The 54,009-nt window shown below is 34.0% G+C and overlaps 3 protein-coding genes and 1 long non-coding RNA gene across 4 annotated transcripts; 3 read left to right on the plus strand and 1 right to left on the minus strand.

The window, feature by feature from the left end:
* Positions 1-3,749: 3,749 nt before the first annotated feature.
* LOC148605596 (uncharacterized) lies at positions 3,750-15,824 on the plus strand. The gene is made up of 3 exons (XM_088548750.1): positions 3,750-3,897; positions 8,983-9,780; positions 12,314-15,824. Exons 2-3 carry the CDS (start codon positions 8,996-8,998, stop codon positions 13,377-13,379), a joined length of 1,851 nt encoding a protein of 616 aa, XP_088404876.1. The 5' UTR covers positions 3,750-3,897; positions 8,983-8,995; the 3' UTR covers positions 13,380-15,824.
* A 6,483-nt stretch (positions 15,825-22,307) lies between these two features.
* LOC148605597 (neuromedin-U receptor 2-like) lies at positions 22,308-29,771 on the plus strand. The gene is made up of 2 exons (XM_088548271.1): positions 22,308-23,481; positions 29,547-29,771. The coding sequence occupies exons 1-2, from the start codon at positions 22,451-22,453 to the stop codon at positions 29,752-29,754; spliced, it is 1,239 nt and encodes a 412-aa protein (XP_088404397.1). The 5' UTR covers positions 22,308-22,450; the 3' UTR covers positions 29,755-29,771.
* An 855-nt stretch (positions 29,772-30,626) lies between these two features.
* On the plus strand, positions 30,627-46,493 carry LOC148605598 (plasminogen-like). Its single transcript, XM_088547602.1, has 4 exons — positions 30,627-31,363; positions 31,804-32,063; positions 42,059-42,407; positions 43,396-46,493. Exons 1-4 carry the CDS (start codon positions 31,009-31,011, stop codon positions 43,641-43,643), a joined length of 1,212 nt encoding a protein of 403 aa, XP_088403728.1. The 5' UTR covers positions 30,627-31,008; the 3' UTR covers positions 43,644-46,493.
* On the minus strand, positions 32,133-34,591 carry LOC148605599 (uncharacterized). Its single transcript, XR_015915836.1, has 2 exons — positions 34,347-34,591; positions 32,133-32,969 (listed from the first exon to the last, which is right to left on the minus strand). It is a non-coding gene; the product is annotated as an uncharacterized LOC148605599 (long non-coding RNA).
* Positions 46,494-54,009: the final 7,516 nt, after the last annotated feature.

Below are 54,009 nucleotides of genomic sequence, written 5' to 3' on the forward strand. Positions count from 1 at the left end.
ACTATCTCATCCCAGATTTTAAATCTTTCATCTTACATCTTCCCGTTCGTTATAACCAAACTTCTGTATTTACTGGATTATCCGGATACATGTATTCATTCTACATATAGCTCTTAAAATGCCTGTCTCGCTTTAATCACTGCCTTTTTGGTATGACCATGTCACCTATGATTGTACCAAACTAATTTGACAATCATGTTGCCGCTCAAAATAGAATGTCAGCTACTTTGCAACCTGTAACTAAATAATTCTACTTCAAACTCAGCCATGCCATGGCATTGTTCAGTTGATTGTTAATGTATTATTTAATTAATTATTTGAATCCTCCAGCATGGTAAATGGTAAATTATCTGGCACTATTTCTACCAGCTGATGTTAATCTGTTCCATGTGCATTTGTTAAGTCTAATCAGCTGACTGCCAGTTCTCCTGTGGAATCTCTAGTTTCTCGGATTATCTGACAAACCACATGTACATACTGCATGTTCTATACACCCCTGTTCACCTGGTACAGATTCTGCTAATATAGTTGTTGTCCTTATCAGAAAAGAGAAAAGCGCGGCATTGTTTCCTTACATTTGACAGGGCAAATTGCTCTTAGTATCGGCAAAATAATACCGAAGCGTCAGCAGTGGGAGATTCAAATACGTCAAAATCGAAAAGCATGGTCTAAACATAAACACATAAAGCAAAGACGACATACATACACAATGTAGCGAACCAAATAAAATAGATCACACATAAAAACTGAAGATAAGGTAAACAAGACATCACACAAAAACTGAAGATAAGGTAAACAAGCCGCCAAAAAACTAAAGCACTAACAATATGAACCCCCACAAAAAAACGGTAGTGAAATCAAGTGTTCCGGGTAACTGCTCTGGCAGGGGCATTCGTCATATTACAAGTGAGTATAATCCGGTAATAATCTAGCAACAGTAATGCAGCTCCGTATTACACTATTCACACTAGGGTGAATCCATTCCATTCAACTAAGTATCGTGATGAAAACGTAGTAAGTAACTTGGAAACTGTAGAAAAATATCCGACATTGACAAAATTAAATTAAATTAAATTAAGGTGATTAAAAAATCACCGAAACATACACCATTATCATTTTTTCCAAACCCACCGGAATTTGATCTTGAACTTGATATCACAAAGCAATAAATCATGCGATAATAATTATCATCGTGCGAAAAACTTGAATAACAATTGCAGAAGAAATCTTTCTCTCATCGCTATATACGAAAGCTCGACGTTACCAAATAATAGATAAAAAATAACAATAAGAAAAAAATCAATATTTATTCTAGCCGAGGACATAGCATACTTCAGAACATTTTAATTATGTTAAAACTATAACTCAAGGTAAAATAACTGTTTTATAGTCACTAAATTCTCACCTTTTGATACATGTCCATATTATACAATACATGTATATTGGCGGAAAGAAATAAATTTATTTGACGAGCTTTAGGAACAGTCAGATCGCGAGGGTTCTTAAGCTAATCTGACTGTTTCAGTACGAGTACGGGTTCAATATACATTGTATTGACAATTTCAGCTATGGTCATGTATTTTTTTATCCTACAACTACATTTTCTAAATAAACATGCGAAATTTGCACGGAAAAGGGATTTATTGTAGAGACAAATATAATATAATCCGTTCGACCTAGTCATGCGCAGGGCCACCAAGCTAATCTGCCAACTTTTGAACCAGCATTTAAAAACTGAAAGCCTAGGGAGGGTATCGAACCCTTGTTCGCACGACTGGATCGGTGATCCGAAAAAAAAGTTTACACGTACTGCCCGTTTAAGAAAAAACCTCATTGTCTTGAAAGTCATAATATTAGAAGAAGTATCAAGTTTATGTGGAAGTACTACCGATTGTACCTAGACATACATGGGGGAAATGTCGACATTTTCAACTAAATTATTTTCAGTTATCTCAAATAAAAAAACCTATATTCATTGATTTGAAATAAAATCTATACCGGGTCTTTCTTTTATAAGAATCGGGTCTCCCTTTGTATCTAAACCGAGAACTTTTCCAATGAAAAGTGCTCAAGGTCACTGAAAGATTGATTAATCTAAATCAGGTCCTTGGCTGTTTTGTAAACACCATAAATATGCAGTTATAGTTAATTAACTATTATTTTTTTAAAATGGGAATGACTTTTGCCTAAATAAAATTATTAAAGACAACGGTTTTATTCAAAAATATGGGTGCTTGTAAGATGAAATGATGGAAAGAATGCTCGGCCCTCTGCTTGATTTCGTTTTTTTTTTTTTTTTTTTTTTTTCACGATAAACAAGATTTCAATCGATGTACGTTCTGTTGAGATAAAAGGCATTTTCGTTCATATACAAGTATTGTTAATAAATACAATATCGTTGCTTGTTTGTGCGTTTTAAGCAGTTACAAGTATGCAAAAGGCCGTACCAGAAAAAATATAAGACATCTACCTTTCGTCAATGCGCCCTTCCGCCATCTTGCATACTGTGAAAGTACTTTAATTCGTAGATACCAATTTTCGTGGATTAGGGAAGAAACACAAGTTCGTGGGTTCTTTAATTCGTGGTTTTGTGGTTTTCAGTACACACTTCAACGGAAATCTTCTTTTCGTTGGGAACCAAATTTCGTGGTTTGGCTTACCCACGAAAACCACGAAAGTTGGTACCCCACGAACAATTAGTGTTTTCACAGTAATCGAAACCAGGTCCGAAAATTTCTAAACCGGGTTCGTTCAGGACAGTGTCCCTATAAATGAGTTTTCAGTATAATACAGTAATAATGATATAATTATTTTCATTTTAAGCATACCAAACATGAAAACATACCCAATGACAAAAATATTTATTGCTCTGTTTTGATGTCGCAATAATGATAAAATAGTTAACAGGTTTTTTTTTTTTTTAAATTTTAAACCTTCGTCTCTTGTACTCGCAAATTGCGTTCAAAAAAAAAGCTTTTAGCGTGTTTTGACTGATCTGATTTATGTATAGAAGAGTAATCAAGGGAACCAAGGTTATAGCGGTAATCAAAAGAACGTAATCCAGGGAAAAAGACCAGACATGGAAAACAGACACACACAACAAAGAACATAAAGTAACTAATATCATACATACAAAGTAACAAAAGTAAATGAGCAACTCGGACTCCACTAAAATTGGGAGCATGGACCAGGTGCACCGGTAGGGTAAGCGTCCTCTGCTTTTCTAGAAACACCCGCCGAGTTGCTCATAAATAGTCAAGTCCGGGGTAGACAAACGAGGAAAGGCAAACTATGACCCGTTGAATGAACCAGTTTTCATGGTGCTGATGGATGCACCATAGCGATCCAGACAGTCATCTTAGCACATCAGGTGTCTCACAAGGAGCAGGAGCTATTCACCTTATCGGAACAGCTGGCATCTATCCGTTGACCGTCGATGTTCGTCATAATTGTTTTTAAAAGTTTAATCGGAAATTAATCTTTACATATTTTGGGTTTTCCTTTGTGCTTTAATTTGGGGTACAGCCTAACTGACTTCTAATAAAGTGTAAAGACGAAAATTTGTTTTACTAATGATGTAAAGAACAATTATTAACAGGGGAGTAGCTAGACCTGTTTTAGTTGTACGCAAAATTACGGCGAGGGGTCTTTGGGGGGGGGGTCGCTCAAGGCCCCCAGTGAGTCCGGCAAGGCAAAACCCTGAGGGAAAATCCTGAATTTTAACGATTTTGGAGCCAGTTTTTTCAGAGCCTATACTACGTTCATGGTATGCATATGTGATAATTTTAAAGTGAGCAAACTAATTTAGAATCAAAACAAATGCTAAAAATAGATCGTAGAGGTTGAACTATACAGGAAGTAAATTAACACGTCAGAACGAACTTGCAGCTTTAACAGGTTGGTAAACTGTTTTTTCATGAACGATATTAATATCATGTACCATATCAATCATTGTTATCCTATCAGAACGTTATGTACATTCATATCCTTACGGAGGTTGCAATCATACAATGTATTAAGCTATCATCATAATAGTTCAAAGATAATCTACATATAGGGCTGTGTGCGTTGTTGTTTTGAGGGGCGGTACGGTAGGAAAGGCAGTGGCCATACAAATATTCATCATGGCTAAAGTTCCATGGGATAGCATTCGTTGTTTCAGGTCAACTTTTAGAAAGCCTCTGATTTGCCGATACCAAAAGAATTTCATCTTTCATAGATGCATTATGACTCCATTCCGAACTTTTCAACATAAATCATATAATATAAAACGTTTTTGACTCTGTATAGGCATTTCTAGGTAAAAAGTTGTGTGTATGTTAGCTTAAAGCAAAACCTCCCGCCGCTTCCTTAGTGGTCATAGCCGTCCAGAAGTTACTGCTCCCCTGAAATAAATGAAGGCATGTGACAAAAATGTATTATATGCACAACCAAAATTAGTACATGTAAACTTGTAGTAGTACCTATACAAGTGAAGAAAATATTTTCATGAAACCACATTATCGCTTAGCTCAAACGTTGTTAGATTACCTCTCTTTCCGAGTTGTTTGGTGGGTGTGTTATCATGCATAATTTCCAACTTTTACAAAATTTATATCTTGAATTCAGTTACTGATTATTATTTACATTTAAATAGTACTTTATGAGAAAAACTTTTCGCTTTTAAAATCAACATGTATTCCATTCAAATAATATCAGATAAATTGCAAATTTCAGAAGGCTGTACATGTTTTTCAGAGAATAACGCCTCTTTTGTAGCATTGGAATTAAATACGTAGAAAGTTTAAGATTCTTATGTAAATTGTACATGTACAAAAATAGTTAAAACAAAAGTGTCGAATCCAGCACCGATGAATTACAATTATTAAGAATTATGTATTTACAAGAAATGACACTTCATGAAATGCGGTAACTGTAATTCTCCGGAAGTGTTTACGTACACTTGTAAATGTAACGAGATTGAGTACTTCCGTTCATGTCCAAATTGATGTAGTTAATACTGTAGGCCACACTTAAAAACATTTCAGTCTGTACATACCAGACCCTCATTTTCATGAATGGGTAACCGTAGATAGGCTTTTTTTTGGCAAAAAAAGTACGTCATATATGTGTAACAACTATCCGAATTCCATTACTGTCTCATACATTGTATTTCTTCCTATATGAGAGCTTTATATAGTATAGCATTGAGATGAGTCTTATAAGATGATTCTATGTTTTGACTGCTTGGGGAATACTTTGAAGATGTTCTTTAGATAAAACTCACTAAAAGATGGAAGAGGATTAAATAGTATTGTGGAATATGCCTTATGTTATTGAAGAACAGAAAAATTAAATATTCTGATCTGACAGCATCTATTGATTTAATTTACTAGGCATTGTATTTAAAAAAAACAACATAAACTCTGAACTGTTTAATTTAATTAGATGAAATGAAATGACTAGACATAAAGAGAATGTTTAGAAGACAATTATATTTTTTGACTTCAATTTTCATATGTTTTTAGATATCTTTTTTTTTAATTAGTTTTATTTCTTTTCACTTTTAATTTTCATTGATAATTTTACATAGAAATCGAATTGTAACCTTGATCTAGTTACGATAAGATAGTCGTTGTTTGTCTGGTCATCCAGTACATGGAACTAATTAATTATGTTGATAGCGGTCAGCTGTTTAACATATTTATTGATCTGTATCTGACAGACAATGAGAAAGTAAAAGTTCAAATTGGTAATTTGGGGAGTTTTCCGTTACATTTAGGTTAATTGGGTTTACTAGTTCAGATTCGGCACATAATTATGGTCAGTTAGAAATCAGAGTTCGATCGGTAAACATTGTATTCAAATATGTGAATGTATATATTGTGTAAATAAACATAGGATTAGAAAGATCGTTTTTAATCGAAATCATGGTCGTAAAAAAAAGTTCGTCGTCTAGCTTCCCAATTACATAATTGAACAAACAATCGTAAAATCGCTTCCACTGCGCAACCACTCTGCTCCAGAGAACAATCTTGAAAACTAAATTAACTATCCAGTTCCATATTTCAAAAAAAACATCACAGGAGTTTCTCAGTTTCCCTTATCATCTCTAACACAAAGGAAAGTCATTTTTTTATTAGCATCCTTTTTGGTATTGTCTGCTTTTCAACAGTTACACAGTTATTGCAGACTGAAAGTACAACCGTAAACTTCTTCAGTTCCTTGTCAGGTTGTACATCTGGCCTACAACAAAAACAGCAGATGTCCAGTCTTTCAACACCAGATGAGTAGTAAGGAAATTCAATATATGAGTTCGACAAACAATTTGAGGCCTTGTAAATATCTTTCCATGTAACAGTCTCCTGAAATAAAAAAAAATATAAAATTCATATCGAAATGAGAAAAAAAATTCAAAAGTGTATAGAAAAAGATGTCGAAGAAGCAATAATTCAACCTGAATAAAAAAATCAGCCCAAGGCAACAAGGCAACCCAATGGGTCTTCAATGAATGTAAGGACACAGATTGAGAACATTTCAGCGTCAAAGCAACAAAACAAAAAATATATTCTAATCAATGGGTTTACCTACCAGGAATAGTTCTTCGTGGTTTCAAAATTGCACTATTGCAGTATTTGACACGGTGGCAAGAACACTTTCTGTCTTCCTAAGGCCGATCTCGCCCGGCTCCGATATCTCATCAAATACATCATGCCATGTTGAAGAAGTTGGAAAACTGTATAGTCTGTTTTTAATCATATGTTTTATCTTGTTGTTTTCAGACGACGACAGTGAAAATCTGTCCATCTTTATACTCGGAATATTACTTTAATCGTATGTTACCCCGGCGGCTTGGGTAAGCTCCGAGAGTTTCGGAAATACTGAAAAGAAACAAGCGGAACAATGTCAGTAAAATAAAAACAAATCCGGAAAAAAACTTTTTTTCGGGTCGGTTGATAAATGGACTCGTGTAGTACAGAAATGAATCCTTAGGAAAAATGGAAACTGTTTATATAATTTAGCCCTACACCATTCCCTTCTTTAAAGGTTTTCTTATTAGCAAATAATTCGAATATTGAAATAATTCTTGTAAATTGAGAGAATTTCTAGTTCAAAGAAGCAAATTTCCTTTTTTTTTCATCTGAACTTTTCACAAATATTGTTTATTTTTTATTGTAAATGGGCATGTCTAAACACAAAAATTACCTTCAATTGTATCTTCTTTGTAAAAACAACTCATAGAAACATTTTCAATTCCAAGTTTGAAGTCATTTACAGATTGTAAACAACAAATTTACCAAAACACCTAAGCCGAAAATTTGTATTCTTTAATACGGTTGATGTGATGGTCTGAAGCGGTTGAAAGCATAAAAATATTGTCGAAAATGCGATTAATATTTATATTTTTACGACATGAATAGCAATGCAAAAGTTATGGTTTTGCTTAAAAACTAGCAAAGAATGCGGCGGGGTAAAGTACTTCGGCGTGATCACAACCCTACCCTTTTAAAATCAGGCCACTGTGGAAAAAATATTACACAATTAAGCGCATCTAAAAACCATATATAATTCAAGTCTATCCTGCATAACAATGCATGGACATATGTTCAGTACCATAACGACTTGGAAAAATAATAATATACACCTATAATTCATTCGAAACTATGCATTTTTTTGCCGCTGCCCCAAGTCAGGAATTTCTGGTCTCTGAGGGTCTTGTTTCGTTTTCACCTTTAGTGTATTTTTATGTTACCTGAGTATTTAGGGGCAACACTTTCGCTGTACTTGTGTATAATGGTGTTTTGGGGCTAGCTGCAGCATGTCCTGGGTTGTGAGGGTTTCCTTGTCGTTCATTGAAGACCATTGGGTGGCCTTAGGCTGACATTTTGATACAGGTGGGCCAGGGTTGTCTGTTTGACATATTTACCATACTTATTCTCGTTATATTCGTTAAATGATATGGACTAAAATACGTTTCCTCGGCTTTAGAATTTTCCAATATGTTTATCATCGAACAAATTTACGATAACATCAACCGCTTTATACGAGCACACACTTGTAATAAATTCAGCCGCTGTAAAATCAACACCACTTCATTGAAAATAGCCTAATCTCCTCTTAAAAAACAGTTATTATTTATAAATAGCTGATATACATGTATCAACTATCATACTAGGAACATCGACTCTATGAAATGATTGCCCTAGAATACGTTTATCTCGAATTATATTAAAAAAATATCTACGATGACCAAGATTAGTCTAATGTCCGGACAAAAATGAATTACACACGCATCTTCTGTTGAACGTGTCATAGTTTTCCTTTCCTCTTTCGACTACCTCGGACTTGTCTAGGCGGGTGTTTCTAAAAAGCAGAGGACGATTGGTCCATGCTCCCAGTTTTTGTGGAGTTTGAGTTGCTCATTTGGTTTTGTTGCTTTGTGTATATTATTTTAGTTACTTTGTGTTCTTTGTTGTGTGTGTCTGTTTTCCGTGTCTGGTCTTTGTCCCTGGATTACATTCTTTTGATTACCGCTAGAACCTTGGTTCCCTTGATTACTCTTATCAACTTTTTCAAACTATTGGAAGTTGAACATATGCCTTTTAACTGAGAGATAATACAGCCTAATAAGTCATACTTATCATGTTTAATCTTATATAACAATATTACTAACTTACCTCAGTTCTACTTTAAATTTGTTTATCAACCGTGTTTACTATAATCACCGCTTTGGATTAAGGAACGGGTTTAACGGGATGTAAAATGTATATAAGAAAAAATAACAATTTAGTATGATCTGGCGACTTTTATTTATAAGTATTGCCATCTTTTCCCTAACATTAAGCATTAACGACGGAAATCCCTTTATTTGCGCAGTCTTGGCTTATTTTATTTTTTTTAAATTGAGAACTTTGTTTTTATTTATAACGGCATCAAATGCTTGTAACAGATTGCTATGTAAGTTCTGTAGAAACGTATTCTTAAAACATTTATTTTTTTCAGCTGCTGGTATAAAATGGCTCAAATACCTACTCAAAATCACTGTGAGATGTGCATGAATGCATGTGGAAACGATTACTGTCTGGACTGTAACCAGTATTTTTGTCACAACTGCAAAACAAGTCACCTTAGAATTGCTGTGTGCAAGAACCACCGATTTAAGTCATCTGGTCTCGCCACTTCCGATCCCAATGTGTTCTGCCAAGACCACAACGACTCATTTGTCTTTATATGTGATGAATGTCAACTTCCGGTTTGCAGACAATGTACAGTGAAAACACACAGAGGACACTTGATGGCAGATATAGCAGAAACTGTAGCGAGCCGAAAGTCAGATTTTCTGTCGTCGATAAGATCAACTCTTGAAGGGGATGATGCAAAACATTTAGATGATGTCGCCCGACATATAGATGATCGTATATCGAAACTAGATGTCCATGAGGCTGAAACCGTTCGTGATATTCGGGAAGATGGAGAAGCAATTAAAAGCACTATAGACAATATTGTTAAGGAGTTAGAAAAAGATCTGATTAATCAAACGACTGAACGAAAGAAAGAGCTTAAAAAATCTCTCCAGGAAACACAGAAAACAAAAGATTTAATGACAAATATGCGTTCTAAAGAACAAGAAATAAGAACTAGTCGAGAAACTATAGCATTACTTGGCGAAATGAAGCAGCTAGAAGGAACCTTCAGCAAACTGAAAATTCCCGACGTACAGGAGCCGTCGGTCGTCTTTTACCGTGCTGCTCAGAGAAGCAGTGATGCCGTCAGAGATCTAATGGGAAGACTTGTCATCAGGTAGGTATTAAAAACTTGTACAAGTACATGTACCATCCAATAAGAGTGAGTTGGAATTATAGGATAATATGGATTAATTGCATGCATATTTTCGAATATCGTTATAAATAATTCAATTTGTCACGTTTTAGGTACATGTAGTTGATTATACATTTTGAAGTACAAATGTGTGCCTACAATACTCATAACAGTTCAATTCAATAACAAGTTTTTGGAAAAGTTATTTTTCTTGATATCACTAATGAAAAGATAAGTTTAACTTGCTTTGTTGCACAAATGTTATGGTAGTAACCGAATATCTGACATCGTGCAGTAGAAAATAACCTTAACTTCCAACATATACATGTAAACACGTTTCGTCATTTTTAATAGTCCACCTGGTCACTCAGTTTTGCTCACCTGGTCGAAGGTCATGTGAGCTATTGCCATCACTTGACGTCCGTCGTCGTTAACAATTATACAAAACTCTTCTCCTCTGACACTACTTGACCAATTAAAACCAAACTTGGAATGAATGTTCTTGGGGTATCCTGCATAGAACTGGTATAGATATTTTAGATCCGTCAAAAACATGGCCGTTGTTACTAAAAATAGAACATAGGGTCAGACAGAAGTTTTTCGCATATATCTACAAAACCGTTATGTTTACCTAAATCCTGACTGCGCAAGAGTTCAGTATGATGAAATCTATCTGGGGTCAAACTTTTGTTGTAATCCGTTAAGCCATGTTGGAGTTATTGCCCTTTTTCGACGTTTTTTTGCTATTGTTGATGTTCATTCTTTAAAAATCTTCTCCTCTGACACTACTCGACCAACTGGAACCAAACTTGGTATGAATGTTCTTTCGGGTATCCTGCATAGAACTAATTTGGGGATTTATGATCGATTGAAAAACATGACCGCTGTTACTAAAAATAGAACATAGGAGTTAGACAGTAGTTTTTGGCATATATCTCCAAAACCGTTAGGTTTAGCCACATTCTGACATGAATAAAAGGGTTCTGCATAATGAGATATATCTGTGGTCAAATGTTCATTTTAACCTGGTAAGCCATGTTGGAGTTATTGCCCTTTTTCGACTTTTTGTTTTTGGCTATTTTTAATGTTGTTTCTTTCAAATATCTTCTCCTCTGACCCTACTCCATCAATTGGAACCAAACGTGGTATAAATGTTCCTTGGGGCATCATGCATAGAACTGACAGTAGTTTTTCGCTTATTATATCTCCAAAACCTTTAGGTTGAGCCAAATTCTTTATTATTATTAGGCCTACAAAAGTCACAAAGGTATCGGAAGTTGTCAGACAACTGCACTTGAAAGATGGAAAATGAAAATTATATGGTTTTTGTTTATTTTTACAGCTTTCAGCCAATATCTTGAAAACTATAAAAGATATAAAAAAAACCTTTCAATTGCTGAAATGATCCTCATGATAAGTCCTACCAAAGTCTTCCTTGAGTCAAAATTGTTGGACAACTCCTTGTTACATTTATTGCCCTTGAAAGACAAAATTTAACCAGGTATGCGATTCAGGCTCCTGGGAGCCTCTTGTTATTTAATCAAATTGTTGACTGTTATGCATTTCTATTTCAAATCCTTAATAGGTGATACAAAATATAAATATGTTATTACATGGCATTTCCCATATCGCCTCGATCCTGATCAGTTCTCGACTACGGCGCGGGCTTGAGATGGTAGTCATGGGCTGATACCATGGGCGAAATGGAAAATGCTATGCACACCCAACCTTTAAAATTATAACCTCAAGTTGCCCCATTGACTGCTGTAAAGGCTTTCTTCCATAACTCGTTCTATCTTTGAGACAAAAAAAAATCCTACCTGATTAATCTAACCGATTCTTTTCGTTATACTTAAAGATGTAGATGTAGTTTGTGACAGTCCGGAACATAGAAGTATAACGTAGAAGAAAGTTTTTCTTACGCGTTTAAATTTACAGTTTATAAAATATGATAAAACGTGGGAATGACATAGTAGAACGAAGTTATTAATGAAGGCATAAATATACTTAGTGAAAAAAAAACGGGCAAGTCTATTTATACTAAGGATACATGTAATCAGGAGATATCTCTATTGCATTTGAAGATTTGTAGATGCCTTCCATTGGGATGGGTTTGACGGTCGCTGATTAAGTTTACTGGCGACTGTTATATCTAGAAAAAAAGTTATTTGCCTATCCGTTCATCCTGGAAACTGTATTTTTAAACATTTCAAAATAACGCCTGTAGCATTTAGGAACGGAGAATCAGTTTAATCCACAATAGTGATTAATGACGATGTGGTGGTTCTGGTTTCAACAAATAGTTTGTTGTTTCCTTTTTAGTTTTCTTGGTTTCGTATCCCTTGGCATTTTAGTTTATGATACAAATATCACTATATTTAAAGTAGATTTCGCTTCCATTTACAAATACTATTGTTTAATTTTATGAAACAAAATGTGAATTCAGTTCTGAAAAAAATCAGTCAATAATTTCTTATAATTCTATGATATCTATACTGTGTTGTTTTTTTTTCAGTGTTGTGAAGCCGATTATAGTTCAGAAAGAAAAGGTCTTAAGCGGCCAAGTATTTGACAGGATGCTAAGCCATGGTACGCAATTCCGAAACGGGTTTCAACAACTGACCAATCAACTAAAAATCAAGAAAGTACAAGATGACAACCAAGCACTTATTGCATTCTACAGGATACAAACGGTGAATAAATTCAATACAAACTGTCCAAAGAAGGTTAACATTTTATTAGAATTCGACGAAGATAGTCCATGGCAGCGTCTAGTAACAGACACCACTGCAGTTTTGGGTCAGGCTGCGCCCGGTTTAGAATTTTATTTCGTCCGCGAACAAAGCGAAGCAGATATACTTGTTCGCGAAAATACTGCTGCACGAGAAAATACAAGAATTTATTGGGAACAATCCGGCGAAACTTATAAAGCTATTATCTCCCTTTGTGCCCGGAACTCCGTTAGAACATCTATGCTTTCCACAATCTGTATGCTTGAACTTTTGTATGCGCTTGGTTTCCACTACAAAATGATGCAGTTGTTCTGCACTCTTGCATCTTTATCTGATGGCAGTGCAGATCACCAGACTATCCAGAGATTTGATCCATATAGCTTATTACTTTTTGGAAGTAATGTACTTATTGATGACTCCACATGGGAGCTACACATTAGGGATGTCAAAAGTATTAATCTTAGTGAAATGGACAAAGTAATGCTCAACTTACTTTTCCCGCCATGCTTGACCAAATCATATAATCCGCAGCTAAGCGACGTGACGTCAATGTTGTACTGTGGACGTAGGGTCATGGAGGATCACAATAGACCGGAACGATCGCACACCGACGGGAGATGTGGCCCAACCAATGGGGCAAACTGCCCGGCATGCCGTACGCTTATTGAACCAAAAAAGAATAAAATAGCTTCTATTCTAGCTGGGGGTAGATTTCAGGGTTGGAGTGGCGATGTTTACTGCTACAAACAAAATAATATTGGTCCCTTTCGTAGCGCTAAAACACGAATGCGTGTATGTGGCCCAAATTTTGGTGAACCTTGTTCATCTTGCTATGGTTTGATTTTGTAATTCACATTTAGAAAAAAAGATATTGTATTGTGTATTTTAATACGAAGTTATTCAATAATCATGGGTGGGTGCTGTTTAATTGTTGATACGGGGCACCGAATGGGGCTAGATCTTTTTGTGATCAAAATTAATTTTGTGAGACAAAAGTCTATTTTGTGTCACAAAATTCAATTTTGTGGAACAAAATTCACTTTTGTGAGACAGATAAGATTCAATTTTGTGTCGCAAAATTCAATTCTGTGTCACAAAAGTCAATTCTGTGCCACAAAATTCAATTATGTGAGACAAAATTCAATTTCGTCGTAAAAGTCAATTTTGTATGCAAATTAGTTTACAGAATCCTTTGGATATGCAAATTAATTCAAAATGTGCAGCATCATGTACACGTGTATTACAAACTTAAAGCAGTGGATATGGTTCGAATGTGTACGGTTATAATAAAGCTCATAAGCGAAAGAAATGTCAGATATCGTAATCGTATTACCGACTGTGTCACTTAATCTTGAATCTGAAGATAGATTGTTTGAGCGTTAATCAAAAGGGAAACGTAAGTTAGACACGTACAATGTACTATATTGGATTTTAATCTCGCCCGACCTGTTCCACTCAACCGAATTTCTTGTGTCATACATCAATAAAATCGGAATGAAATAAGGAATCTATCTATATCTGGCAAAAATTTGGTTGCGATTAACAGGTCGGGCAAAGCATTCTATAGTTGAATTGAAAGATGTCAGGTAATGATCATGTGATTCACCAGGAGAAATCCCAATAAATCGAGAGTAGAAAAATCGCGTGTTTTAAAACCTCTTTTATCGAACAAATTTCATAGAAAACGTATAATAGCAATTTTAGTCATTTCAAAACAGTTTTACTGTAGAAACAACTTGAAAGATATTTTTTGCAATTTCACCTAAAACGGCCTTATTAACCGTCCTGCGTTGCTCGAAGTAATCGGAAACCTGCGGTTACTATATCCAATGAGAATCTTTACAAAATCGTGATGAGAGAATTCATTTGCATATTCAAAGATTCTGTAAACAAATTTGCGTACAAAATTGACTTTTTCGACAAAATTCAATTTTGTCTCACAAATTTTAATTTTGTGACACAAAGTTGAATTTTGTCTCACAAAATTGACTTTTGAGACACAAAACAGTCTCACAAATTTGATTTTTGTGACACCGAATTGAATTTTGTGTCACAGAATTGACTTTTGTGACACAAAATTGAAAATCTGTAGTATTTTATAAATTTTGTTAATCTGAATTCACTTTTGTCTGTGCAAATTTTAATTTTGAGTACAAAACCGGAGGAGCCCCATTCGGCGTCCCGTAGTTGAAGGGTTCTTGTCTATAAATTGAACTAAATGTCATACCAGATATAGTCCAAATCCATCCACTGTGACATTTATAATAACTTACTGGAAGAAGGAAGGGTTTTGAAGTATTGTGAGTGTATATCATTATTTATGCTTTCTTGTTCGCCTTACAATGTTTATGTTTTAAATGGCCTTTGTATACTAAATTTTAAATTTAAATCCCCTAATTATTGTTTCTCGGTATCTATTTTTCACTTCAGTCTTGGTCTCTTTAGATTGAATCATTGCACCAAAAATGGAAATAGTAATTATATCAGCCATATCTTACACTTTCAAAGATTACTAGTATTACTTCATAATGGGAATTTTCTATGCAAAGTAATAATTGACTTTTTCTTTTTGAAAAAATGGAAAATTGAATTTAAAGCAAAATTAAGAAAATATTAAACAAAACAAAAAAACGAAAATCAACAAGCAACTCGTAGCGACAAAAAATGAAGTGGAAATGTCTCATAACTCTGTCATAGAATATTTAGGGTCAAAATATTAAGCAAATTATTTTTATTAATTTTTTTCTAATTTCAAGAAAAGTTAAACAATTTTATTAACTGTGAAAAATTCTATACTTGATTTTAGTGACTAGATATTTTCTAATATGACTTGGTAATTGCTACAGTACATAAAGACACATATTAATTTATCACTTATCCTTGAATATTGTACTTTTGGCTACACAATTTGTAAACAGGGATGGATTAATTGCAGGTGTTCAACAAAGACTCAGTTTACCCCAGTACTTATTGGGAAATGTCAATTATACACTTTTATCACATTTGTTTGTTTACGAAAAAAATTAATCCCCTATCTAATGTGTGAACCCCTAAGAAGTGTGATTTAGCTATTTTCGGCTTAACATTAATTGCCCCTAGCAAATGAAAGGTTAAGGTAACGGATGTATTTTGTTATTTTCTTTGTCTCAATTTTGAGAAAATTTAAGGGTGACCACTGATTGGTCAAACCTGTAAAATAGTGCAAATCTGTGAATGCCTGTTTGGCGTGGTTAGCGTCCATTCCTGATTTGGACGTCTAAACAACCAGTCATAATAAAGTATCTCATTCACAGACCTTTGCATATTTTCAGTCTGCCAAAGACCAGGTATCAGAAGCTTAGCTTCCTGCAGACCACGAAAACTGGTCACCTACACACAAGGCTAGCTCTGTAAATTCTACCATTGTGAGCTACCACCCATCAAAATACAAAAAGTACCCACACAGCAAAAATCCAGTTGGGACAACTCATGTAAAATTAGTCGAATCAAAATGGCGTTGCAATTTAAATCAACAGCATATGGTGACTAAAAATTCGATTGGTATCCGAAGAGTTGCGTCACCAAAGTCATCTTGTAGACTAAGTGTAGCATGTACAAATTCAACAAAGTCCCATAACTCCTGTAAAATTTGTCAGATCGAAATGATGGGACAATATGATTAATTACATATGGTGTCGCAATATGATCATTGACTAGTAGAAATGGTGACTGAGAATTCTACACAATTTGGACAAAATCCATCAAGCGGTTTCCGAGTAGGTGCGTCCACAAGTGTGACCGGATGAACGGACACCGGTATTTCTATGTTTATGGCTGGCAATAAGCAACACTGTTACAAAAACAAAACACAGAGAAATAATTGAAAAGGAGTAGGATATATTTTGTCAAGACAGTCTTAATTCTTAATCCAGAGATCAGTGGATGTTGTCATCATATGACAACCGAGAGAGAACACATATCAAACAACACCGAAAAATCAAAATGCAGTAATAAAACATTGGTCACGAATCATCATTCTTCTTTGACTCAGTGGTACGGTATTTTGATTATGTGTTCTCATTTCCTCTAAAACAATTACAAAAAAATTGTTAAACGCATTATTTCACATTGTTCTTGTATCAAAATTGTCTGTATAATATATAGAATACAAGATGTTTGTATCACTATAGGTGCACTTACAAGTTTTACATGTATGTACTTATAAACATTTAATACACATAACATTCCTAAACTATACGAAAGTAATTATTTTATTGATTGTGTTCTCTAATTGCCAATACCGATACCACACTGACGTATTCAGAACCATTTCTTGATCAGTTATGAATATTAAAATAATAACTGCATTATTTTCAAGTTGTGTGTTTCTAGAAAAGGTGCAGAGGCTTCCTCTACCGGTGCCCCTGGTCTATGTTGTCCGGGTTGCTCATTTGCTCTTGTTCATTTGTACATGTTAGTTTGCTTATTTCGTGATCTTTGTTGTGTGTCTGTCTACCCCGGACTTGCTTTTTATGAGTAACTCGGCGGGTGTTTCTTGAAAGAAGAGGACGCTTACCCTACTGGTGCACCTGGTGCATGCTCCCAGTTTTTAGTGGAATCCGAGTTGCTCATTTGCTTTTGTTACTTTATATGTATGATTTTAGTTACTTTATGTGATTTGTTGTGTATGTCTGTTTTCCATGTCTGGTCTTTGTCCCTGAATTATATTCTTTTGATTACCGCTAAAACTTTGGTTCCCTTAATTATTCTTTCCAAGTCTTGTCGCTATCCTTTGGTATATATATATCTTTTAATTACTGTTCGAATCCTTCATGATTCCCTTGATTTCCCCTTCAACAATATCATAACTAACATCAAAACAATCTGCAAATGTACATTATGTACATGTACAGGAATTACATTTCACTCAGTGCAAGATCTAACTTCCATTCGTACATATAGGCACAAACTAACTTCAAAAAGAATTACAATATAGGAACAAATCGAGTCTCAATGTCACAACAGTTCCTTTTTAAACACATAAAGGCAGCATAGATTTGGAAGGGAAAACGAAAATGATCTATCGATAAACTTGTCTGAACCGAACTACATTCAGACTAAAGAATTTGTTCCGTTTAGAAAGGTGTTTGGTTTGTACAGGTTTAAAATGTATTGAAGTTGATATGAAAGAACTTCACATGGAATCTGGTTTGAGTAGGTTTTCGGTTTAGATAGGTTTCACTGTTTTATTGGTGTGAGTAAAGTACAGTGCAACATGTCTTAACCAAACACCTTTTTAAATGGTTTGGTTAAGACAGGTTAATCCAGTTTGAACACGTTTTTGGATTATTTAGGGTTCGGTTTAGACAGGTTCACTGTATGAACAATGATTTTAAACAGATATTGACTGTCTTACCATATCTTGCAATGATCTTACTTTTAAGATTAAAACTCAGATGATCATAACTTACCGCCTTCAAAATATGTATCTTTAAGAGACGAAGTGCAGTAATAAGATTTGCTAATGTCAATTAGACAAAGAAACAGATAATCAATGTTACAACTCTCTTTGTTAGACTTGATTATTACTAACGATATTCATAGTCTAGTCTACTCCGGAGTTGGCCCACCGCTTATGGCTGAAAACCACTAATTCCACTTCCCATAGGCTTCTATGCTAATTTCACAATATTCAATGGCTTCTCTGGACTTTACCTTAACTTTAACCTGCAGAGGACTATATATCAGCATGATTCTACATATGTCAGCTCACAATCCTCAGAATGGCATGTGGGGTTAGCAGACTTCCAGTGCAGTACTGGTCACCGGAAGTGAAGGGTCTATAAATAGCATGGGAAATCTCAGTGTTTTCACAAGATAGGGGTATATTTAAAAATCATTATGGAGATTAGGCTTCACATCACAAGAAGCAAAATGCACCTATAAAATGTACAGAAATGTTTTTCCTTTCAGAAACTGTTTAAATTTTTTAAATAAGATGAGAACTTTTTTCACAGCACTATGACGAACAGGGGTAATTTCTGCGTAGGACTATTTTTGCGTACGTTCCAAATGCTCATTGGTTGAATTGGTGGTCTGTAACTTATTGACCAAATTCGATACCATTGTTCTGTAATTGGATTTATAAATTGCCCCAAAATACACTCGAAGTCATTTAAGCGCAAGGTCTGGATGTATGACCAAGGAAATTATGAAGATTTCAATAATATTCTACGTCGAGTAGACTGGGACACTTTTTTGAGACGGAAGATATTGATTTTATAACCAATAAAATTACAAAGAGTATTATAGAAGCAGCCGACGCTGCCATTCCTAACAGAATTATCACGGTTCGCAAGAGTAGTCCGCGTTGGCTTACTAGCGATATACGGAAAAACATTCGTAAAAAAAAAACAGAATTCATAGAAAGGCGAAAAAATTTAATCGCGACTCTGTTTGGGCAAAATTTCGAAGGATTCGTAATATTGTGAATAGTATGGCGCGATCAACAAAAGACAGCCATAATAATGAATTGATTAGTAAACTTGTTAATGAAAACCCGTCTAATACCAATTGGTGGCATACTGTTAACCAAATATCTGAGATTAAAGGGGTTGAATCTAGTTTTCCACCGCTGATAAAGGGGGTAATGCTATATTTGACGATCTCGACACGGCAAATGAGTTTAATAATTATTTTGCATCTCAAGTCAGGGTCGATGACTCCAATAAGAATCTTCCAGATTTTCCGGGGAACGCCGGGAGTATGTTTGATAGCATTATACTCAATGAAAATGAAATTGAGGATGTGGTGTCAGTTTTAAACTCGTCGAAGGCTTCAGGTCCAGACCTTATCAGTCCAAGATTACTGAAAAAGGGTGCCACTGTTTTAAAGTATCCATTATGCAAACTTTTTAATCCATCCCTTCGTATTGGCAACTATCCTTCTAGTTGGAAAAGAGCGAATGTTACTCCCGTCTACAAAAGTAAGGCTCCAAACGAGGTAGAAAACTATCGCCCTACATCCCTGCTTAGTGCTGTCTCTAAGTGCATGGAGCGATGTGTACATAAACATGTCCATAATTATTTACTTAGTAATAGTTTATTGACAAAACATCAGTCTGGATTTTCTAAGGGGGACTCGGCAATTAATCAACTTATAGATGTATCAAATAACTTTGGGAAAGCTTTGGATAGTGGAAAAGAAATTAGGGTAGTATTCTGTGATATCAGTAAGGCATTCGATAGAGTTTGGCACAAGGGTCTTCTCTTTAAACTTATGCATCTGGGAATTTCGGGTAAACTACTGGATTGGTTCAAAAAGCTATCTTTCAGGGAGAATCCAAAGGGTTGTTTTAAACGGTTCACACTCAGAGTGGCAACCAGTAAAAGCTGGGGTTCCTCAGGAATCAATACTTGGACCCTTGTTATTTCTTATTTTCATTAATGACATTATTACTGAAATTAATTCTGTCATTAAGCTTTTTGCGGATGATACTACCTTATATATGGTGGTTGACAACCCAAATGAATCTGCTACTGTTCTGAACGGGGATATTGAGAAAATAAACAAATGGGCATCTACATGGTTGGTTACATTTAACCCACATAAAACAGAATCACTTGTTGTATCTAGAAAACTGAATAAACCTGATCATCCTCCACTCGTTATGGCTAATCAACAAATAAAAAATGTTTCTAGTCACAAACACCTCGGTGTCATTTTCTCCAGTGATGGTCTATGGCACAGTCATATAGATTATGTCTTTGCTAAAGCCTATAAGAGATTGAATATTTTGAAAAAATTAAAGTTTTTGCTTAATCAGTTTACACTAGAAAAAATTTATATCTCTTTTATACGCCCCATCCTAGAGTATGCGGATGTAATTTGGGATACAAAAAATTTAGGTCAGATGGATAAAGTTGAAAATATACAACTTGAAGCAGCCAGGATAGTTACAGGTGGGACCAAATTGACCTCACACCAAAATCTGTACACCGAAACTCACTGGGAAAAACTGACGGACAGACGGAAAAACCACAGACTGTTGTTATTCCATAAGATATTAAATGGGAAAACACCGCAATATCTGACAGATCTAATACCAGATACTGTTGGAGTTCTACACAACCACAACACGCGTCAGACAAACAATATTCAGGAAGTGAGAACAAGAACAAATTTTATTCAGATTATTTTCTTCCGTCTACAAAAAAAGACTGGAATACTTTGCCTTCCGAGTTACGAAATACTGAATCTGTTGCCTCCTTTAAACGTCAGTTGTCAAATCAAAATAGAAAGACCCCATCTTACTATTACTCTGGTTGTAGACTTGGTCAGATCCTACACGTCTCAGAATGCATTGCAGTTCCCTAAATGAGCATCTCTTCCTAAAACATTTATCTGATTCACCAAGATGTATTTGTGGGCACATAGAAACAGTTGAACATTTCACCTTACACTGTCGAAGATATGCTACTATAAGACAAGATATGTTTAATGCTATGACAGATTGTAATATCAATGTTAGGATTGATACGAGCTTATTTATCTATGGATCTATGCAGCTATCAGATGAACAAAACTCTATGGTTTTTAAGCTTTTCAAGAAATTCATTCTGGAAAGTAAAAGGTTTAAAACATAACTTAATTGTTATTGATACTCATACATTCGTACATTTATTTACTTATTTGAAAAAATTATAATATTTTTTTTCTCTCTTCTCTTGGAAATTTACTGATTATTCCAATATATACATTTCTTTTTGTAATTGTTTTCCTTCACTTTATTTTTTCAACTGAATTCTTTACAAGTTCTTGAACTGTGCTATATTTTATTCAATGTATTTGTCATTGAGCATGCAAAAAATGTCAATCATATCATGCTGGTTCTTATGGAGACAGATTTATAAAAGCATAACTATGCTTGTTTCTGGATCCTATATCTATTATATTTGTATGTATGTTATCACCTTTACGACTATATGAAATAAAATATGTTTAAACTAATGTTACAACTAACCACAAACATCTTTATTTAAATAGTGATACTCCTTCAACTAAAGTTGAGTCTTTCAGTGTGGTTATATCAAAGAAAAAACGAAGACAATTCTGATTATCACGCCTTAATTTTAAATACAACGTTTATATTTTTAGAGAACAATTTGATCTTTAAAATTTGCAACATGTTACATTAAAACTGAATTACGCAATTTGTCGATTGAATGTGTTTCTAAAAGGGGGGTATAATATCATCTAAAGATTACATTGATTGAGACTTGGATCATCACCCGGAACCAGTCAATACTGACTGTCTGGTTTATTAAGAATACAGTAAAAAGGTTTGAAATGCTAAAAGTCAATATACAGGTACAGTATATAATCGTCATTTAAAATGTTGAAATTTACCAAAACATATATGATTTTATAAGTCATATTTACAGAATAAAGTAAATAGATATAATAAGCCTATCAATTCTGAATTAGTACACCATTTCTTCCTACCAGTTGGCGTTCTTCGTATCCATGGAACTTAACAATTGAAATATTACTTGTATGCAAACCAAGTTCTTTTAATCACTATGCATGGCTTAAGCTCGTAGGTGTGAATGAATAAAGCTAACATTCCCCATAAATAACTAAAGAAATGGCTGAATTCTCGTACTGCAAGTTAACCCTGATGTTATTCTGTAACACTTCCGAAATATTCTAACAGATACAATAATTTAAATTTTTAATATTTTAATGGGATCGATTTCGTAATGAGGAAGTAACTCGTACTGGTAAGTTAACATTGTTAAATACACTACGTTTGTGACGTATTTAACCAAATCATTCATACGAGTATTTAGCTAAACAATACGTATAAAGAGCTATCTGGGTTCCCATTGTACGCTGTGCAAATATTATGTGTTTGATGTGTAAGTTTTGAACAGTATGTTATGGTGCAGGAGTTTACAACCGAAGTGTCAGCGTTTTACACAAGGAACGTTACATGTAGTAACAGTATTAACTTGACAAGTACTAATTCGTCAGGAATCACGGATTATGAATCATTAAAGACAGCGACAAAATGGATATGGATTGTAATTTCTCCCATTATTTTCGTCTTTGGTATCGTTGGAAATTTTGGAATATTTATAGTCCTTTTTCGGATGGAAAAGTTAAAGCGAATCACTTACAAACTACTGCTAGTTCTAGCATTTTCTGACTCTGTCGTGCTTGTGACTGGACTGAGTCGAGGATGGATTCAGAATACATTTGATATCGACGTCCGTAAACTTTCCGACGTCGGGTGTAGAATTAATGTGTTCATAACATATTTTTCTATGCATTTTTCGTCCTGGACTTTAGTGTGTATTTGTTTAGAAAGATTCGTAAAAACAAAATTTCCTTTCCAATACAACAGAACAAAATTTTCATTGATTCTCAATACCGTGTATGGTGTTTTCATTTTTCTAAGTTTAGGTATTGACTTACCATTGATTCCAATCAATGGTTTGGTGATTGAAGGGAACGAGACAATCTGTACTAACACTAAACCAGAATTCTATAGGTACGAAGAAAAAATATTTGTTTTTATTGACTTAGTTTGGCTTTCACTGTTACCCTTCTGTCTAATGCTTATAATGAACATCTTTATTGGAGGTGTTCTTCGTAACTCAAGCCTGTTGCGAGAATCATTTATTCATAATGGGGGCAAAGGCAAGTGCTTGAGAAAAAGCAAAAGTTTAACACGAATGTTCTATGTAACCAGTTTCTACTTTTTAATAACGACGCTTCCGATACAAATACACTTCACCGTCGATTCTTTCATACATAAGGATGACTTTACTGTTAGCCTTCTTAAATTGCTGAGAGCCGTGTTATATTTGTTCCAGTTCACAAACTATGCTGCAAATTTCTATATCTATGCCAAAGTAAATAAGAAATTTCGAAGAACATTAATTGCGATGTTTAAAAAGCAACGATCGTAAGTAGTTATATCTTTACTCAGTAGCGGATCCAGGGGAAGTATTGGCAAATTGATAGCCGGGAACTCCCCTGGAATCCTGTTCATATAATCCGGTTCCGCCACTGTTACTTATAATGTGCTTGGTGACGCAATCTTACATCAAAATATCTTATAAATGTGAAAAAAACAACAACAACAAAAGAAACCGATAGATCAAAGTCAGGCACTCGCATAAAATGTAAATTACATCTATTGATATGGCATTCTGTAAACTTTAAGGACTATTACAACGAATAATTTAAGACGGAAAATGAGTAAACTGACTTACTGGATGAAAGTTTGAAGAAAAGATTTATATTGCCCTTTTCTTTGCAATGTGTAACAAAGATTTACTTTAGGAATTGGTAAGATACATGTGTAAATTAACAGTATTTATTTATTTATTTATTTATGTATTTAAAAATTATTTATACATATAAGGAGAATAGATATGGCGAATATTTAAGACTACGACTATTTTTATTGGATAATCAATAATGTCAAAGAGACAACAATCAAGCCGGGATGAAAAATGTCAGCTCAAGGCCAACCATTATTATGTATTTAAACCTTGAAACTTGATCTCCATGTTTTGTTTTATTATGGCTAAACTATCTTACAGCTCCAGATTATGTCAAGTGTCCTATTTTACTACTTATTGTCAAACCAACTTAAATGTATGCATAAAATCTAGTGTCTTAGATAATATCTACTGAGTAGATTGTGTAAAGTGTCCGAACTGGTCGATCTGAACAGAGCCGTTAATTAGATGTATCAAGTAGTCTGTGTTAAGTGCTCAGCCTCTTCGGTCTGAAAAAAAAGACCTGTTAAGAAGATTGCATCATGTGTCCAAACTTTCTGGCCTTAACAAAGTCCAAAATGACATACTATTATGAAGATTGTGGTAAGTGTCCCAACCTTTTGGTCTAAATAGAGTCCTCAACAACAAGTTACACTGACCGATGTCTACATGAACATACAGATAATTTTGTCAAATGTCCTAACTTTTTTGACCACAACATTAGTCTAATACTATATGTCCAGACTAACTATTGTAGGTCAATGGTGTCAGGTGTCGTAATGCTACATGTTTGATCTGATGTGGGTCCAAACTAACTATTGTAGGTATATTGCGTCAGGTGTCGTAATGCTACATGTATGGTCTGATTTGGGTCCAAACTAACCAGGTCCTACAATGTATCGCTTTAATCTGTTCAAGATCCGAACTAAAATTACTTGTCAAGGTCGAGTGTACTGGTCATTTGGCATATGCAGTTAAAATGTTTTAGACCAATTTATTATGTTTAGTGTTCAATAACTTTTGGTTTTCAGACGCATTAATTACAAAGCACAGATTGGTTGTTTTCAGGTCTGTTTAAATTTTTAGTTTTACTTATATAATAATTTCCAAAAAGAAAAAGAAAATCAAAAGCTATTTTTTTTAGAAAGAAAATGATCGTAATAACCCTTAAAAATATAAACTTAGTCTGTGAAACTGCAAAATAAGTACATAGTTATTCCGTTTCTATGGAGATCGATGTCATTTTTGTGGTTTTATTTTGTTTGTTTAATATTTTGTTTATATATTCTTTAATTTGTTCGTTTTGTTTGTTTTTGTATTTATTTTCTTTCAAATTCACGGAATTTGACAAAATGGTTTATTTCATATGTCAGCTTAAAAAAATTAAAGTTAATTCAAAATTTACTGAGACAGGACCTAGCACAGACTTATTTATGACCAGTGGAATAGTTTCACAGAAAAACAAGACAGTAATTCGATTGTTCTCTAAGATTTATGGGACACCGTTTCCTGTAAACAAGACCTTCTATTTACATCTTATGCAAGTGTTTCGGGTTCGTCTTACATTTATGGACTGTTTAAACCTTTAAAGCATCTCAAATTCGTTATTAGTCATTAATTACACGTGCGAGGCACTGACGCAATCTGATATAGGATCACATTTCATTATTTGAAATGATTTACATCTGTCATTTTAATATGTATTTCAGGTATCAAACTATAAACTTTATGTAAATTTTCATGGTAATAAGTACATGTAAGAAAATATTTGAGAAGTTGGTTCTTCATTTTATTGTAGTTTTCTATATCAGAGATAACCCTGTATCAGAATTTATCTTTGTCCGTATAATTAGAACTCTTACTAGACTTCCTCGTCTACTAACTCTAAATAAACCCCACATTACAAATTAATCATTCATATATCACATAAATTGTGCATTTTATTGAAACCATAAAAGCATACAATTGTAAGAATCTGGCATATGAAGAAAAAGGCGGGAATTCAAGGCAAAAATAATCTCACTACAAAGTGAATAAAAGAGTTGCGAAAGTGATTGAATTAATTATAAATTTACAGTTTACTTGAATGGCTAAAGACTATGGAAATTTTTTTACGCTAATTATTTCACCATAGATTCCTCTATACCTGTGCGGTTCCATAGATTTTGAAAAGGGAGGTTTCTAGAGGATTTTAGGTAAATGGGTGTCCAGGCTATCTTTCGCTCAATTTTGCTTAATTTTGCACGACATTATCAAACTTTTCAAACAAAACCGAAGAGTGTTCCAACCCCCGGACCCCTCCCAAACCGTGATTCACTTATAAAACTAGTCAATTACATCTTTTCCCCAACCTTCCTACCCCTCCACCACCAGGGGCGGATTCAGAATTTCAGATTGGGGGGGGCGGGGCGCACAGTAAAAATTTCCCGGAGTGGAGCGAGGCGAAAAAATTTTTGAGGTTAAATTTTTGAAATATTCTTCTAAAGTGGGTGCAATGCAGATATCTTTTCGGCAATGTAGATATCTTTTGTGGTAAAATTAGCAAGAAATTAAAGTTTCAACCTAAAACCGCCTAAATCTACCCCTGACAACCAATGCTATGCAAATTTTAGGGGGGCTTACACCCGCCACGCCCCCGCCTGAATCCGCCCCTGACCACTGATGTACATCAATAATGAGACATACTAAATACATTTAAAACGGTTGGCCAAAAAGAGACCAAAAACCCCCTGCATGATTGTTAGGTAACCTGCCTTTAAATAAGGAGAGAAGTATAATCTTTTCAACACTAAATATTTAAAAGCCTTAATTTAAACTTATCAAAGCGACGCTTGTAAAGCTGTTATCACTGATGCGTTTTATTTATTGATATTCAAGGCAATAAAATATACTGCGTAATGAATAATTAGATAAATGCAGATATTGTCGAGTAGATCAAATAGTTCTCGTCACTGCTCGGATTATAGTCAGTAGGCTCTCGACTACCCATCAATACTCAGAATTATATATATTTATTACATGCAGAAATTTCATTTCCTTTTTGATGTATAAAATCTACCTGGTATATCAATTAATCTGTAACTAAATCTTATGTTAAAAAAGGGATTCAGAAAATATGTTACATAGTAAATATGAAACTTAAAAAAAACATAATACAAAAAAGATTAAATTTCAACCTGATGATGATTAACAATGATGATGTTTGACCTATATAATCCATACTTACGTTGAACAGAATTGATTAGATATTATTTAGTTAAATTTGATTAAAAAAGCAAGTCTCACTTGGCTAATGCAATTTCCAATCGAGACTCGGTCACACTTCCTCCTTCAACGTTCAACGAAAGATGTTAGAATCCGTTTCTATACTCTTCAATTGGGACTAGGTCAAAAAAATGCTTGCAAGACACACTCTAGCTGGAGTAAGTCATATGCAACAGTAGTGGAGGGCATATGGGGTTCGAGGGGTCCACTTTGTTTGGAAAATTTTCCAAACTTCGTTCAATGTTTTGACAAAAAAGAGCAAATAATAACATGGATCCCTCTTTACTGGAACTATCCTATTACCCCCTGTTTAATATCTCTGGATACGATACTTTACTGCAACTACTAGTGATCTTATTAATACTGGATTACATTCTTTTGATTACCGCTAGAACCTTGGTTCCCTTGATTACTCTTTCAAACTACTTGCGGGTTGACCGTCATTGTGTTAAGCTGAAATCTTACATTGAACTAATTAATAGATGTGTATCGAGGCACCAATGTAGGTGTGAACCGTTTCTCAGGACGGGACTTGGATTTTAATGTGGTCCAGAAAATCATTTTTCGCTGACTTTATTAGCCAGATTGGTTGATTGGTAACTTTTCCCAAGGCCAAAATGCAGTCCTCTTTATCTTTAGTCAGATGCTGGCCAGATATTTTTTGGACAAAAAGTGGGCCCAGAATGAACTTCATTTAAAAAGAGTTCAGCAAGAAAAATCAAATGCATGCTATATGAGAGTTTTAGACCACCTAAAGGATAATTAAATACATAGATAACAATATTATACTCTAAAACAAACAAACGAAGAATAAAATAAACAATAATTCGTAATTTATTGACACATCTATCTGTAGTTTTAGTTGTATTGTATATTACATCCCTTGTCGCAAAGAAAAAAATAGGTTAGGAATAAGTTCCTTACAAACGAACTTTTCAATATGCATAACGTTTTTTTTTATCGGCTTACATTTGAAAAGTTAGCCGACAGAAACATCCCTGACACAGTCTAAATGCAACCATTAAGGCCAAGTGTGCATAATTAAAAAAACAATACTCAGATTCCAAAAGACATAGAGAAAAATACCTAAATGTAAGATTAAAATTAACAATATTTATCCTTTGTTTCGATAGATTAATAGGAAGTAGTAAGAAAATATCGCAAAAAAATTAGGTCTTGGACCAAATCTTTATTACAGAAGTTTTGACAAAGTCTATAAACCGGAACAAAATGTCGGCATGAAGAAGAATAATGCTTTTGACAAACAATCGTCATTAGGGAAAGACTAACGTTTGAAGAGGAAACACATGTATACTAAATAAACACATTTTAAATAAATTTAGTAGATATTAAATGTATAAATATTGCATAAACTGCAACCCACATTTCTGCACTTGTCTTGTTTTGTCTTGGAAAGTTGTGCAATTGTACATTAAAGATTATTTATTTTTCCATAGAACTTTAAGTGAGGTACTATACTTTGTGACGGAATCACATAGACGTACATGTAGTCTGTATTCTCCTAATTGTAATGTACATGGATGGAAGTTCTTTGATATTCATCATCACCCCATCTTATACTGTCAAGCGAGAAAAATAATATCCCATGAACAGTCCGATAACGGATGTCTAATATTGCAACTTGATCGTATATAAGGATGATAAGGATCGCGAACAACAATCGAATTTTGTTACTTCTTTAACAATTTCAGCAAAACTATAACTTATACAGATAAATCAAGGATCTCTTTCAAAATGATTATTGTTTAGGAAAGGAAATGAAGTATTATATTATTGATTTATATAAACAATTTCTCAGACAAATCATAAGAGAACAGTTCACCCTATATGTATGTATCTGTTTAAGTTGTTTAAAAACACATTATTACAATAATAATACAACAAATTGAATACTACAAAATGCAGTAGTCGGCAAAAAAATAGACTTTGATACTTTTAATGACAATTTTTTTAACAGAAAATTGAAGTTGTTATAATGTGTGTCTACTAACGTTAAAATAAATAGCTTTTACAATTTTTTTATACTCTATGTACTCTGCAAATGGTGATCATTTAAACCGACATCATTGATTGCAGTTTTGCTAAATTTGTAGAAAAGGAAACGAAATTGTTACTCAGGATTCTTAACGGCAAAGCTGCAATAATTGACGTCGGTTATCGGTCTGTGACGGGGCATTTCTCTTGCTTGACACTTATACGGGGTTAGACAGTTCACTGTGCCTAAAAGGTGATGAAACTTTTAAAAAATATCTAGAAACTAAATTAAAACGACTTAATATAAAATTGATATATGGGATTTAAGATGGACCGTTTACATGCTGATATTAACAAACAAACAAACAAACAAAGCAAAAGTGAGCACACATCGTGTTTTGTACTTTTTATATACTGTTTTGCTCGTAGCTTATATTTAGTATGTTTTAGGGGCTTGATTTTCTTTTCAATTTTGCCATTCCAGATATGAACAACAAAGTTCTACATCACTGAGAACAACACGGACAAGCCTAAATGAGAATTCAAATGGTTATGGAACTTCTATTCGGAACGGATTAAGTAACTTCAACCACGCCATAGGGATTCAAAGTAGTAACGATACAATATACAGTATAGGCGGAGATGCTAACACAGAAGCAGTTAACAAGTTTAGCGCTGTTACGCATTTTTAGTTAAATTTGAAGTTCTACTATTTGTTATCTTATTTATGATTTCAGACTTGTATGAAATTTACCATAGGATCCTGTAATAAACTTAAAAGTTTAAGAAGTTGAAGAGAAAATTTAGACGAGATGTTTCAATTTAACTTTCCCCTATATGTTTCTAGCGTGACGCATGTATTAAGAATGCTAGAGAATATAACGACGAATGTACCGCCTTGGTAGCTTTGTTTTAGCGTGCTTGCCTCGACTATGAAAGGTCATGGGTTCGACTCCTTGCAAAATCATGCCAAAACCTTTTTGAAAATGCCCTCTGTCCAGCAAATAACATTTGTTTGGCTGATCAGAAAAATGTTTCCGTGTTGGTCGACACGCCATCGTGCGGGACGTTGCTTCTGCATCCCAAACTGTAGCACATTAAACACCAGAATCGGTGTTACGGATGAGTAGTAAGCAGTGTTTGATCAACCGTGTTCTTTTCATGAAATGCACGAACTATCTGCTAAAGGACACAACTGTAATCAATCAATCATTCAATCAATGAATCGGCAATATAGCGTAACAATACCTTTCTTACAAGTAAAAGTTGGTTTGTGTGTGAATAAAAATGACTTGCATAAATACGCATTGACATAATCCCCACATGCATTCTCGTTATAGTTATTTATAAAATTAATTTAACTTGTTATCAGTTTTTTATGAAATTGAACCATTATGAAATAAAAAAAAATTAATGCTTTTTTTTTCACTTTTATCGGTACTTCAGATGCCCCATAAAATGATACGCAGGCCCTATTTTTAGTCTTTGAAAAATTTGGTCATTAAAAACAGGATTTTTCCATATATTGTCTAATTAATTGCGAAATTGACAGGTAATCAAAGCGAATCCACTAAAAATAATCATTAATGGCAAAAAAGTTTAAAGTTTTGTCAATGAAAACGCATCGTGTGTGATCTGCAAACATAACCGGAATAATTGGTCCACATATATTGAAACATGTCTTTTGAGAAGCACAAAGCCTTGCACAGTTAGATAAAATCATAATTATAATGGTTTTGTGTTGTAGATTTGATATTTATAATGTTTTTTCCTGAAAAATAAATCATTTCATCGTCATAACATTATTGAATTCCCTGCATTCAAGATCGTGGTTAATAAATATTTTTTTTAAATTGATTTTGCATGATTTCAATTAGTTGCACCGAGAAAACGTTTGGAAGAGATGAAGTAATTTTTATCACGTAAGTTGTGTTATCAAAGTGAAAATGTTCTCACTGCAATGCAGAATGGTTGAGTGTTTGAAACGTAAATATATTTTCTCTCTTGTGCTTATTTTGCATATGAATTTTTCAAATCCGAACGAGTTAATACGATCAACGGTGGCTGGTCGAAATCCTGATATGAACAACATTTACATAGAAAATGAAGAAATAATTCTCTTGTCAGTCAAAAGTGGAAGTGCTATATCGTGCATTGTATCTTGTATAAGGTATTGCTCATGTGGCAGTGTTGCATTTAATGAACAAGACGGCAGGTGTTTCGGTTACTATAAAAACTCAGTTAATACTTCCGCCGAGAATGTGACGGATGCTGATTGGAAGTACTTTGATTTGCTGTTTGGTAAGTCGGAAAATTTAACAATAATATTTCTAGATCACGGTTAAAACTCAATAAACTTATCAACACGATAGTGGGCTACAAGTATTACAAACATCATGATTATAACACAGAAAAAAACAACAGACACCATTTTAGAACAAAAATAGTCAGTCATTGTCATTGTCACTGTAGATATGCACTCCAATACTGTAATAGTATCATCAGTAATTAAAGAGCATTTATCTTTAATTAAATAATCATAAGCAATTCTGCTTGGCTTTAGTTTTGAAAAGTAACCACAATGTTCAACTTTTTTCGTCTCTTCGTGTTTCAGTTGTTTATTTGTCGCTATTAGAATAACAGAGTGTTGTTTCTTATGACAGAACTTTGTCCTCTTATAATAAACAAACCAATTAAAGTTGATCTTCCTACTTACGTTGTCATGGCAATATCTATTTCAGAAATGGAATGCAAGACAACATCAACAGGTACTGAATACAAAGGATCTTTGAATGTTACTATAACAGGAAGGACTTGTCAGAGATGGAATACTAATACGCCCCACTACATTTTTGAAGCTAACAGAATGACTGAAGATGACAAAAACTATTGTCGAAATCCTGATAACGAGAACGGTGGACCCTGGTGTCATACTACAGATCCGGGTATGAGATGGGAATATTGCAATGTTGCAATGTGTACATGTGTACACTCGAATAAATAAATATTATAATTCATGCATATAATCAAGAACGTGCATGGAATGCAGATGTATAGAAAACACTATGCATACTGTATTGCTTTATTATCCTGCAATGTAACAATGTGAATGAAATCTTACCAATCATTTGCCACACAGTTAAACATTACATGTAGAATCATTGATGTGAAACATTTTATAGATGTATACAAAAGTTTGATAATGACACGGCTTTATCAACGATGACATTCGAAGTAAAAATAACCATTGCTTACAATTTCTATCGTGGATAACGATAGTAAAACATTTTCCATGATAAACCCGCATCTCTGGACTCGGGGCACACCATTGTCTGCTTACCTAATACGTTATTGTGAATGATCATTCAAAATGTACGCCAATAATGTGTATATTCAATTTTATATCATTAGAAGTATTCGTTATATTATACATTAATGCCTTCACAAAAAGAAACGTTTGTTGAGACAAAGACCCACAAATGTTTCAACCTGTATTCTCCATTTGCTGATTTCGATACAAATACTAGTATGCCATCGTTTTTACTAAACAAACTCTTATTGGATACAAGTGTTTGAAGCCAGATCACCTCAATGTACCTAGAAGCCTCTACTGCATGATTTTCACAAATACGCTGGAATATGCTACATGTATATGTTGTTTGTGTTTTTAAGTAACTAGTATATCTATATTACATTCTTGCTAAAGATGACAGAATGGCCTGTTACCGCAGCGATAAGGTCAATTTTTAATCGTATGTCAAATACTAGGTAAATCTCACAAATTAGTAAACATCGGTCAAATCAGCGGAGTCTTGCGAATACAAATCCTAGTTCTTACTGAAACTGCATAAACAAGTGTAAAATAATCTTCTATGGCCTTAAAATGTCGATTTTTCATCTGCAGGTTCTGTAAGACATAATAAATTTACATACATAGTGAGGCAGATTTCAAATTCAAATTGAAGGAGATTTTATATATGAAAGATTTAATTTACTAGACCCATTTTATTTATTAGAAAAAGAAATGAAGGCGGCTTTTATATTGTACATGATGGTGTTGTCAGGCTATAATACGGAAAACCTGACCGCAAACCATAGTGGTGCACCGTGTTGGGAAAGATGCCACGTTCCTCGCACGTTAAAGAACCCTGCTGTGGTATTCGATAGGAGTAGGAACCTTTCCGCTCCGCCACAGGAGGCTAAATTGCCCGACCTTACCCATCCCTCCCCTTTTTCTAGTGGCAATCAAAATTTGTCGACCCTATTATCCTTGTGTCCCATCTCATTTTTCATTTCATCATCATTTCATGTTCATTTTATCGTCCATTTCATGTTCATCGTCTGAATATAGCTGAAATATTGCTGCTCGGGCGTTAAACCCCAACAATCAGTCAATCAATCATTATATTGTACGTGGTTTAAGTGTTGCAAAAAGCATAAACTGATCACCCTTTCGGAGCACCTGAGTTCAACCCTGTATTTTTGGAGTACGTACTGTTTGTTCTTTTGTGTTTAAAGATTTGCTCTTCGTCTATTGTTTTTTTCTTCATTTTTGGAGCACCCGGCATTGTTTTGTGAACGGATTTACCTTCTTTCGTACCGTATTGCGTCTTAATTTTTCAGTTGATTATATACAAAGAACTTTAAAGCTGCATTAGCTGTCAATTTTGTAAATTTTCGTTTCTTTTAAATTTACCTTAACTTTGAATTATTTCTACTAAATTGTATTTTTCTTGTACAATTTCATTTGATACCCACAAATAAAATGCATTAAATACATGAAATAGGTGGCTATATATTTATTGTCTTGCAAGACAAAAAAATCGACCTAGATAAGTTCGTATGCACGTGACTTCTGGTGACCTTAATTCGCGCATGTGCTGTAAGGGTCGCTTCTTTGATAACAAATCTTATTGCAAAGTGAAAGTGGTCATTCAACGGCAAGGAAGACCGACGGGCTTAAGCCGTAAAAGAAAAGAAGTTCGGATATGACGCAAGGATCCTTTTGAAATTTACGTATTGTGATATGATGCGGCTCAAATATGGTCAGTATTTATTTGAAAACTAACCAAGAAAAAGATGAAATGAAATGAAAACAAGACACGTGCTTACCTGTGTATCCGTTATTGATATTATGATAATTAAGTTTTAAAGGCAAAAGAGAAAATCGTTTGGAATTTTTATACTTTAGAAAACAGTAACATTAAAGCTTGATTCCTAGTTTACTTGGTTTTACATTAATAAATTTTTTAGTTCACAACCATACAATAATAGTAATACATACAGACAAATTTCCCCAATAAACAATAATGTTGACTGGGCGATATTATATTATCCCATGCATCAATATATGTCTTAAGGTTATTCCGTTCCTTAGGCAAGTTCGGATGTAATCAAAAAGTTACCAATATATGTTTAAATTACTGTTTTGATACGTTCTAATCCAGTCCAAGTAATCATATGATATTGATACGGTACAGGTAATGATTATATAGTCTAAACGTAGCTAACTACCAGTAAACTTAATAAGTATAGGATAGTCGAGTCATGACGATACAGCACAAGTATAAAAACATTATATAGGTTTAAAGGTTTGTACAACGATGGCCATAAAGATGTTATAAGAGAATATGAACCTGCAAAGTTTCAGTCAAATTATTACCTTCTTCAGCACTAGGCATAAACTGAGTGTAAATAACGTGAACACAACTCACTGCATCATCAAGTGAATATCTTAATTAAAAACCTGAGAGAAAATATTAAACATTAAACTTAAAGTTCACATAAGAAATTGGGAAAAGTAATTGATCTTTTAATTATCCGAATGTTTATTTTAGCAGTGTCTCGCAAGAGTTAGGCAGTTTATAACGTTCCTTAAGGTCACTTGTGTTTTCTAACAGTATTTTTAATAGTCTTTCGTTTGAGTTTATACTGTCCACAAACATGTAGGTATACATCAGGTAAGTATGAAGACCAGAAATGTGCAAAACAAAGGTCCAAAATTTGTCCTGAATATCAGCAGCAAGAAAGCATTCCAATGCCAGGTCTAATAGTCCCAACCTAGGGTACGTTACACCTTGTACAAATTGTCGGTTCGGTTTGGGGAACACATCTTAGTAGTTTAGACAGGAAAAAATATATTTGAAAGTTAAGCTGTAGACATCAAGTTGCTCCAACCTGAGAAAGTACCAACAGCGTGCACTTGTATAAAGCGACTGAAGTCATTGTCAGAGTTCGTTCGGGCATTGCGTTAACTTATTGCCATTGTTGAAATAGATGAAGAAACTATACTTTTCCAAGTCAACTGGGATAGACTTTTGTAGTGATATATGCGGTAAAATACTGGCCTAAGTTGTATTTAACCGTCTATATAGATCCGGGACGAAATGTTGAGTGTCTTTTTTGTCAAACCTAAACGTATAAATGCCGTTAAAAATAAAAGTTTCGCTGTTGCATCGCTTAATGTTAAGAAGATCAATTTCTTTTTATCGCTTTCAAAAATAATTCATCTGGTCCAACCAACATTTCTACCATATCTGACCTGGTGAGTGTTCTTAAATTCTGTATTTCCTTTAATAAATAGTGTTGCATTTTCCAAAGTGAAGACATGCCGCTTACAGTCAAATTATTCCATAGCTTGCAACCGTGCAATGCTAAGGGGTAACACAACCTAAAGTTACTCATACCAAAAAGTATCACAAGCCTTTTCTACTGCTCTAGCGCATTTCATGTTTGATGATATATCTATTCCAAGGTAAGTTTTCCAGTTTGTAACTTTGATTTCCTCTGATCCTGATTTCCACACGAAAGAATAATCGGTGATCACAGGTCTACGTATTAGAATGTTAGTCTTAGCACTGCTGAATTAAAATAGCCATTCGTTGAAATTGTTACAGTAAATGTTAACCAGATTCTGTATAGCCATATGACTAAGAGTCTATAATGCAATGTCATCTGCAAACACCCGATTGCCACAATTAATGGCTTTGATCTTTAGACCGTGGCTAGACGCTTTAAGCCGATTCTATAGTTCGTCAAAATATAGTTTATATAAAAAGGTAGATAACACACCACCTTGTCGTACACCATAATGATGTGATTCCATCCAGTAAAAAGACACTCTGCATATTAGTATAATATTGATTGATTATCTGTGGTCCTGTGATTCCAAGAAATATACGTTCCCTTATCAGTCCATCGTGCCATACAGTTTCAAAAGCAAGGACTGCACAAATAACACACTGTTGAATTTAATGGCACTCATAGCGGATTCTAACATGGTGAAATATGACATAGATTGACAATTTAATGATTTTGTGAACCCTTGTTGTTAATTATTCGGAAACATGACTAAATTATTAATCCATTTCTCGATTCTAGAAGAAATAAACTTTTCGAAAAGTTTATACAACGAACACAAGAACCTATCGGTCTGTATGAGTCACATCTATAACTTGGCATCACCATTCTTTCAATACGGGTACTATTTGTCCTTTCTTCCACACTGGTGAAATATGCCCGACGGATCGTTCACAATTAAATAAATGCGTTATGTTTAATGAGAATTGTCTTGCATGCATGTTCAGGATAAGATCTCCTACATCGTCATTTACTTTGCCAAAAAGATCCAGAGGAACGACCCTCATCGAAATGAGAACTGAGAAGCTATGTGCAATTTCTATTTGGTTTCTGAATGTTAGAATGTCAGTCCGTATTTCTTTCCATCCAGTTTTCTTCTTTTTGTATCCATTCTATAGGGTCCAAAAGGAACGTAAATCGCACTCTGCGGCTTCATCTTTCTCATGATAATTGTCATTTTGATACTGTTGTTTTGCATCATTTTATTTCGAAATATACGTTTAGCTAGTTTGTAATTACTATAGGATTCAAAATATGGCCCACGTGGTCTTCCGTCAGTAATCCAAATATTGCGCATTTCGCATACTGTTTTGTTGGTTGTCTAACTTCAGTAGTCCAGCCAGTAAGGTTTTAATTTGGCATCAAAACGATTAATAGGTATAGTATCGAGCGATTATCTTACTAAAATATTCGTTATAACAGTATTAAAGTGTCCAGTTGAAAGTACAGGGTCGGTACAATCAAGGTTTTCTATCAAAGAACTCATTCCGCTATCAACTAACAGCTGGTAGATGATCCGATGCTAATTCCGTATTCACAGTACTAAATACTTTACCCGATGAAATACAATCCATAAATGTTGCAGGTACTAATATATAGTCAATGGTTGTCTGTAGTGAGGCAAATGTGAAAATCCGGTACTAATATTTTTTCTTTGACTGGAATGAGAGAGTTTTTTTCGCAGAAAGCTGTGATATAGCTCGGCATTTTAACGTACACTCTTGAATATTGTTATCCAGTGGTGAATAGAGTCCAAACACAAATATCGAGAGTTCGTCATTGGGTGAAAATTATTCTACTGACCCGATTATTGCCAACAATGTCGATGGTTTCTGTACTAAAATCAAGAGGAACGATTTATGAGAATTGCATGTGTTCCACTGCCTACATAGCGTTAAGTATTTGACACTAGCATTGTAAGCAGGATGTATAGATTCCATGAATCTCGAACAAGTTTCCTTATGTTGTAATTCCGACAAAATCGCAATGTCACATTTATAGTTTTTTAATAAGTTGTTGATGCAGAATAACGAAGATATTTAGTAGAGTACATATGTAATACCTAATCATGATATTATAAAATTCTACGGCTTTACACTCCCTTCTCAAAAAATTAGACGGCATATCTATATTGATCATTGTTATTTTCGTATTGATCACATTTCTCTTTCCACTGGCGATTGATCATCCACTTTCTACACAGAACTTTAGTCCGCCAAAAAAAATCGGATTTTCGAGTAAGTCATTATAGTTATATAAAAAATGGTCGGTCACCATCATTTTGTAAAGAGACTATGACGTCATAAACCTTTTTGACAGTCTACTCGTTAAATTCGGATACTCAAATTGAAGGAATGGTTGTTATATTTTGTCTATTTGAAATAACTTTAATGCTCGTGGTGTGCACTAAAAAGCAATAAAAAGCAACAACACCAATGCCTAGAACTAAAACTAAGATATTTTCATTTTTATCATAATTAATTGAAATAGAATGTGATTTGATTTTTTCACCACGACGTTTAACTTGACAATATTCCAACAGACTGTTGTCCAATTAAAAGCTTAGTTGGAAATGTTTTTTGTCGGCCTACAATCGTAATAGTGTTTTGTTTATTTAGAAAGAAGTAAATATGGTGTTCATTTAAAAAGAGCACCAATCGTTACAATAGAAAAAAAAACAAATAGAAAATCGAAAATATTTGACTTAAATTTACCGCGATCGTTGAATAAAAAGAACCTTTTAATGATTGCTAAAATTATTAAATACACTTATCTTAAAAATAGAATATTGAGGTCGACTAACAATAGAAATGAATAAATCTTCAAAGACAAAGTTCTTTTTATGTTACGTTATAGAAAATGTGAACGTCCTCGTTCGCTGTAATAGGTGAATGTATGTTCTTGAACATTACTTTTGAAGTTGAAAATCAACAACAACAAAAAAACAAAAACAAAAAACAACAAAAAACAAAAACAAACAAAAACAAAACAAACAAAAAAACAAATAGAAAGAGCGAGATGAAAGTTTAAAGTTCTTGATCGTTAAGGTGTATCGATCTGCACCATGAAAACTGATTTGTTCAACATGTCATAGTTTCCCTTTCTTCTTCTGTCTACCCCAGACTTGACTTCAGGTCTCAGTATCGTATTAATTTTCCCATAAACTTCTATAGTTAATTGCATATTTTTAGGATTTTAAAAAAAATATGGAAATTGATTCAATAAAACTTTCACTTCTGTAGCATTTCTAAGAACATGTGATAAAATAATTTCCCGCAAAGAAAATAGGGTGAGTCCACGAAGATCGAACAGAAAAGTAGTCTTGAACTATAAATAGCCATTTTCCCTAGTTTCACTTTCGTTTTACACTCACCAAACCAACCTTTTCAGTGGAACATTTTTATGATATTATGTTAGATTTTCTTTTAAAAACTTCTTCATCTTACAGTGTGATCTTTGCTCTATTTCATAAGTCATTGTTCATATCTTTTGACAAAACATTAGTTTGTAGAGGGGCAAAAAGAAAATGCACTATATTTTTATAGCTTCCATGTTTTGACGTACACACGCTCAGGGATATGCAATACGATACTGGTACCTTTATATGAGCAACTCGGCGGGTGTTTCCAGAATAGCAGAGGATGCTTACCCTACTGGTGCACCTGGTCCATGCTTTCAGTTTTTAGTGGAGTCCGAGTTGCTCATTTACTTTTGTTATTTTGTATGTATTATTTTAGTTACTTCATGTTCTTTGTTGTGATTGTCTGAATTCCATGTCTGATCTTTGTCCCTTGATTACATTCTTTTGATTTCCGTTAGAATCTTGGTTCCCTTCATCACTCCTTCCGTTTTTGTGTATTTACTGATGCCAACGATTTTGCTTAAATGATCTCTTACTGTGGACGTTTGATTATTTCTTCATTACGGTCAGTAGATAAATCGTTTTGAAAAGCAGGTTATCGATGATAAAACACGTCTGATCTTTTATGTTTTTAATCATATAGCTTTATTCTTCTATAAATCTTAAAAGGAATGGTACAATATTATACTAAATGAGGAATAGATGGTTTCTCAATGTCCTGAACTATCGATACTGCTGATTACATATGTAATTTGTTGATAGAAAGATCTAGCCAGAGAGAAAACGGATTATACCTGTCAATTTCAGCAAAAAATCTTCTTTATTATTTGGAGAAAATTACTTAAAAGAACCTTATAAGATAATCATAGTTATCAGTTTTTTGTTAACTTTAAGGTAACACGGCTTTATAGGAGCAGTACTTGTGTTGACAATATTTTTTTCGAACAGTCGCCACAGGAAATATTGCGGTTTTTTCAAATGAAGTAAACGAATTAAACATTGTATGCTACATGTACAATAATGTTTAAGGTCTTCATTCTTTGTATTAAATATTGAGCTTCAATAATGTAGCTCCTTAGACTCGGATAGAAATTATCATTATCGGTGCTGGATTTGGCTTCCTATTACGATAAAATTGAGTTTGAGTACTTCTTGTAAACATATTTTATTTTAATCTTGAACTTACAAGTATTTGGTTCTAATGCTGCTGATGATATATAACACACTGAATCCCGTGCTTTTTGTTTGTGTTAATATTGTATCTAAGTTACACATGTTTTAAATTCGAAATCAATTCAAACCAATTTATGTGCTGAGATTTTGACAACTTGTGTTCTCTTTTCCTGATTATAGAAACTACGATAACATCAACTTCAAAACTATTCTTGAACTTTGTTGAGAAATTGTGATAGGTTGAAAATAATAAAAGCAATAAATGCAGAAAAAAATTTGTCAATACATATTTTATGAAAATCCATCGTGTGATATGAAAACTCCATACGCAGGTACTGAAGGGATGTTGCCACAGATGAAAGGAAAGTGGACAATTCTGAATGAAAAGTCATCACGTTTATCGTAAAGTTTGGTCAGTAGTTTTCCTTTACCATCGATTTCTAAGTGTAAGTCAAAACATGAGGCTGACCTCACAGTGTCTGTAGTATCCTACATCTCAATTTTTTTTGGGTAGATCCGATGTATCAAATCCCCGAAAGATAACACGTCATCTATATAGCGGAAACTGAGATTAAAGAATCACACTAAATGATATTCTTTCTTTTGGATCAGATCAGCCATAAAGTTAGCCTCACGAAAGTGAATGAATAGGTCAGCAAGTAGAGGAACACAATTTGTTCGCGTTGGAATGCCGACGGTATGTTGAAAAACGCATCCACCACACTGGATTTACGACACGGAAAAACTGTCAAGGTACATATTATTACGATAAGATACATATTCAACATATAATCACGAATCGGGGAGGGAGATATGAAATGGTCCAAATTGGCAAAATCAGTGATTAACAGGATAACAAAATAAGCCAACATGTTCGGTTCAGGCTAAGTAAAATGGTGGATTAAATCAAGTTTTAACTAGCCAAACCGACCGCTTCCATAGATGCCTAAGTGCTTCAGGTGTAAGTTTGTGTTATGTAGGTAGAGAAGCCATTATTTTGTTGATGATTTGATTTTAATTTTGTACATGTTAGAGGCATTTATACGTTAATTAAAGAATGACTGTTATATTTTTTCCCGGTCTATGGAAAAACCTCAATTACGTGGTGAAAACTAAAGTGAGCACCACTGGCGTTGAGGTTATTTCAAATAGATCGAAAAATTATAGCAGTCATTCGTTATAATAAATTAATTTTAGTAACTAAATACAACGAGTAAATCATTAAAAAGGTTGATGACGTCATAATCGCATTCCACAATTTGGTCCATGAGATGATGGACAAAATTGTTTATCCAATCAGAAAACGTGTTAATTCTGAAATTAAATTATCAAGTAGGGAATTATCCCTTTGCGCAAGTTCTGAAGGGTATATGTCAAGTAAAAAGCTTATGGAATTAGATAACAGTACATGCAAAATTACCGGATTTAAAAAAAAAAACATGTACACTTGTAGTGAAAGTCTTTGAGGTAAAACAAAGCCTTGAACACTTTGATGAAATCATTATTGTAATAGTTATGAATTGTTTTTTAGATATTAATTGTATTTCTAACTTAGACAGAAAGTAAAGGAATATTTGTATTTCTGCTTTGCTTTGTTTGGTAAGAGTTGAAGAAAATTCAATAAGGTATCGCGAAATAAGACTTTTAAATACTGAGCAAATAGGAAAAAAACGTAGTTGCTATATTAAAAATAAAAGTACACATGTTGTCACGATCTCGGTACATAAAATACTGGAATTGATTGGGCTAGGCTCATTATAGAAGTAATTGGTAGCTTAAAGGGTTGAGTTAGAAAAATAGAGATTTATATTTACGGACAGTAGATTATCATAGCATACAAAATGATCGTTTGGAAAAATCTAACTACTTTTTTCTTTTGTTCATATATTATGTCAACGATTTTTCCAAAAATGAATGCAATGATACGATCAACAGTTGCAGGAAGGAACACCCTGTTAGACAATATTTTTGTACCGAATAGTGAGGGTATCATCATATCAACGCAAAGTCGAAGCAATATTTTGTGTCTAGCATCTTGTTTAGAATATTGTTCCTGTCGCAGTGTAGTGTATAATATACATGACAGAAGCTGTTTTGGTTTGGATAGAACCTTATTCAACACCGCTGATTCTTTCACAGATAATGGTTGGAAGTACACCGAGTTGCGATTTGGTGAGAATACTTTAAACAAATACAAAATATAAATTAACAGGAGCTTTAAAAATATGTTTTAATGTTAACAATTAAAACTAGGGGCTCAAGAGAGCCTGAATCGCTCACCTGGTTAACCATTTGCTTATTTGAAAAACTTTAGGAATGAGGCAAGCTAAGTCAAAATCAACTAAAATTATTCATAGCATTTTCATGACCTGAACCAGAATTTTGCTAAAGGCAACAATTTTTGAATTTTTTTCAAAAACCTGTCTTGTGACCCCTAAGTTTCATTTTTAGTATAGGCAGCCATATCTATTCACAGATTAAAAAATCACAACAGTCATTTTGAGCACAATACACTAAAGAACTATTATGTTTACTTTCATTCAATGATCTTAAATTGTTTTAGAGAAGAAGATTTTCAAAGTTGCACATGTGAAAAATGCAAAAATAAACTGTTTCAGGGGTCGTAACTCCTACATCAGTTGACCAATCATTTTGAAAATTTGGGCATAGGTCCATCTCATTATGCTGAACAATATTATTCGTGCCAGAAATATGCTAACGGCAACGGTTTTTGAGTTATTTTAAAAAAACTGCAATCTGACCCCTATGTTCTATTTTTAGTAACATCAGCCATGTTTTGTCATGGATCAAAAATCCCAACGGCCATTTTGTGTGGGATACCCTAAGAAACAATCATGTCAAGTTTAAAACCTGTCAGTTTAGTAGTTTTTGAGGAGAAGATTTTTAAATTTGTCCACGACAACGACGACGACGGACGCCAAGTGATGGCATAAGCTCACTTGGCCTTCGGCCAGGTGAGCTAAAAAGGAATAAAAGGTTACATAAAAAATATAAGAAACAAAAAAGAAAAAAGAAACTTAAAAGCAATTCAGCAGACAGATGTATCTTACTTTTTATCCATAAGACTCCGCTCTTCATGAACAGGGCATAAAAATCCTTGTAGTCGTTACACATTACATTAACATTTTCGCTTTTTCAGAGCTGCAATGCAAGACTACACAAGCAGGGATTGAATATTTAGGAAGAATAAATGTTACTGTATCTGGAAGGACCTGTAAGAGATGGGATTCTCCCTATCCCCATGGTACATTTTTCATTGAACTTCTTGGAGCTGATGAAAACTACTGTCGAAATCCCGACAGTAGTTCCGGTGGTCCTTGGTGTTATACCATGGACCCGGATGTGAGGTGGGAATTCTGCAATATAGAAATGTGCAGATGTAAATAACAAATGTGTGATTTCAATTTGTCAAATGCCTCTTATTTTCTGAATGTTTCAGCATATATCAAAACAATGGAAAATTGAACTTGGTGTGCCTATCTGTTGTTTTTGGATTTTTAAATTACAGAAAAGGCGAGCACTCTTTTGAGGTTGGTACAACTTGTTGTCTTATATCCTAATTGTTACATATAAGATGTTTGTATTCTGTATTGATCTCAATAGTTAAATCCAAATTCGACAGATTTTTATGCTTCGTTTTATTATTGTTTTCTTTCCAATCATTGTCCGAGATTAGGGGGCGTACCGCTCACAAACATGTTTAACCCCGCCATATACTTTATGTGCCTGTCCCCATCCAGGAATCTGTAATCCAATTGTTGCCCTTTTTCATATTCTTTGTTATTCATTCTGCGTTTTAACTATACAGATTTCCGTCTGTTATTAATAGTTTCACTTCTTTTATTTTATTTTTACAGCTTGCTTTACGGTTTTTGCCCATCAGTGGAGACCGTAGGGTGACCTGTAGAAGTGTAAATGTTTGCTTCTTGATACTTGGTGGATGACTGTCTCATTACCAATCATCTATATTTTGATTTTTAGTTTAAAAATGTATGTATTTTTATTTAGAGTTAAAAAAGCATTTTTGGTATATTGTTTTAGTTAGCCCAGTTAATTGTTTTACCCCAATTAGGGGTATAAAAAGAAAATGGCGTAAAAGGCCACAGCGCCTATAAATAAAAATGAATGTTTGGGTGGACAGGATCTCACGATTTATTGAACCGCCTATAAATTATATATGGCGAGTACGTGCTCTACTTTAACAGTAACTGAAGCGGATATCCTCCCGGTTTTAAATTAGTAAATCTCAATTTCGGTACGTCCGAAGATATTCAATGCAGAACTCTATAGTTTTAAACGATAAGAAGTTCAATTTCTAAGGATCCGAATTAGTATCAATTCAATCACCGGTATTTCTACAGAGAAGAGCGTCACCAAACTATGTGGTATCGTAGAAGCTTAATCACATGATATAAGCCTGTGCACAATTTTGGTATACATGCCCCGTGATCATCTTTCACACCCCCGATCACACATCCATCCATCAGCTGTGACCTTTTTTTTAAACTGTGAGACAATAAAAGTAACAATGGATACATTTGATTGCGTATAACGCACAAAAGACAAATACTTCAAAAGACAAAAATGATGTTCTCTTCATCGCTATTACTAAAAGCATGAGGGAAAACCCAAACAATGGAAAACGGTTGGAGATATAAAGTTCAATCGCACTAAATAGTACCATTTCTCGTGAACATTAAATCTAATTTAGAAAAAGCTGACAAATTGTAACAGTTCAACGGTGCTTTTTTCCGATGCTATTAAGTCGTCACTAGAAGCTGATCCTCTTAGTTCTTCTCAATGGAAAACAAATTTCAACATGCACTGCCTCCGCCATCAATACTTATCAGCTTCTGTAAATATTGCTTGCACAGCGTCAATTTCTTTTGTCATATAACAACAGGACCTGAAATACAAACAAAAGCACTGCAGAAAAGAAAAGAAAAATAGATAGGTACATGTTTTATACAATATCAGGAGTGAGTGGGGATGGTGGTGGGGTTTTCAAAGATCCTGATTATGGCTGTGTAGATGCATGTAAGTCACGTGACTAGTGCATATGTACACGGGGATTCCTCGTGCGGTGTATGCATTAAGACTACGCGCAACTTTCATCCGAAATATACATGTAACAAAACAAATTATATAAGATCTATCTTAATCTACTTTTATTTTACACTAAATTATTCATATTAAAGTGAAAACAATAGAATAGAAATTGACTTATTTCTACTATAAATTTAGCTTTAATTGATAAACGGGACGAACCTTGAATCATAATGTTATGTTTTATTTGATAAAATTACAATTTTTGATCCTTTCAAAAAAGAAAACATAACAATTCATACAATTGTAACAATCAATTTAGGACATGAATTATTGATATTAGTATACATATCATTAATTATTGACAAAGGTGTTCGGGCATTAAGTCATGACTATTGGCTTAAAATATCAACTGTGTTGTAATATAACAAAAAAAATGTTCGTAACATGGTAGAATATATAAATATGAAAAAATGTTTTGTGGTATTTCTTCATTGTAATTACATCAAAATGGTGCCTCAATAGTACGTCATTCAATAGAAATGCCGACAATTGGATATATATTGTTGTTGTTTCGGACGTATTTACATTCAGGAAACTATTTATATTTTCACATACGAGAAACTATGTAATAATGAATGTTTTCACTTAACATAAAGTTGTTTCTTAGGTGTGGACACCATTTCCTTGGAAGAAAATTACCAAAATGTACAAAATTGACAGAATATCTGAATTTTAGTTGACTCATTTTGTTCTTTTAATGTTATAATTATCAAAGTCTTTTATGTTTTCTCTATTGTGAAGAATTTTAGTCTCCAAATTTAAGATTCATTCTCTCAACACTTTATTATTAATTCTCGGTTGTAATTAAAGCCAATTTGGGCCTTGGTCGCCCCTTCTCCTTTAAACAATATAAGCGCCTATGAATTCTCAATTCTCAGATTGAAACTCAATATCACAGGAAAATTGTATAATGAGTAAACGATATGCTACTACAGACACAAACACTCGTAGATACTTTAAGCATCATATAACCATCAATGATATGATTACTATACATATCTAGATTTCCCTCACATCAAAAAGACTGGTGTTACATCGGCATAAATATAACATATAGAAAAATATCTTCTTTTTAGTAAGATACCCTACGATTCTTACATATTGCGCGGTGTTCGGAATTATCAATGAAAAAACCCTCTTTGTTTTTAAGTTAATAAGCGTGAACACAAATTGGTATTGTCCGAGGGGCAAGTGAGGACGCAGACTGGTATTGCCCAAAAAGCCCTAAAATTCGTTTTGTCTTAAATGCGTTTGCATTGGCAGAGACCTATAATTAATTACAGGTCTATAGCATTGGCTAGAAAACAAAATGTGGCATTAAACAGCAATTGATGCCGGGGGGAGGGGGGGGGGGGGCACTCAAATACTTTTTATAGGGGATACCGCTGTAATTCTGTAACCCGGCCCTATTCAATTATAAAATACCTAGTTTTTGCAACTACAATATTCTATAAAGTTTCATAAAATTCCATTTAGTGGTGTAGCAGGAATAAAATTAAAATACGGGAATTCCTCTGTGTAACGAAAGGAAGGAAGGATGGATAGCTCTATCCCTATAAACCCCCAATAAATAAGGGGTAACATGATTTAGGATTTTTCCTCTGCTATACATAGAGGTAATGGAGGGTACTTGTTTTTTTTTTGTCCTATTTCTCAAACACTAATTTGTAAGGTTTATTTGTACTTATAATAAGACAAGTTATATACATATGCCTTACAATATTTCTTTCCTTGGGATGTACTTGCATGAATGTGTTGAACTATGTCATGTTAAAGATTGACCATTTCACTTAATATTTGTTGCTCTAAATATGGACTCTTAGATTTTTTAGTTTACCATTTAACAGAAACTCACAGTGTTGTATATATCAGTTACATCGAATAAAGATATTTCTGTTCTGAAGTTTTTATGCACCATGAAAACTGATTTATTCAACGGGTCATAGTTTTCCTTTCCTCGTTTGTCTACCCCGGACTCGACTTTTTATGAGCAACTCTGCAGGTGTTTCTAGAAAAGCAGAGGACGCTTACCCTACCAGTGCACTTGGTCCATGCTCCCGGTTTTTCGTGGAGTCCGAGTTGCTCATTTGCTTTTGTTACTTTGTATGTATGATTTTAGTTACTTTATGTTCTTTGTTGTGTATGTCTGTTTTCTATGTCTGGTCTTTGTCCATGGATTACATTCTTTTGATTACCGCTATAACCTTGATTCCCTTGACTACTCTTTTAAGTCCTACAACTCTGAAAGGAAGCTGCAAAGTTGTTATAGACTACATGAAGTTACATGTATTAAAACTTTTCTTCAATTCTTGGTGTCATTTTCCTGACATTTTGTATCTTTAGGAGAAAGAACGCAAAAAACTTCACGCAAGCAATAACTTATTGCAAGCAACAATTTCTCACCATGCATTTCGTCATTACTGGCTTCTTCGGAGACTGCAAAATAAATAATAAATTAGTGAAAGATGACATATTGCTCTATAACAAATGAACGTGTAACAATAGGTGCCAACACACTGGCTGTCCCACTATCAAATATGCAGCCCCACTAGTATATAACCAAGAATATAGGTTAAATACTAGTGGGGCTGCATATTTGATAGTGTTAACAAGCCCCTGTGGTGCCAATTGGACTAGTAATAATACTACAAATATTTTGAAAGTAATACATGGTATAAAATTTAAAAATTTGGATTGTATGGTTAAATTTAGTTCAAAATGTACATAAATTTGATTGACAAAAAAATGAAACTGCCCTGACATACCAAGAAACATACCTCTAAAGGAGTCTATGTCAGAATTAACTTCTACTCAAATGACCTGGTAACATATTGATAACTACACTGTACATACAAATGTAATTCCCTGCACAAAACAATAACACGTCTGCCCAGTGTATGGCATACAGTATTAGTTAAATCTTTGTACTATAAAAAATAAATAAATGTAAAATCCCAATACCCAGTAGTTTTTAATCAGATCAAGTCACAAACCCCAAAATGGCACCATGTAGTTCAATCTTAAAAATATCAATATACTTGTACCTGGTGTTTCGGTAAAATGCTGGTTTCTGGTCCTTTTTTGGTCCATCATTTTTTAAAGGTTCAAAACTAGTCTAACCTTAGCGGTATAAAACATTGTAGAGCAATATAAGAGATATTTATTTGCTTGAGTTACATGTATATAGTCCTATTTTATGAAATGCTTGCTTTTGGCCCTAACGGTTGAGGTCATATCTCCCAAAATCAATACCAATCTTTCTTTCGGATTTGAAAACTTGAAAAAAATTATCACACGAAACTAAGTATCTATGGACATGCATTGATAACAGAGAAAAGTGTCAAATCATTATGTAACAGCAAATTTTGTTAAGTCGAATAAAACACATTTAATCAAATTGTATTAAAATTGGTGGAAGAGTTTTCAAGTTGTTGTGTGTCGTGAGAATAAAGACAGGGTTCTGAAACTTAGATCTTGAAAACCATGCATAATATTTGTATTACATATTGTAGCTACATGTATAGATAGAAAACCCTTTCAATTTATATGATAGGGCAATATAGATATTGATATTTAATACAAAAATGTCCAGTGAATTAGGATAGGCTCTGTAAGTTATAAAATATGTTCTGCTGGACAAATAAAATAGTACCCAGATTTCCAAGATTACCAGTTAAGCAATTAAAGCTGTTTAGATCTCTTTTCGTAGATACATGTACATAAAGAAAAATCATACATGTAATCTTTAATTGCTGGAATTAATTAAGACTTGCGAATCTTGGTCACTCAGTTGGCTCTAATAAATTGTATATATATGTAGCACCAATATGTGGAGAATTTATGGCATTTCATGAATGCTTGTTTAAAAAAAATGTCTGCTCGATAGTGCATGTTTAAATAGGATGGAATTAAATTCAAATCCCTGCATTGACTTAACAAACCCCTTGCCTTGTAGAACCATATACATTGTCCGTCAAATCTTCTTCTTCTTAGGCAATGCCAACAAAATTTCCCGCGCAGTTTTGGGTTAGTCTAACATATAGGTGACCGATGACTGACAACGGGTAACAATCTTAACTGCATTTGCAGTGTTCGGCGAACACTTTATTGTTAATTCTATCTTTAAATGATTTTGAAAAAAAATATTGATGAAATAAAAAGAAATGATACACACAATTTGATTGTAAGAAATGATAAACACCACAATTAAAACTGTTTTAGACTCATCTTTATGGATGCGGGCAACTAAAAGTGTACAATTGGAAAATGGGAACAACCGACTTATTTTTTTACTCTTATGAGGCTGACTTTTATAGCTGATTTGATCCGAAAGAAAGAACATCGTTTAGCTAGATCCTTTAATCTCAGTTTCCGCTATATAGATGACGTATTATCATTTAACAATCCTAGTTTCGGGGATATGATCTACCCAAAGAACAGACGCTGTGAAGTCAGCCTCATATCTTGACTACACATAGAGAGCGACGGTAAAGGAAAACGACCTAACTTTACAACAAAGGTGATGACTTTTCATTCAGAATTGTCAACTTTCCTTTCATCTGTGGCAACATCCCTTCAGCACCTGCGTATGGAGTTTTCATGTCACAACTCACATGTTATGCAAACCTTTTGTATCGCGCTATACTTCTTACAATTAGGCTTTTAGAACAGGGTTATGTTGCTACAATTGATTGAAGTCACCACTTCAGAAGTTTTACAGAAGTTTTATGGTCATCATCATGAACTCGTGGATCGTTACCATGTATCCATCTCCACCATGAAAACTGATTTGTTCAATGTATCACAGTTTTCATTTCCTTTTTCGTCTACCCCAGATTTGACTTTATGAGCAACTCGGCGGGTGTTTCTAGAAAAGCAGAGGACGCTTACCCTACCGGTGCATCTGGTCAATGCTCCCAGTTTTTAGTGGAGTCCGAGTTGCTATTTACATTTGTTACTTTGTATGTATTATTTAAGTTACTTTATGTTCTTTGTTGTGTTTGTCTGCTTTCCATGTCTGGTCTCTGTCCGCTAGAATTTTGGTTCCCTTGATTACTCTTCCTTATATGCAGGTGTTCGATGGACAATAGTTACATGTATATTTAACGAATCTAGTATCTCTCTTTAAATCGTACATCACACGAAATGTTAGAAGATATAATACTAATATATATTTATATAAAAAATATATATTAATATAAATTCTAAACTTTCTTGGAAGATATTTACACGGAGTATAAACTTAAATAAACCCTCCACAGAATTGTTTTAACCGCGTCTAATTGTGATGGACAGGAGTAATAATAAAAAAAAATGTTGACTTACGTGTTGTTAATAGTACACAGATGTATGATATTGATTTGTTTGTTTGTTGGGGTTTAACGTCCGAGCAGCTATATTTCAGCTATATTCAGACAATGAACATGAAATTGATGATAAAATGAACATGAAAAAGGGATGGGACACAATGACAATGGGGTCGACTAAATTTGATTGCCACTGGAAATAGGGAGAGGTGGATAGGGTCGGGCAATTTAGCCTCCTGTGGCGGAGCCCTATTGTTCCTACTCTGGGAGAATACCACAGTAGGGTTCTTTAACGTGCGAGGAACGTGGCATCTTTCCCAACACGGTGCACCACTATGGTTTGCGGTCAGGTTTTCCGTATTATAGCCTGACAACCCCAGCATGTAACACGCCAGGGGTACCCCATTCCACCACCTGGGGCGCACATCACAGTTGCTCTGTGGGCAGAGCGCCCTAGCCCTCGGCTAGGGTTCTGAGCACTATTTAGTCGCCTTTTACGACAAGCTTAGCGCTGCTGCAGGCCTATTCTTTTAACACCCGAACCTGCACGGGGATGTATGATATTGAAAACCTGTCAACTACTCTTAAAGGTAAATTATTCGCATTGAAATTAATTTTAACAAAGGTAACTTGAAATGCAATTATAAAAAAAATAAAGAAGTCACCTTGTCATACCACTTTTACTTGCGTAAGCTTTCTTCCGAATATTGCTTTACAACACAGTGTGTGGGTACTGCGGGGTACATACATTTTATCCATATTTTAAATTGCTTCTGTGATCATTATATAAGGTTTCACTTACTTTTGAAAGTACATAATGATTTTCATGAAAAAGCTGTCGACTAAGGTATTGAAACAACGAAACTTCACCATTAAAATAACCTCTCTTCCCAACACTGCTTTACGACATAGAGAGAGGGGGTACCGGGGGGTAGTGTGGTACATTTCATCCATATTTAAAAAAAGGACCGTGAAGAAATTCCTTAGTCGGTCATGATCATTTATACGTAACATTCCCATGTGCATCAGTTGTTTTCATTCATTCCGGTAACTTGAATGAACATCAAATTCATATTTAATAAAGATATTAAACGTTATGTTTCAAAAAAGTTACATTATATTCCGTAAAAATAACTTATACATATACTCAATAGCACTCGCCACGTGCCACGTGCGCCATCATGTATAAAACCAAACAATAACAATCGTCAATGAATGAAACATATGACTCAAAAATGTAAAAAAGTACTGTTATTGTCCTATTAGAATATAAATAAATCAATTATTGTTTTACCACGGGCTGACCATTTATGCCGCATTATTTTACCCCAAGCTAAGGTAAGCAATAAAAATGGAGTTTCCGTGATTTATTTCTTAAAGAAACAGAGTTGCCCATTTTCTGTTCTTTCTTTGTACGTGTTTATTTGTTAATTCATATGCTTTATTTCCCTGTCAAGTGTTTATCCCTGGATTGCATTCTTTATAATGCATTAATCCAAAAACTTATACATATACTAAGAACGTTAAGAATTATAAAATGTTTGCAATACTTCGACACGGGCAGAAACCTACATGTCAAGAAACGTATAATGCAATTGATTTTTGTAGATGATGAAAAATAAAAACAAGGAAAGACAAATTGCGTTTATTTTGGGATTGTCCTTTTTATTTGTGATAAATACGAATATGACTCCCAAATTTGAACTATTAGTATTCAGTTTTAAAAAGTTATTTCAGTGAAGGCATTGCATAATTGACAGTGTTTTTGTCCTTTTACACTGAAATATTTCTTTTCTTCATGACTGATCCTATTACAACGATATTGCGTCATGTTTGTAGTTGATTTATATCATATTTGTTATATGTTAGTATACGAAATCACAAAAAAAAGTTTTGTGGAAATCTTAGTTAAAATTACATTTCATTCAATGAAAGCAAAATCTTAAATAACGCTGATCAATAAATACAGAATAATATACGTGAAAAAAAAACTAATGATTTCATTGTTACTTTCATGATAGTTAGAACAGTCATGATCTCTGCATGGCTAGTTTTTCAAGTTGATTATAATGTCAGTGCCATCTGCAAGTTAAAGATAATATTTTCCGAAGAATTAAAATAAACGTAATTCAAAGAATTGTACATCCATAGAACATAGGTTAACAGTCAATTTTTAAATGGTCGGATGGAAAACTGGTTTGTATTTGCACTTGTGTTTTGATACTAATTTTTCAAGGAAATAATGCAACGAAACGGTCAACGGTTGCTGACCGAAACCCTCACTTGGACAACATGTTCATATCTATTGTTGTTATTCATTTCAATTCGTTTGTTACTATTTCCTTTGTTACGATCCCGGCATTTGTCAAGTTCCGCTAAATATTTTCAGCGAGTTTGTTTACTTTCCGTGACTTTGTTACACTTTCCAGGCAGAATATTGTTTTGCATAGGAATTTCCTCTGAGCACGTATTCTTTACCTTTGAATGGTTTTGTATAAGCGTTAGAACGTTTCTTAATTCTTTTATTTTCGTAGATTTGTTGCAATTAAGCGTCGTTTAGTGCATAACTTCTTTGTTTTCAGGCAGGTTCATCATTCAACACAAATTGCGATCGGTCATCGATCACCGATCAGTTTCCGATCATTCATTGATCAATCAAACCGATCTATTAAACCGGTGATCGCATCACGTGATCACAGAGCGGTCAATATATTTTACAATGTCCGGTGTTTTCGTTGTAAATTTTACACATATTTACATAATGCAATACATTTGAACATCAATTTATACTTTTTATTACATTTGTTTTATTTTTAACAAATCATTTTTTACATAACAAAACTGCGATCAGATCGATCACCGATCATCGGTGATCGATCCGTCAAACCGTTGCGCGGATGGATTCAAGGACAATACTATGGCAATGCTAGACAAAGATATCCAAAGTACTACCGATTCCAGTATACTGAGTACATCACAACTTAGTACAAATCCTAATACAATAAGTACACTATACCCGAGTACATAGAGTACTGCCTATCCTAGTACAACATATCTTAACCCAAGTACACAGAGTACAGCTTACCCGAGTACATAGAGTACTGCCAATCCTCTATGGATCCGAGTGTGAATTGGAAAAAACTGCCATGTATAGCAATGTGTAGAATTATGTAGATAGTAGTTGAATGAATATGTGTACAGTACTTTCATTCGGAAAACTTCCAAGTAAATTGAATATAAGGGACAAGAAAAGGGGATGGGAATGGAGAAGTAAAATCGTGGTTTTAAGTGGGGAAGTAGGAAGATCAGTTTGAAAATTGGTATCAATATGAAAATAT

Source organism: Perna viridis, chromosome 10, assembly GCF_037379345.1.
Source record: "Perna viridis isolate PV_CMFRI_1.1 ecotype Kerala chromosome 10, ASM3737934v1, whole genome shotgun sequence".
Classification (NCBI taxonomy): domain Eukaryota; kingdom Metazoa; phylum Mollusca; class Bivalvia; order Mytilida; family Mytilidae; genus Perna; species Perna viridis.

Bases quoted from the DNA above. Each gene is read 5' to 3' on its own strand.
- LOC148605598 (XM_088547602.1), top strand. From the start codon at position 31,009: ATGTTCTCACTGCAATGCAGAATGGTTGAGTGTTTGAAACGTAAATAT. The intron at 31,364-31,803 runs GTAAGTCGGAAA...TATCTATTTCAG, and splicing joins GTACTTTGATTTGCTGTTTG to AAATGGAATGCAAGACAACA. The intron at 42,408-43,395 runs GTGAGAATACTT...TCGCTTTTTCAG, and splicing joins GTACACCGAGTTGCGATTTG to AGCTGCAATGCAAGACTACA.
- LOC148605596 (XM_088548750.1), top strand. From the start codon at position 8,996: ATGGCTCAAATACCTACTCAAAATCACTGTGAGATGTGCATGAATGCA. The intron at 9,781-12,313 runs GTAGGTATTAAA...TTTTTTTTTCAG, and splicing joins ATGGGAAGACTTGTCATCAG to TGTTGTGAAGCCGATTATAG.
- LOC148605597 (XM_088548271.1), top strand. From the start codon at position 22,451: ATGGTGCAGGAGTTTACAACCGAAGTGTCAGCGTTTTACACAAGGAAC. The intron at 23,482-29,546 runs GTAAGTAGTTAT...TTGCCATTCCAG, and splicing joins ATGTTTAAAAAGCAACGATC to ATATGAACAACAAAGTTCTA.